Here is a 67109-nt window from a genome sequence, read left to right as displayed (position 1 = left end):
AGGCAGACAATGATGTGTGAGAGGCTTGAGAACCCTACAAGTACCTGACAGGAAGGACTAATAGAAGAATAGAATTAGATGAATAGAATCAAGCTTTGCTTAATTAAGGTAAACAGGTGCAGGGAAGGGAGGCTGGGTGTTGATGGGATTAGTCAAGTGAGTGAGTCAACAGTTTTTTGGGACACCCATTGTCCTAAATTACACATCTCTCCTGAACATGGACGGGGCAGTAGACAATCAACCACTTTTTTCACATTTCTAAACTACATGTCCAGGCTTGTTTCTGATTGGCATCCATTTTGTGTCATTAACTTTAAATGCATTTTCCAAGCTGGTAGCTGGCTTGGCTTGGAGAAGCAATTTAAAGAGAGAAATGCCTTCACCAAGCTGGCTGAGAGGGCATGTTAGATTCTAACTTTAATATCTGTCTTTAGCCCATGATGGAGAGGGGGGAGCCAGTCATCCTCGTCAGTCTGACGTTTAACCCAGATGACATTTTTTTAGAAAAATGATCCCACTTGTTTCTCATTCAGCCTGTAGCATCTTTATCTGTCTGAAGGCATAACTATTACTCCCATGACAACAGGTTGTTCCACATGCTTTTTATTTTTTGCAATTTTAAAAAGATGACTAGAATGCTGTATGTGGGTGGTACACAACTTTCTTAAACATTGAAGGTTTTTGTGTGTGTCTGTGTTCGTGAATGATGCATTATTTCAGTAAAAAGTGACTCACCGTGTTTGAAACGAAATATACATATTGCATGATTCATGCCGCTGGCTGCGGCCCTTTCAAAGACATTTTCCACAGCAATGGAAATTAGTTCTGAAAACCCTGTGATACAACATACATGCACATGCTATAAATTAATCCACTGCCTTCTCGCACCACTGAAAATATTCTCTCCGTCCTCCCCCCCCCCCGCCAAAAAAAGTGCATGACATTACAATTAGAAATGGGGGATCCGGCCAAATATGTATGCAAGTGCGAGTCATGTGTTATTTGCAAAAATTAAACCCCAAATATCTACCTACTTACAGAAATTGTGCTCAACTTATGTCAGGGATCAATACCCAGAGACCTCTAATTTCCTGATGCTAACATCTGTTCCTGCTTGCAGTCACCAATCTAGAGATTTGGGAAAGTGTTTTTGTGCAACAACAAAACTTGCGTGGAGCTTAAGAATGGAAACATGTACTGGCCCTTCTCACTTCTCAATCATGTCCTTTCATGCCTAGGAAAACTAATGGTCCCCATGGGTGGAGCTCCTGATGGCGCCTGGGTTTTTTGGCCACTGTGTGACACAGAGTGTTGGACTGGATGGTCCATTGGCCTGATCCAACATGGCTTCTCTTATGTTCTTATGTGACACAGAGTGTTGGACTGGATGGTCCATTGGCCTGATCCAACATGGCTTCTCTTATGTTCTTATGTGACACAGAGTGTTGGACTGGATGGGCCACTGGCCTGATCCAACATGGCTCCTCTTATGTTCTTATGTGACACAGAGTGTTGGACTGGATGGTCCATTGGCCTGATCCAACATGGCTTCTCTTATGTTCTTATAATGGTCTACCAAGGGTATTTGAACAGAAGCAGAGCCCTGCTGGATTGGATCAGTGGTCCACCTAATTATGAGGGCCAGATCTGAAATAAATGTCAACTTTGTTGGGCCAAGCCATGCCATAAAATATAATGCCAGGTACTGGAGATGTAAATTGAGGTTTAGTGTTAAAATTATTTCTGTCCACTTCTTTCCTCCAAGGCATAACGTTATAAACCTATATTATGTCTTCCTTTAGTTGCTCTCCCCCCCTCCACAACTGAGAAGTCCAAGATTCTTTATCCTTTTCTCATAGGAAAGGTGTCCCAACCTCTTAATCATCTTGGTTGCCCTCTTCTATTCTTTTCCTAGCCTTGCAGTATCTTTCTATAGATACAGCAATCAGAATGGTATATAATATTCCAAACGAAGCCGCACCATAGGTCTGTACACATAGATGCATATACACAATGCTATAATTTGCTGCAAAATTTTATTTAGCAATTTCCGTTTCCCCAAGCTACATTCTTTACAATCTATATCAGGGGTGGCCAAACTGAGAGCTTGAGATTTCACACATACTATGTGGCTCTCAAAGCCCCCGCCACCCTGTTGGCCAGCTTGGAGAAGGCATTTGTCTCTTTAAATCACTTCTCTAAGCGAAGGCAGCCGACAGTTGCTTTCTTTCCGCCTCTCTCTCCTTCCCTCTGTTTTCCTCCCTCCCTCAAACAGCTAACGTTTATTCTATGTGACTGTTATGTTAAGCATGTTTGGCCACCTCTAATCTATATTATTATTGCTGGTGGTGGTGGAAAGTGCCATCAAGTCACTCCTGATAGTGACCCCCCCCCCCCATAGAGACAGTCAAGACAAGAGATGTTCAGAGGTGGTTTGCCACTGCATGCCTCTGTGTATTCCTTGGATGTCTTCCACCCAAACACTAGTCAGAGCTGACCCCACTTAGCTTTCAAGATCTGATGAGATTGGGCTAGCCCGGGCTATCCAAATTAGGGTTGCCAGATCCAATTTAAGAAATATCTGAGGCCTTTGGGGATGGAGCCAGGAGACTTTGGGGGTGGAGCCAGGAGCAAGGTTGTGACAAGCATAATTGAACTCCAAAGGGAGTTCTGGCCATCACATTTAAATGCTTTCCCTCCGTTGGAAATAATGAAGGATAGGGGCACCTTATTTGGAAGCTCATAGAGGTGGACCCCCTGGTCCACTCTTTTTGAAACTTGGAGGGTGTTTGGAAGAGAGGCATTGGATGCTGTGCTGCAAATTTGGTGCCTCTACCTAAAAAACCAGCTCCATCAGAGCCCCAGACACCCATGGATCCTTGGCCCCCTTGCGATTCCCTTGATGCCCTGGTTGATGCCTGGCAAGACCGGCTATCTGGGGCAATCAACGAGATCGCACCCCGACGTCCTCTGCGCCCTCGTTCAAGGCTGGCTCCCTGGTATACCTCGGAGCTACGCCGGTTGAAACAAAGACTCCGACGACTAGAAAGGCAGTGGCGGCGCACTCGTGGTGAAGCGGCTAGAACATCCTACAGAACGTTTATGAGGTCGTATGAGATGGCAGTCAAGGGCATGAAGAAGAAGTACTTCGCGGCCAAGATTGCGTCTGCAAATTCGCGCCCGGCACAATTGTTTAAAATAATTGGACATTTAACTACACTGCCCCAGGGCAGATCAAACGTTAGAGAATTAGAAATAGGCTGTGAGGCTTTTGCGAAATTTTTTGCAGACAAAATCACGTCGCTCCGCCAGGACCTGCCCATCACCTTAGATACAGTATATGAGCCCGAGGCCCCATGCCTGTCTTCCGATTTAACTCTGGATCATTTCGACCCGCTCAGCCTGGAGGAAGTTGACGGAATCCTCTCCTCTGCGCGCCCTACAACTTGTGATTTGGACCCATGCCCCTCCTGGCTAATTAAATCTTGCCTGAGGGAGCTTGAATGTCCTTTACGGGACATCATAAATAGATCCCTCTCGGAGGGGCGCTTTCCATCATCTCTGAAAGAGGCTTTGGTCCAACCCCTCTTGAAAAAAAGTACAGCAGACCCGGCCGAATTGGCAAACTACCGACCGGTCTCTAATTTACCGTTTTTAGGTAAAATAATAGAGAGGGCAGTGGCGTCGCAGTTGCAGAGCTTTCTGGATGACGCTTCCATCCTAGACCCTTGCCAGTCCGGCTTTCACCCAGGTTATGGGACGGAGACAGTACTGGTCGCCCTGGTAGATGATCTCCAACGGCACCTGGATCGGGGCGGTGTGGCGGTGCTGATGCTGCTAGATCTGTCGGCCGCGTTTGACACAGTCGACCATCGGCTACTGACCCGCCGCCTCGCCGATATAGGGGTGAGGGGGTCTGCCTTACAATGGCTCTCCTCCTTCCTCGAGGATCGGGGACAAAGGGTGGCAATTGGGGGCGGACGGTCCCGGAGGAGCACACTGGACTGTGGAGTGCCCCAGGGGGCAGTTCTCTCACCAATGTTATTTAATATCTATATGCGCCCTCTTGCCCAGATTGCCAGGAGACATGGACTTGGGTGCCATCAATATGCTGATGACACCCAACTCTATCTGCTGATGGACAGCCGGCCTGACTGCATCCCTGAGAATTTAGACCGGGCCTTGCAGGATATGGCAACTTGGTTGAGGGGGAGCGGGCTGAAACTGAATCCAGCGAAGACAGAACTCCTTTGTCTGGGTCGGGGCGCTCAGGAAGGGGAAATACCTCTTCCGGTCTTTGACGGGGCGCTGCTGAAAGCGGCGCACCGGGTTAGGAGTCTGGGTGTTTTACTAGAGCCTTCATTATCAATGGAGGCTCAGATTGCAGCCACTGCCAAGTCAGCCTTTTTCCACCTAAGGCAGGCAAAGCAGTTGGCTCCCTTCCTAGAGCGCCAAAATCTGGCAACGGTACTTCACGCAATGGTCACCTCGAGACTGGATTACTGTAATGCCCTCTACATGGGGCTGCCTCTCTACCGAACCTGGAAGCTGCAGCCGGTGCAGAATGCAGCGGCTAGACTGTTGTTGGGGCTTCCTAAATGGGAGCACATACAGCCTGGACTGCGCGAGCTGCACTGGCTGCCAGTTATATACCGGGTTCGTTACAAAGTGCTGGTCATTACCTTTAAAGCCCTATATGGTCGAGGACCTGTCTACCTTAGGGACCGTCTCTCCCCATATGAACCCCAGAGAGCACTGAGGTCAGCCGGGAAAAACTTGCTGACTACTCCCGGACCGAGAGAGGTGAAGCTGCAAAGCACCCGTAACCGGGCCTTCTCCTCTGTAGCCCTGAGCCTATGGAACCAACTTCCAGAGGAAATGCAGGCCCTGCAGGATCTTGAACAATTTCGCAGGGCCTGTAAGACCTTCCTCTTCCGACTGGCTTTCGCTGATGAAGAAAGAAATTGCTAATGATAACCGCCATCATAAAAGAACAAATAGCATTAGCACTTTTATCAATTTAATTTAATTAATTTTTAAACTTAACCAGAATTTTTAATGTTCAATGTTTAAATGTAATTTTGTTTTCTTTGTTTTTCCTTGTATAATTGAAATTTGAATTGATGCTGTCAGCCGCCCTGAGCCTGCTCCGGCGGGGAGGGCGGGATACAAATAAAATTTTGTTGTTGTTGTTGTTGTTGGATTGATTCTCCATTATACCCTATGTGAATCAGTCTCCATAGGGAATAATGGAGTGCCCAGCAGACATTTCCCTCCCCCCACTTTCTACTGACCCTAAAGTGGAGGGAGGGCCTCCAAACCAGGGGATCCCCTGCCCCCTCCTGGGGATTGGCAACCCTAATCCAAGTTATAGCATACATTTATTAGCAGATATATTTGTTTAGTAAAAATACACTCAGTGGATTATAAAATGAAAATGATGTAAAATACAATTTTAAAAGCCCAAACTACAAGCAGCATAATTGGAAATCATTAAGTAACACTCTATTAACCACCCAGGGATGGCCTTTCGGAATAAAAACGCTCTCGCCTGTTAGTGGCTGCTGTGCAGAAAGGTTGCCAAGCAGAGCTCCCTGGGCAGAGAATTGACGAGAGCTGGGATTCAGAGAAAAAGCCTTGATTAAATGTTCCACTGACACTTGGAATTAAGTGCAACATATCTTTCTAGCAGCAAATGCATTATCTAAGACTGCAGCTAAAAATTATTCAATTCACTTGAACCACAATTTTATACACAGGGAATCCATGCCTTTTGTTCCTCCCATTCTACCGCCCTCAGTTGTCCTAATAATAAGTTCCCTAAAAAAATCTTTATCCTTTTTCCCTTGCTGAAACTCACACCAAGGACACCTAGGTGATGTTACGATCTCTCTGCCTTCAGATCCCCAATTCGATCCCCATCTCCTTTGGGAATCCCTTAACTGCTTTGTTCTGATTTCCTAGTGGAACTAAATCTGCAAACTGATGCCTAATTACTTGGTCATGTTAAACTGAATAGGGTGGTATTTATGTCCAAGTAAACAACCATAGATTTATGATGTATCCCTAAGCCACATAAATTGCTCTTACCTCTCTCCCAAGAGACCTGTCATTTTTGCTTTCATTCCTCTGTAAAGCACCAAGCATGTTCCTTCTGCTCTATGACAACATTAATTGCTACATGTCTTGTAATGAAATTAGGCATGACAAGGAACATGACCAGCAACAAGAGGCCTCACTCATTTTACTGAAAACTTTCTAGCAGATGGTGCTTTTGACCCCACCTTTAGTTACAAGTCAAACACCTATGCTTAAGAATTGATGAGAGGCAAGGAAGCAGTTAGTTTTTTCTTCCTGGTTGTAAACTTCAACTGGGGGGGGGGGGGGGGATAATCTAGCTTTGCCCGAGTCTTTGAACATAAATGGAGGGCCAAACTAGTCAACGTGGAAAAACAGGAAGCCTGCTTGACATTGACACTGGAATAAGGCTCAGGGTCATGCTAGACTTGACAGCTGGAGACCTGTGCATCAGAAATGAATTGGAACGTTCCAATTTTGTGCATAAATTTGTGAAAGATCTGAACATTGTGAAGTACTCTACACATATACCTCAAGTTCTGCAAGACACTCCTTGGAGGAAGGACCTGACGGTCCAAAACGAGCTTTACACTGGAAACTGTCCGTTAGAGCTCTTTTTGGATTCATGTCTTGGATTTATTTATGATTTGGACTGAGATATATATATGTGCATAAATATGCACATGCGGTATTTAAAATGATGAGGTTGCTGAATGGCACTTTTTTCTTGTATGAATCACATTTTGTAAATATATATTTCACAGAGTGGTTTTGATTTATTTGGTTGAATCTCCAGGTAAGGGCTGGAGATCACTCAGAATCAGAGCTGCTCTCCAGATGGCAGAGATCACTTCCTCTGGAGAAAATGGCTGTTTTGCAGGGTGGACTCTGTGTCATTATACCCTGCTGAGGTCATTTTCCTCCTGCTTTGGACCATACAGACTATCAGCTTAACCTATCTCACAGGGTTGTTGTGCAGATCAAAAGGAAGACAGGAGAATGATGTAAGCTGCTTTGGTCCACACTGTGAAGAAAGACTGTACTTTTCGTTGGTAGAGGCTGCAGGGAGGGGGAGGAGATGGAAAGCTGAAGTCAGATCAATTCCAGTATCGAAAACAGCCATCTTGGGTGGGTGGGAAGACAGTAGGGGGGGCACTCGCCTAGAGCTTCTTTCTAGAGCCTGTTGTATTTTCCTCACAATAGGCTTTATTCCTAGTTGAGGTATAATGCCATTCAAAGTGGCCATTTTCTCCAGTGGAATTGATCTCTGTCGCCTGGAGATCAGTTGTAACAGCAGGAGATCTCCAGCCACCACTTGAAGGTTTGCAACCGTATATACAGTGTGTGTGTGTTTTGGGTGAGAGGGACTTAACATGTAGCACAGCTGGACAGGTGTTAGGGTTGGCAGCCTCCCGGTGGGGCCTGGAGACTTTTACAGCTGATCTCCAGCTGGCAGAGATCAGCTCCCCTGGAGAAAATGGCTGCTTTGAAGGGTGGAGTCTATGGCACTGTACCATGCTGAGGCCCCTCCCTCCCTAAACCTTGTTCTCTCCCAGATCCACCCCCAAAATCTCCAGATATTTTCCAACACAGACCTGGCAACCCTAACAGGTGTAGGTTTTTAAGCACTTTACCTGTATGTTTTCCTCACTGAAGCTGTTGTCATGCATTTCGGTAGGGAGTGTGCAAAAGATCGTCCCAGAGGATTGGACTCAGAAACAAGTATTAATTGAAAATATTATCATGACAGAAAAAAACCTTTTTTTAAAAAACACCAGAAGTGGGTCAGGGTAACTTGTCTTAGACTTGTTAATGCTTGTTCTTCTTTCAGATTATTCCAGTGGTTATGAGGCCATTTAGACTTCATGCATTTGGTAGTGAAATTTGTCACTTTGGGAATAAATGTGTTCATTAAATTAAATATCTGTGGGCGAGTGTTTTTTTTGGTCATCAAAGAATGTGATACTCTGAGCTCCAGGCATTAATACATATGTGCTGCTGCTGAGTCACCTAATCACATCACTTGAAACTGGAACGGTATACTAAGCCAATTTTTACTGTAGCAGAATATTTCTTATCTAAAATGGGGCTTGTCCACATTATATGATATATACTTTCATATTCAGCGAAAGGGTATATATTTCAGGTAATAATATGGCTGCATACATTAACTGAGTGCACTTTTACAATTTGATGAACTATTCAGAAGGATCATATGTGTAATTCCCATGGCTGCCCCCTTGTGGGTTCGGGGGGGGGGCTCATAGGGCAGGATATATATATTTCTGTGAATTTAAAGTAATCTCCAGATTTTCAGGAAAAAAGTGTGGTGGTGGAGGTAGAAAGTGCTGTCAAGTCACAGCCAAATCATGGTGACCCCATAAGTGTGTGTGTGTATACACACACACACAGACACATATATATGTATGTATGTATGCATGTATATGTATGTGTGTGTGTGCACCCAAGTATGTTTGTGTGTATGAAGTGCTGTCAAGTCACCTTAGGGTTGCCAGCTCCGGGTTGGGAACTATTTGGAGATTTTGGGGGTGGAGCCTGAGAAGGGCGGGGTTTGGGGAGGGAAAGGACTTCAATGGGGTATAATATCATAGAGTCCACCTTCCAAAGCAGCCATTTTCTCCAGGTGAACTGATGTCTATCACCTGGGGATCAGTTGTAATCAATGTTCCCTCTAAGCCATGGAGCTTTGTGAGCAAAAATTCTACTCTGTGAGCTACTGGCATTAAAGTTGTGAGCTACTGCATAAATTAGTTTGTTCTGGGCTATTTTTCCTGTGCTAAGACAAAAATGTGTGAGCTGGAGGCCAAAAATCTGTGAGTTAGCTCACACTAACTCAGCTTAGAGGGAACACTGGTTTTAATACTGGGAGATCTCCTGCCAGTACCTGGAGGTGGGGAACACTAAGTCACCTCCAACTCATGGTTGCCCTATGAATCAATGTCCACCAAAATATCCCATTATCAACAGCTTTGCTTAGGACATATATACTGTCATCCAAAATCCCAAAGTGTTTTACCATACAAGCTTCCTTGGGGGGATGTATAAAAACGCAATTTTACGTTGGATACAAATAGTAGAAAGAACCTACAATAAAAATTATCACCAGTTATTGAAATTAATTTTAAAGATAGAATCAAAACGAAACTCAAAAAAGAACAAATTTTAATGTGGGGTTGTGAGGCCCCTTCTTGCCACTGGTGAGGGGATGGGAGAGTAGGATCCGGGCTGGAAAGTGCCTGAAGATTTGGGGACGGATCCTGAAGAGGACAGGGACTTCTGTGGGGAACAATGCTTAGAATCCACCCTCCAAAGCAGACATTTTCTCCACGGGAACTGATCTTTGTAGTCTGGAGATCTGTAATTCCAGGGGATCCCTTGGGCCCACCTGGAGGCTGGCATCCCTAATTGCAGGATACACACACACACTCCCACAGTGCCAATATGGTGTAGTGCAGGGGTAGGGAATGTTGGCTCTCCAGATGTTTTTTGCCTTCAGCTCCCATCAGCCGCAGCCATTGGCCATGCTGGCTGGGGCTGATGGGAGTTGTAGGCAAAAAACATCTGGAGAGCCAACGTCCCTACCCCTGGTAGTGGTTAAGAGCGGCAGACTGGAGAACTGGGTTTGATTCCCCACCCCTCAACATGTAGCCAGCTGGGTCAGTCATAGTTCTCTCAGAGCTGTTCTCTCATGATCTCTCAGAGCTCTCTCAGCCCCACCTACCTCACAGGGTATCTGCTGTGGGGAGGGGAAGGGAAGGAGATTGTAAGCCACTCTGAGACTCCTTGGGGACAGGTAGTGAAAGGAGGGTATAAAACCAACTCCTTCTCCTCCCACAAAACAAATATGAACATGTGAAAAGGGTGAAGGGAGAGACAGGGATCTGCATGGCTGGGGTAGGAGTACATGACTGGGAGGGCTGGAGGAAGGAAAGCCTACAATGAGGAGGACTGGTGGAAGGAAGAGGAAAATGTGCAACTGTGAGATTTGGGGAAGAGGCAGCGCAAGTGGGGAGAAAAGGACTTCTGATGCGGCTCAGATAAACTCTCTTCAAAAAGCACTCTGTCATTCTCCATTCCTTAATAGAACCCCATTGCTGTGGAAAGATTTGGCCATAAGTGAATTCTCCAGGCAGCATTTGCTTTATACATTTGTATTGCCTTGCTTCATGTCCAGCATATAGCCTTTTCATCTCAACTGTATTCTACTTAATGGGTACTTTATTGAGCTTAATTTTGAGCCTGCCTTTAAAAATGAGATTAATTTTAATAGCCTGCAATAATTTTTACAGTGGGGTTTTTCTACTATTTGCATTCAATGCAAAAATTATTTTTTTATAAATTCCCCCCTGACAAAGCTTGTACAGCGAAATGCATTGGGGCTTTTTATGACACGAAAGCTGTCATATGTCACCTGTCATGTTTTTTGTTTTGCTGGCACACTGCTTGGTGTAGCCAATTTGTCTTTCGCTTTTGGGCCAACATAGCAGCAGTTTCCACCTTCCCATCAGTCCTCAACGTCCCACCACTTTGTTCTGTTTCTCAGATCTACTGCACAAATAAAAATGATTTTTTTTTTAAGTACAGTAAAAGTAAAGCAGCTCTTTTCATGGCAGAAGAAGGTATAAGCTTTGGGTGTCACCCGTGCAAGATCTCCAAACAGGCTAGCCTGTTTTTGCCCTGAAGCAGATGAAACAAAACTGTGGTTTTATGCTTTGTTTTCCACGCTATCCTAAAACCAGATGAGTTTGCCTTACTATGTAACTTAAAACAATTTCAAAGGTTGTGTAATTGATGCCAGCCGATAACAGATTCCTGGCTGTCGGACAAAATGGAAATGGACAAATAATTGCTTCTTTGTGCAGAGTATATAAAAATGCTGCATCTGTAGCCCAGCAAATTATTTGACAGAAAAAAGTAAGGGTGTGTTCTATGAGTGATGAAAGGAATAGATGGGGAGACTAAAATTTGTAAGCCATGACAAAAAATGCCTGAAAACATTAACTTTCAAGCCCTGGAGAAAAATTAAATAGAGTGATACTGGTAAATGAAGGAGGCAGTTCTTTTTGAGACCACCGCGTATCCTGAAAGTGCAGAATTAAAAGGAAAATGCGTGCATTTAGAGCAGTGAGAGGTTATGGCTTCTTTTTACACTGTTCTTGAGGTTTAAATATATTCTAGAATCTGGGCAAAATGGACGCTTGTTGAATATAGTATTTGCCAAATAAGAATAGCAATGAATTGCAGCAAAAATAATCAGGGCTTTTTTTGAGCAGGAACACACAGTAACACAGTACCAGCTGGCTTGGCATCAGGGGGTGTGGCCTACTATGCAAATGAGTCCCTGCTGGGCTTTTCCTTCAAATGCATTTGAAAGTAGTTACTACTATGCATTTGAAAGTAGTTAAAATAACTCATGCATTTGAACAATGACACCCGTATGCAGGTCTTTTTTTGTAGAAAAAGCCCAGGAGGAACTCATTTGCATATTAGGCCATACCCCCTAACATGAACATTGTTCCACACAGGGTTTTTTTGGAAGAAAAAGCCCAGCAGGCACTCATTTGCATATTAGGCCACACCCCCTGATGCCAAGCTAGCAGGAACTGCATTTCTGTGCGCTCCTGCTCAAAAAAAGCCCTGCCCGTATGCCATCATTACAACTTCTTCGAAGGACACCCTTTCTCTGTGCTCTCACTTTAAGAGGGACCAGTTGGATTCTTCCAGCTTTAATCGGAGTAGGTATCCTGGTAGCAATTTCCAAACGGTAAGAGTACAGTGTTTGTAATGTTTGGTTTGTTAGGGAAACCAGAATGATATAACCAAGAGTTGTGCCAGTTTTGAGTAGGTGCAGATGCCAAGGACTTCAAAATTCACTTTAAGCTCATGTTCCACTGGTCCCATTTCTTTAAACCAGGGGTGGGGAACCTCCATCCTGAGGGCCGTATACGGCCCCCGAGGTCACTTGGTATGGCCCTCGGGAACTGCTGGGCCAAACCGAGCCATGTGGCAGCCTCTCTGGGGCCTGGCTAGCCAACGAGGATCATGGGGCCCAGCCACGCTGTGCAGCAGCCTCTCCAGGGCCAGGCAGGGATCACAGGGCCCAGATGTACTGTGCGGCAGCCTCCCTGGGGCCTGGCTGGCCGTCCAGAATTGCTACAGGGCCTGGAAAAGTTATTGTCACAGTTCAGTTTGCACTTGATTATCCCAGATTGTGTGTCCTAATATGCTAATGAGGGTGTGACCTAATAGGCTAATATTAGGGGATATGGTCTAATATGCTACTGAGTCCTGCTGGGCTTTTTCTACAAAAAAGCCCTGGACCTATGCATTTGCCTAGGGCAGCAGGCTGGGTGTGTGTGTGTGTGTTTGTGCCAGATTAGGCTCTCCCCACATGACTTCAAATAGAAAAACAATTATTTGTATTAATTTTGCTGGCCTGAATCATTCTCCCTCAGCGGAGCACTGTTTTTTAAGTTGATAATTTTTTATGGCCCACGAATGATGTTATAAATATCCATACGGCCCTTGGCAGAAAAATGGTTCCCCACCCCTGCTTTAAACCTTCCATTTCTATCCCAGGCTCCTGTTGGACAGTCCTGCTGTGTTCACAAGTTTGGTTTGAACAAACCTGTGTAAAAATACTAGTAGTCATTACATTGACCTTTCTCATAACCCTGGCTTCCACCACTTAAATCAAACGCATTCTGTATCAAACTAAGGTTTCATTTATGCGCACTTACTGGGAATTACAGCTGGCTCAGCGTGCACAATTACTTGCAGATCGGGGGTTAGAGAACCAGTGCTAATGGTCTCAGATCTCCCTCTTCAGCAGTTCAATCCAATCTTGGGAAAGGTGATTGCTGGACTGGTGGTGGGAGGGAACTACTACAGTCTGATATGATGAAGAGAGGTATAATGACCAATGCTTTTTAAAGTTATAACCTATTAATTGTGGAACTTCTCTTGTAATGATTCATACTCTCAGGAATGAATCATAATCTCTCTTCCCCACTCATGTAGTTTGTGAAAACATTTTTGGATTATAACAATGGTCGCTCTTGTTCTTCGCATAATGGTCTTTCTGACAGAACTATCTTACAACAAAAGCAACTTCAAGAAAAAGCAGGTATGTGTGTAGGATGCTGTCTGCCAACAGTAAGTGTTGGCTAGAGATGTTTTTGTATCTGAAGCAAAACATCAAAAACCCTACAAAAAAACCCTACACCAGTTTGGTGTAGTGGTTAAGTGTGCTGACTCTTATCTTGGAGAACTGGGCTTGATTCCTCACTCCTACACTTGCAGCTGCTGATGTCACTTTGAGTCAGTCGCAAGTTCTCGCAGAGCTGTTCTTCTCAAGAGCAGTTTCTGTCAGAGCTCTACCTCACAGGATGGGGAGGGGAAGGGAAAGGAGATGGTAAGCTGCTCTGAGACTCTTTCATGTAGTGAAGGGCAGGGTATAAATCCAGTCCCTTCTCTTCTTCATGGCTTGGGACCAGGGTGTCTGAGGGCCTGTCTTCTTCTCTATGTGCCTGCCCAGGGATTAAGATTACAGGGAGATGCTTTCCTGACTGTCCCATCAATCAAAGAAGCTCCTTTGGTGGGTACACGAGAGAGGACCTTTTCAGTGGCAGCCCCAAGATTAATATGGAAAAAGCTCCTCAGGGAGGGGCACCTGACCCCCTCACTGTTGATCTTCAGGAGGCAGTTTTATTTAGGACCACATTTGATTCATTTACTAGCAGTCCTAAACTGTGGTTTTAATTTTTAAAATGTATTTTATATATTATATTTTATGCTGCCTTCAGTTCCATAAAGGCAGGTAATAAATATTTTAAGCAAACAAATGGATAAAATGATTTTAGCTGGTATGGGCTGGAACTTTTTTTTTTTTTTTAAATACTACACTGTAAAGGTAGGTAGTCCTCTGTGCAAGCACCAGTCGTTTCCAACTCTGGGGTGACGTCACATCATGACATTTTAATGGCAGACTTTTTAGGAGTGGTTTGCCATTGTCTTCCCCAGTCATCTACACTTTCCCCCCCAGCAAGCTGGGTACTCATTTTACCAACCTTGGAAGGATGGAAGTCTGAAAGGCTGAGTGAACCTTGAGCTGGCTACCTGAACCCAGCTTCCGCCAGGATCGAACTCAGGTCGTGAGCAGACAGCTCAGACTGCAATACTGCAGCTTTATCACTCTGCACTACGGGGCTCCTTACACTGTACAGACTGTGAATGAAAAAACAGTAAAATGTGAATGAGCCATAGTGCAGCCATGTCAGTGAAGGTCAAGTACAGAATTGTAAGGAATTGAGTGCAGCATTTGACCCACTGCTGAGCCAGCACAGCTGTGTTTTCAGCGAAAGTCTCCAAAAGTCTGCATTCTTCACCTTGCAGGGTAAACTAACCATTAACACAGATCCTGTTTCCTTAAACTATACTTGTCCGCAGTTCATGTGGCACTTGAAGAGTACCATAGATAAGGTAGGTGTATTCTTAAAAGCATGTTAAGAAGGAAATATGGATTGCTTTTCTAGTGGTTTAGATGTGGTGTAGTACTGAGTAGCATACAAGCCCTATGGAGACCAGATCCACCCAGTGGGTCACATGTCTGACACCCCTGCTGAGTAGACAGTAAATGGAAGCCCTGTCTAGATAAGACAAAGATGCTGTTGGCTCTATGGCCGATCAGAGGTTATCCTGGATGGGGCTGCACTTCTCCTGAAAGAGCAGGTTTAAATTTTTGTGCTGGGAAAACACTCCCTCCCCAGTGATTCTGTTGATTTTTTCTTTTGCTTTTCAGTATGAATACTGTGGGTCCAAACAGAGATTCTGCCGGCTTTATTCTAAGAAGCTTGTTTATTGATTTAAGTTATTTCTATTCCACTGTCTCCAACAGAACTGCTAATATAGGACAATTATAACAATCAAAACATTTTTAAAAATGCCAACACAAACAATGACATACAGCAGCAGTGAAGCAAAAATCGTTTGCACTAAAACAGCAGCAATATGAATTTTAGCACCCTCAAAAAAAAAAAAAATAGCAGCAATTTTTTTAAAAGTATCACCAAAATGTTTAAAGTGCTTTTAACAGTTGGGTTTATGCTGGTCTCTGATTTAATCTTACTATTATCGTTTGTATTAGACTTTTTTATTTTGTCTGTTTTATACCTGATTCTTCGAAAGCCACTCAGGAACAAAATAATGGAGTGCAGTCTAAAAGTGCAAACTTTATTCGCCTATTGCTGTAAGAAGCTAGTGTGGACTCTGGAGAGGTTATGTACTCCTTGTGGTCCGCTCCTTCAAAGAGGACAAACGCGGCATAAAAATACAAGGAAATGGAGTATACCAAACTATCCACAGACTTTGTGGAGCAGGGATTTTCTGCTTTGCTCTCCTGCGATTGTCTATTGGGCCCCACCTAATGTTGCTCCTGGGGGTGAGCAGATCTTCAGGAACAATATTAGGGGCAAAGTGTGGGCTTACAGTGGGAGCAAGAAATCAGCAGAAATTGCTGCCTCCTTTCCCATTAAGTCTTCAGAACCTCAGGGCTGAATATATGCCAATGATTTCATTTTATCTTGTATTAGTCTTAAAAAAAATACAGCCAAAGACTGAAAACATAGAAGAAGAATAAATGCAGGTTTATACCCCGCCCTTCTCTCTGAATCAGAGCCTTAGAGCGGCTTACAATCTCCTATATCATCTCCCCCACAACAGACACCCTGTGAGGTGGGCTGGGCTGAGAGAGCTCTTACAGCAGCTGCCCTTTCAAGGACAACCTCTGCCAGAGCTATGGCTAACCCAAGGCCATTCCAGCAGGTGCAAATGGAGGAGTGGGGAATCAAACCCGGTTCTCCCAGATAAGAGTCCATGCACTTAACCACTACAACAAACTGGCTCTCTTCAAATGCTTCCCATACTCACAACCAATGCTCTCTCTAAGCTGTGGAGATTCGTGAGCAAAAATTCTACTTCATTGGCTACTGGCATTAAAGTTGTGAGTGAGCGATTTGGCTGCTGTATAAATTAGTTTGCTCTGGGGCCATCCTTCCTGAGCAAAGACAAAAATGTGTGAGCCAGAGGCTAAAAAAACTGTGAGCTAGCTCACACTAACTCAGCTTTGAGGGAACACTACTCACAACATTTGAAATGCTCTCATTCTGGCACCTGGACATTCTGAGGAGCCATTTAAGTGACTGACCCATCTTTGAACTGGTCCAGGCAGGCTCCTGGTTCCAGTACCTGCTGAAGCATGAGGACTGTTGGAACAGGAAGTTACACTCAACAGATCACCATCTGATTCAGCAAGGCAATCCTTATGCTTTTTACTTTTTTCTCTTTATAAAGGTGCTAAGTGTAATGTGCGTTCTTGCAGATGTGCATTTATACATACATGCATATGCATGCATGTTTCATTTATATATACCTAGGGTTTTTTAGGTATAGAAACAGTACATTTCTCAGAAACATTATAAGCCTACTTCTTCTCCTTTGGCATTGATGGTTTTTTTTAATGTACCTGGGGGGGGGAAGGTTATTTTCAATAAAAGATTAGGAACCAGTTGCGATGAATGCTTTCATCTTGATTAAAGTTGCATTATGTTCCAAAAGCGAGCTTGCACTTTTAATTATCTTACTTCTTTCACCGTGTCCACTCTTATGTTTGTTTTCTGCGCCTTCCTGGGGGAGAAAAAGGAGAACACAAGAAATGTTATATTATTTTTATATTTGGTACAAGACAAGTAATCTTTCTCCTCTTGTGTGCTGAGTGACTTCTGGCAAGCAGCCTTGCACATACCAAAGAGATCCCTACAAACATTCTCTGAGCTTTTAGAGCCAGTTTCTTTGAGAGACAGTTTGGTGTAATGGTTAAGTGTACAGACTCTAATCTGGGAGAACCAGGTTTGATTCCTCCCTCCTCCACATGCACCTGTTGATGAAGAAGAAGATGATATTGGATTTATGTCCCACCCTCCACTCCAAAGAGTCTCAGAGCGGCTCACAATCTCCTGATGTGACCTTGGGTCATTAACAAGTTCTCTCAGAGCTGTTCTGCTCAAAAGCAGTTATTTGAGAGTCCTCTCAGCCCCACCTACTTCACAGGTTGTCTATTGTGGGGAGGGAAAGGGAAAGGAGATTATAAGCCGCTCTGGACTCAAGGGAAGACTTTGGGTGTCCCTGCCTTGCTCACTGGAGTCATACAGACAGAGCTTGGGGACTTGGGAACAATGGGCTGCAGGAGCCAAATCTTTGCAGCCCTGGACCAATAATAAGTTCCCACAGGTTTGAATGACCCAATTACATGCTTGTGCGGGAATCCAGAGATGTATATAAGTTGGCCCTGTGGCCCCAGTACTCAGCCTTGTCATGTAGCCTTATACTATACTACTCATAATAAAGAGCTGGTTATCGCTGGTCCTGAGACTCCTCAATGTGTAGAACCCACTATACAATAGCCTATGAGAAAGGGGGAGATGACCACCCTCTCAGGTAACTGTGTGTGAAGTATGGAAGAACCTCCTGTTATTGAAAATGTTCTCTCACTGAATGGCTGGCACGGTGGCAGTGCACCTGATGGAATGCCTTCAACATACCAAAGTGCACAGAGAAAGGGAGTGATTGTATTTTTTACTATTATTGCTATAAACAGAAACTTGTCTGACTAGAGTTCCCCAGTGTGATGCCAATGGTTGTATTTTTTACTATTATTGCTATAAACAGAAACTTGTCTGACTAGAGTTCCCCAGTGTGATGCCAATGGGCACCATGGTGCCTGCCAGTACCTCCCCTGGTGCCCACCCCGCTGTTCACAAAGTAGGCAGGGCATTTGTAAGGCAGGGCTCATTATTTGCTGCAATCTTCCATGGCTGTAATACCAGCCCCAGCCACTGGAAGACCACAAGAACTAGTAAGCACCTTGCGTTGTGGTCTCATTCTTCTCTCCCTCCCTCCGGCTTTCCTTCATTTCTTTAGCCCCCTTCTTTTGCAGAACAAAGATGGAGGTATTATGTTTGGCTCTATCTCCTATGGCAGCCATTTTCATGGTAGTCCACCCCCCTTTCAAAATTTCAAAGGTGCCCATGAACTCCAAAATGTTGGGGACCCCCGGCTTACACAAGAAGTTTTTGTACTTGCAAAAACACTAAATGCTGGTTAAAAAAATCAGCTCTTATGCCAACTAGAGTACTGAAAATATAAAAGAAGTGTCTGCTTCACTTACCCCATAACTTTTTTGTTAGCAGCCACCCAAGGAAGTAGAACATTAGCACTATACAGTAGGCAATGGAAAAAAATACTATTTTCCCAGATATGTCGAGAACTTCCAATACTGGATATGCCCAAATCCCAGATGCATAGTGTACCCAAATGATCCTAAAAACAAAGACAGATAAATATTACTATAGGACATAATGGACCATAAAAAGTGAAGATTCACAGCTACTGTGTTGAAACCAAAGGTCATCTTCCACTTACAGAAGTTACTTCTTTTGAATCCAGCAGCACTTTTAAGACCAGCAAAAGTTTATTCAAGGTATGAGCTTTAACCCAAGCAGGGATTTTTGCAGATTTTCTTTCCCACTGCAGACCACCACCTTGCCCTCCCTGCTGTTTCTGAAGGTTTCCTGCAGGACCAGCATTTTGGGAAACTTAGTGGGCTGCAGTAGGAAGTACAAAAGTTCAGTTCCATTAGCAGAGCTTCACTGTAAGTACTATTCAGCATTTATTCCTGAAACCACATGTAGAAGAAGAATTGCAGATTTATACCCCATCCTTCTCTCTGAATCAGAGACTCAGAGCAGCTCACAATCTCTTTTATCTTCCTCCCCCACAACAGATGCCCTGTGAGATGGGTGGGGCTGAGAGGGCTCTCACAGCAGCTGCCCTTTCAAGGACAACCTCTGCCAGAGCTATGGCTGACCCAAGGCCATTCCAGCAGGTCCAAGTGGAGGAGTGGGGAATCAAACCTGGTTCTCCCAGATAAGAGTCCGCACACTTAACCACTACACCAAACTGGCTCTCTATACCAAGTCAAGGGTGAGATAACTGACTCTTTCTGAGGCACACTCAGCCCTAACCTGGATGGCTCAGACTAGCCCAATCTCATCAGATCTTGGAAGTGAAGCAGGACTACTCTGGTTAGTACTTGGATGGGAGACCACCCAGGAAGTCCAGGGTTGCTGTGTAGATGCAGGTACACTACCTCTGAATGTTTAAAGCACACTTGGCATTGCCCTTGTTCATTATTTTTGTATTTTCATGTGTGAGTGTGCGTGAGAGAGTGCACCTAGAATTCATGGAGACCTCCGGTGACTGACCCCTACTGGGGGTCTGGAGGATATTCAAAAAAGTTGCTGGATAAAGCCTATCCCTGCCTCCAACTCTGGTATTCAAAGGTCTTCCATCCAAGTCCTTGTCAGAGTTGACCCTGCTTAGCTTGCGAGATATGATGAAATTGGGCTTGCCTGGGCTATCCAGACCAGGGCACCCTTGTTCATTTTTGTGACAAGAAAGATACTGCTTTGTTTGTCTACTCAGGCTGGCAGCTGCTCTCCAAGGTTTCAGGCATAGATCTTTCATATCAGATACTGCCAGATCTTTTAACTGGAAATACCAGGGACTGAACTTGGGACTTTCTGCATGCCAAGCAGATGCTCAACCATGGAGCCACAGCCCCTCCCTTCCCCTTCAACCAGGGAAAAAAGAGCTCCAGCCCTTCCTGTGCCATTTTCCCAGGAAAAAAGGCTTTTGTGGGTGTTACCTGTCCTGTTGCAGGACTGTACATGCCATGAAATGGGGCAAAATATGCCCTCTGCAGACTGTTTCAGCTCAAGAAACAATAATTTATCAGAAAAGCTTTATTAACAAAACAGGAGGAAGATTAAAAGCAAAAAGAGAATGCACAAATAAGATGATTATATATTTTTCTGTGCCCTTCAGCAGATATGGTAATTAAGGCCTGATGAACATTAAGCAAGCTTGGGACAGGTGAGGCCACATTTACTGGAATCAAAATGTTACTTGAATAGAATGCATTAATTGTTTACTTGGAAATACAGTTTAAGGCTAAACTCTCTGTAAATTATAGTAAGCTGGTTTAGAGAAAAAATATTACTGAAGTTGCTTTGATATAACATGTACAATTATTTAACTACTTTTAAAATCATTCAGCTAATGGAACAACCACATTTGAGCAGAATTAATAAACAAATGTTTTCTATTTCATTCGGCAAAAGACTGCCTACCTACCAGCAGAGGTATGAAACTGTGAAGATGGTAAGTCCAAGAACTCCCATTCTTTTACGAACATATTTATGCGGGGATATGACAAGCTCTATGAAAAGCAGGGGCAGGATGGTAGTATGCTAAAATTAAAAACACACACAAATGTAGGAATTGGAATGGCACACAACAACAAAATTACATTGATTGTTCATTATATTGGTTTCAGCAGCTGTACATATTTTTCTATATTTGTTCTATGGTTTTCACCAGAAATCCACATTAATTGGACTTTGCTTCCATCCCTGAACATATATATGAAGCTGCCTTATACTGAATCAGACCCTCGGTCAATCAAAGTCAGTATTGTCTACTCAGACTGGCAGTGGCTCTCCAGGGTCTCAAGCTGAGGTTTTTCACACCTATTTGCCTGGACCCTTTTTTGGAGATGCCGGGGATTGAACCTGGGACCTTCTGCTTCCCAAGCAGATGCTCTACCACTGAGCCACCGTCCCTCCCCTGCTACTTAAGTGTCTATCTATGTGAGGTGATAGTTATTTACAAAGATACCCACATGGACAACATCATAGGAAGAAATGTGCAAAACTTCACATTGTGAAAACTCTATGGGGAAATCCCCCCCACCTTTTTATCCCAATGATAAATATTTACACTACAATCCCGAACTGTATGAGTTACACCCTGTTAAGCCTACTGACCTGAACAGAAAGGTCTAACTCTGCTTAAGACTGCACTGCTAGAATAGTAGAATAGCCGCCCTGAGCCCGCTTCGGTGGGGTAGGGCGGGATATAAATCGAATGAAATAATAAATAAAAAATAAATAAAATAGTAGTTCTGTCCTAGAACACCAGTACAAACCACTATAGTATTCACACAGCATCTGGACAATGTGTGGGGCTGCAATCGGTATATGTCTTTCTAGCTTCTTGGCAAAGCAAATATTAGGATATGGTTCTCTGCTTGAGACAAAGACCAGCTCAATCTGACTGGTTGGCTTCTCAGCAAAACTGGCCATTTGGTAGTGGTTCATAGTTATTTCTCCTGAAAACCCTCACTGGCAAAACCTCCCCCCCCCACAAAAAAAAAACCCTAAACCAATGAGGTGTAGAGTGGTACAGAGATGTTGGGCTGGGAAGACCTAGATTCAAATCCCTGCTTGCCATAAAACTTACTGACTTCCTTGGGCCGCTTGCTATCTCTCAGTCTAAAGTAAAGGAAGGAAAGCAGTGCAGGACAATACAGTGAGGTGTGTCCACTGTTCCCAGCAATGGTTGTCTCAGCAGCCCCTAAAAGGGATCTCAAGGTTGGGGGAGCACAATGCATATCTGTACACAAAATGCTTGTTATTCCCCCCAAAGTTCTTGTTTTTTTCTGTACCCATAACTTCCCTATCAAAATAATAGGCATTTTGTTATTAGACAAAATATGCCTGAACCCCTACTTTCTTTCCTCCACTGTTTGCAGTTCTGACCCTTATATAACTTCCCAGGATTCCTACAATGTCCCATAAATGCAACAGAGAAAAGTAAACAAGAGCCGTATAACAGATCATGGACGATGAAGTATCCAAAAATTAAGCTTCCACAAAACCTATTTTACTGTACATATTATGACTACCAATATCAAAAGCAAGGCTTTGGGAATGAGACAATATATACTCACCATGGAATGATTAAGCCACGTTGGATTAACATCATCCAGTTCTCTAGGGTACACTAGTTCTCGATCATATGCATAGAGACCCCAGAAAGCAACAGCTACAAACTAAAGCAAGAACATTTCTTAATTTTTTTCTTAAGTATTTTCCTTAATTCTTATATAAAAAAGCCCATTCACAATATTTACTTATTTATTTTATGGATTTAAAATATATTTTTAGCAAATGTCTCTATTAAAGAGGCTCATGGGAACTTAATAATTAGTGAAATGAATAGCAATGACTAAAATATATACAGCTAAATGACATCAAAACAAAATCTATATCTACAATCAGCTAAGCTTCATAACAAATAGCATCCAAATTCAGCAATTAGCAATTAAATAAGAGTCGCAAGGTTCTTATACACACTAAATTGTATGTGCCCGGTTGATTGTTCCGATCTTCTTGTTATTAATGCTCTTTTGTACAGAGCCTGAAACAGGATTTTAACTCATACATAATACACAGAAACACAGCCCCTCTCTGAAGCTATGGGGGAAAGGCCCTGTCCTTTTAATAGAAGCTTAAAGTGATATTATTCACTGGATAATGTTAGGATACAGGAAGCTGCTTTATCTGGGATTAGACCATGAGTCCACCACATGCAGTACTGTCTACTCAAGATTAGCAGCAGCTCTCCAAGGTCTCAGGATGAGGTCTTTCACATCACCTACTACATAAACCTTTCAACTGGAGATGCTGGGGATTAAGCCCGTTAGGAGAGGGCGGGATATAAATTTGAAAAAATAAAAAATAAACAAACAAACCTTTTTGAAGCCACCGTACCTTCCCTATCCCCTTCCCTGCTAACTTTTTATTATTCTCTTCAATAGTTTCTGTTATCTCAAAAAACAAAACAGAAAAAAACCTTTATAATTTATAATCTTTTTATAATCTTCGGCTGCCTTATTTCTGCTTTGGTTTCTCGTCATTATAGTCTTCATTGTTCTAAAATTAATTTGCTTGTCCAGCCTCCTGTTTCTTATGAGGCAAGGCTGTGGCTGAGCATCTGTTTTAAATGTAGACAACCATGGTTCAATCCCAGGCGTCCCAGCTAAAAGGATCAGGTGATGTGAACAACCTGCACCTGAGAACCGCTGCCAGCAGACAACAAGTTTATATTTGTTAGTTTCTTGTACTGAACTCAGTCTCACTTATATCTGTTTTGCTTTACTGTACCTGTAGAATTTTCTTTCCTCTAACATTCACTAGAGTATTCTCTTCCCTTTGGCTAGCGCTTCTCCTTTTTGGGGCTACCTATCATTTTCCTCTCGCTTTCCTGATATGATTCTTTCTGTTCAGTTACTGATACACTTCTTTGTCTTTCTTCATCTAGGACTGACATAACATTTCCCTATCCTGTTCCCTCACCCCATTTCTTTTCTACAGTTTATTAGATAGTAAGCCCTTGTATGGGGATTTATGTGGATATCATTTCAGGGGCTTGGTACATATTAAACATGAAGGGAATAGTTTTGATGATGATGTATAATATAATAACTTAATAAATATAATTAAATATAATCTGAATTTATAAAAACAATGGTAGAAAAGGGGGTAGGGGTGTCAAGAGCCTTGCCATGATATATGGTTTGAGATACAACTGCGTATTCTGAGCATGATGTGAAACCTAGTACTGTTTTACTGCTTTGCTTGACGTTATCTTTGTAACATATTATAGAAGACACTCTGCCGACTTCAAGGCCGTTGCTAAAGCAAGTCTGATAACCACCTGCATTCCCAGGAGATTGGGAGGAAGGGAGCTACTCTCCCGCCAAAGATCCCCGCCAAGCTTTCCCACTTTTAATTGAATATGTAACGGTTTTACAGTACCTATATATTGGAGCCATATTGCCTAGAGTCTTTAGTCTTAGCAAAGCCATGCTTTGTCTTCAGGTCTGTCAGTAATAAACTTAACCCTTTCAAATGATTGGTGTGAGACTGCCGGAGTCTTCACAAGGGGAAGGAAGGCAGCATGGTATAGCCTGATCTCAGAAGCTAAACAGGGTCAGTACTTGGAAGACCACCAAGAGACAACCAAGAAAGCCTCTGCAAAGGCAGGCCATGGCAAACCACCTCTGCTTCTCACTTGCCTTGAAAGCCCCTTGCTGGAGTTGCCATAAGTCAGCTGTGGCTTGACAGAACTTTGCAGACATAGAAAAGAGGTGGTGGTATTAGCACCATTATTAGCACTGTTATCGGCAGAGCATCTGTTTTAAATGTAGACAACCATAGTTCAATCCATGGCATCTCAATTAATATATGAAATATTAATGCAGAATGAAAAGTGTAGGGAAAAAAAGGGAAAATTAATTATGAAAGTTCTTTGGCTAAGGTATGGAAATTATTGGCTTTACAGTGTTTAAGTAATAAAAACATTATTTTGCAATGGCATATTGAATGGCACTGGGCTTAGGGGAGTGGAAATAAGGAATGGCATGCCACATCATACTGTTAAAAGCAATGGATGCATCTCCTGGAGGAAATCATGATGGTTGGGGACAAAGGGTGATGATCGGTAAGCAGTCCTCCCTGAGTCATCCACTAGAGCATGGTGTGCTGCAGGAAGCTATTCTCTCGCCAATGATGTTTAACATCTATATGCGCCCACTTGCTCAGATTGCCAGAGGTTTTGGGCTGGGTTGTCACCAATAAGCAGATGACACCCAGCTCTATCTGTTGATGGATGGCCACCCAGTCTCCACCCCAGACCATCTAACCAGGGTGTTGGAAGCAGTGGCTGGTTGGTTGCAGCGGAGCTGGCTGAAGCTCAATTCAGCCAAGACAGAGATCCTGTATATGAGTCGTGGGGGGCTAAGATTGGGCATCCGGCTCCCCACCCTAGGTGGCGCATCTCTTGTGCCAGCTCAGAAGGTGAGGAGTCTGGGTGTGATACTGGACGCCTCCCTCTCTATGGAGGCCCAGATAACAGTTGTTGCATGATCTGCCTTTTACCATCTTCGGCAGGCCAAGCAACTAGCGCCCTATCTGGCCCCCCCAGGACAGTGATCCATGCAACAGTCACTTCCAGGTTGGATTACTGCAACTCGCTCTATGCAGGCTTGCCCTGCGGCTGACCTGGAAACTCCAACTGGTACAGAATGCGGCAGAATGATTCCTGACCAAATTGCCTGTATGGGCGAGCAGTTGGCTGATGCTGCGCAGTTTGCTTCAAAGTTTTAGTACTGACATTTAAAGCCTTACGCAGCCTGGGACCGACATACCTGCGGGACATACCTCTCCCCATACGAGCCTCGGAGGTCATTAAGATGAGCAAATCAACATCTTTTGACCATCCCTGGTCCATGGGATGTCTGGCTTGCCTCGACTAGGGCCAGGGCTTTCTCGGCCCTGGTCCCAGCCTAGTAAAACCAGCTTCCTTTAGACGTTCGGGCCCTGCAGGGCCTGTAAGACGGAGCTGTTCCGCCAGGCCTATGGCAGAGGCAGGTGGACGTCCTTACCTTATTATACCATCAAATTGGCCTCCTTGCACTGTTACGTAAGTCGGGCCAATACAGCTGCTATTTTTGACACCAAAGCTGATGTGTCCACACCATTCCATGCCGCACTGAAATCAACATTAAGTTAAATGTCTCAACCTGTTTAAATTTTAGTTTAAATTTCAATCTGTTTTTAATCGTTTGATTCTGTTTTATTGATGGCTTGATTGTTTTATTGTGTTGGAACCCGCCCTGAGCCCATCATGGGGTAGGGCGGGCTATAAATCGACAGAAATTTAAAAATGTAGTACTGTGGAAATGATTCTGTCACAATGGAAGCTCTTGAGAAATTGTCATTAGAATTGTGCATACAAAATTGATAATTATTATGCTGTTTTGATCTGAAAAACCCCAAATAATTTTGAAAGCCAAATAGATGAAAATTATTCCGCTTATATTAGCTCTTTGGAACAGGGATCTTTTCCCTTTTTATATGCCAAATTGTAGTAATTTGCTCAAGCTCCTAGGAAACGGAAAAATAAATGCAAAAGTGGTATTTTGTGCCTCTGCATGTAGAATTTCTTATTCACCATTGTTTCATTTGGACATTCTAGACCAGGGGTGTTGAACTCTTGTTATGAGAGCCAGATTTGACATAAATGAGACCCTGTCAGATCAGATCATGTGTGTCATAAAATGTAATGCCAGGTAGCACAGATATAAGCTTTATCAAGGGCACAGACAAACACAATTAATTCCCTAACAGCTAGCTTTTGTACATAAATTGCTTCATATGCTGGTCAAGAACATGTGATGGTACCATGGAACAGACTGAGGGCTATGTATTTATCTACAAAACTGTAGTCTTCCTTAGAAAAATAATTGCAGCTCCTATGAGGCAGTGCAGGAGCAGAGAGGCAGCCATGTATAGTGGTCAGTAGAAGCCCACTATGTGGTAAGTCTAAGTTCAAAATCCCCAATCAATCAAAGGAAAATGTGAAAGAAAAATCAAAAGGAAATGTGCTGGGTAAACTTGGTCTGAACACACACTGTCAGCCTAATCTTGGCTTGTTGTTATTCCTCTTCTAAATAGTTCACGTGCTTTCCTGCTGAGAAAGACTGGATCATGAAGCCCCCCGGCATAATAAACCAACAAAACTCTCTTTCTCTGTAGGAAGGCAAAAAGCTCATACCTTTAATAAAATGTTGTTGATCTTTAACGTATCTTTCCCATGCAATCGATTGAGTAAACTAGGCAAAGGAAACTCTTCCTCTTTCCCTCCCTCCCTAGGATATGAGGAGAGGCAGGAGCCTCAGCCAACAGAAGGAAGAGAGGCTTGGCTCAGTAGCTCTGCAACCCAGGCTCTTTCAATCACACAGCAGAGCTACAAAGCTAAGCTCCTCCATTGGCTGAGACTCCTCCTTCTCCCATTGGGAAGTGGGAGGGGGGAAGAAGGAAATAGCAAAAGACTGCTTTGCTCAGCTGCCTCATCACAGGGGAGAAATAAAAAATGGCGATCGAAGGAAGCAGACGATGGCCAGTTGCTGGCAAGCTTGATTGGAGCCTTGTGGGGGATGGATCAGCCTGTGGGCTAGACGTTTGACAACCCTGTACTAGACCCTTTACACTGAGTAATTATTAGAAAAATGAATATAGTAACTACTTACTAAACCAACAGGAAAAACTAATGATGCAAAGATGAAATCTCTCACAGGCACCAATAAAGATGATACTTTCCTCTCATGGGAAGGGATGAGGCAGAGTCCTACAGAATCAATGATGACGCACAACGAAAACAGTATGGTCTGCAAAACCTGTACAATTTACAAAGAAGACATATAATTATAGACTTTTGAGTACAACTGCACCATCATTACCTGTTTATTCCTTTACAAAGATAAGAATTTGAAACTGAATACTACTGAAAACACTCCATCTTCACATAACTTTGTCAAATACAAGTGAAGGTTGTTCCAGAATGGTGTAGTGGCTGTGAAGCCGTGAGCCAGGAAGCTCCTGATTCAAATTCCCAAGCCATCCATCCATTAGGCTTTCAGTCCTCCCAACCCCTCTCTACTGGAAATAATAAAACTGCATAAAAATACAAACAGTAGTAATTGATGAAACAACATATGTGGAGGTCTTTGACCATCCCCAAGTGCTATACAGATGCAAAGTATTATCAGAATGAAAGTGATTGATTTTTAGCATTATGACTTATTTTCATGCTATAGTTCATTTTCTGATGCCACCCAGGACTAGACTCTATATTACACATTTATTTTAGTTGCTGTAACTCTGTTCTGACCATAGGCTTTTGACTTTGCGTGAAAGCAATATATTACTGTCTGCTTCACAGTACAGATGAGCAGTCTGAAATAAAAACACTCTTGGGGTAATGCTGGACTTTGCGGCATCAGTTCATCCACTGCCAAAGGATTTTGGAGGTGGAGGCTATATAATCTGACATTTTCATGTCTTTTATTTGTTGTACTACATCACTAGCTTTCATTTTATTTAGTTTTTAAACTCTCTCTCTCTCCTGCCTCTGCAGAATGGAAATATGCTGTCAGCTTACAAACAAAACCCACCATTTTTAAGAAGCCTTTAAAGCAAGGCTAGTAAGTCTAGCAAGTCATTGGGTGTTTTTACACTCAGTTTGTTCCAGAGTTTTAGAGTCTTCAAATCGCCTGCCACTGTTTATTTTATTTTATTTATATCCCCACCGGGGAAGGCTCAGGGCGGCTCACAACATAAAAATCCACAATAGTGAAATATACAAGCTATAAAATAATACATTCAATAAAATTATACATTCAGAATTAAAATCAGCATTAAATGACATTTGGTGCTAAGATCTAGGTATTATTCCATTTTCCAGTGTGATGGCATTCCATCTGTGCTGTAGGCACCACGTTAGTTAAAGCTTTAACGAACTCTTAACTGTTTCGCTTTAATTATTTTCCTTTTACATTCAAGCATTTCAATTTGGGGGGAGGGGTATCTCTGATCAGAGGGCAGCCAGAATACCTGTGCTTAGTTAAATGTTTACGATTGCTTGGAAATCGTGTCAACACTGCAAAAACAATACAAATTTAAATCACTACATGAGGCAAGCAATGATATGTAAAAATTTCAAATGGTGTCAGTTGTCATGCAAATTATTGCATCTTGTGGTGGCTTTTGGAGGAGTCTTTTAAAACGCAGCAAAACTTTTACAATACAAGTTTGCAACGCCCGTAGGGAAAAGACCAGACCAAAACTAGTCTAGAGAAAAACGCTTTTGTGGCATTGTCGAAACCCATCTCACTGAAACAAATGTCAATGCCTCGAGAAACAATGATGCAAAACAATTATGGGAACGCTATGTAATGTAAAAGGTGAGTTTACAATGCAGAGATAGTCACAAACTGCATTGCAATTCTTTACGGTAAACACATTTTGACAGGAAATTTAGCATGGCAGGGTTAAGGAGATCCAGATCCGAACCCCAGCTCTGCCACAGATGCTTACTGGGTAACTATAAAAAAGGTAAAGGTAGTCCCCTGTGCAAGCACCAGTCGTTTCTGACTCTGAGGTGACGTTGCATCACAACATTTTCATGGCAGACTTTTGTACAGGGTGGTTTGCCATTGCCTTCCCCAGTCTTTTACACTTTCCCCCCAGCAAGCTTTGTACTCATTTTACCAACCTCGGAAGGATGGAAGGCTGAGTCAACCTTGAGCCGGCTGCCTGAACCAGGTTCTGCCAGGATCGAACTCAGGTCATGAGCAGAGACTGGACTGCGATACTGCAGCTTCCAATAACATGGAAGGGGGAAATTGTCTTGCCCCTTTAACTGAGACGTTTGATATGAGAAACTGGGTAGGTAAAGTTTTTCAGGGCACGGAGCTAAACACAATCCCATTAAGCCTGTTAACGGCGCGTTTTCCTCCAGACTTGTTGGCCTCTTTAGATAGGTAGCTTCGCTTGTTTATAGCAACATAAGGAGGAAGGACAAAAATATTATTATTATTAGCAAAATGTAAAGGCTTTTTGGAATAGCATCTTAAAAATTACCAATGATATTACTGGGGATGTTATGCCTACACAACTGAGTTGATTTTATTAAACTTTTGGGGGAAAACAAAAATGAATAAATTGCGTAAGAATCTTGTTGAGATTTTGCTGCTGGGGGCTAAAAACTGTGTTAGCACAAAGCTGGAAGAAAAATATAATTATTAAAGAACTAGGAAGGAGCAACCTCCCCTGTTGCAAAACACACAGAGAAAAACACTCAGCGGGACGGGGGGACCTCGACGCTATTTACCTCAGGCGATGCACCTGCCTTCGCCCCGCCCTCCGCCCCTCTCATTGGCTCCCGTCCCGCGGGCCATGAGGAAGGATTCCTTTTGCGCAGGCGCGCTCTTCCCCCCTCCCCCGCCTCATCGACCGTTAGCTTTCACGGTCACCACCTGGTTAAGGAAGGTCAGATGTTTCCAGGAGCCCCCATAGGTGTATTCTCTTTCCCTGCGGGCGGACTGGGGCAGCCCAACGTTGTGGGCGAGGGCGAAGATGGCCCACAGGCAGCAGAGGAAGTGTAGAACCGTCACGGTCCTCTGGCACTGTAGCCCCAAAGCCATTTTGGGGCTGACGCAGAGCGGTGCCGGCGAAGGAATAGGGAGGTGGGAAGCGGCCGGGGCGGCAAGCGCGGGTGATGAGCACCGCGCAGGCGCCGTTGGATCGCCTGGCCGCTTACCCGACCTCCGCCATCTTGGCTGTGTTCGCGCGACTCGACGACGGAGCCTCTTGGGCTCGCGCGACGCCTTTGCACCTCATAGAGGGCCGTGAGGGACCGTACCATGTCAGCTTAGAGGGGAGGGTTTGGGGGAAAATAAAAGGTAGAAGGGAACTGGTAAAAGACTTTCCGCAAGGAAGTCTTAGCATCGGAAAGAGGCAACAGTCGCTCTTCCCTGGCTTTTCATCCGGAAAGGTGCTGGTTCTGGGCTACTCCCTCCGCCAGGTGGGAATGATACTTGTCAGGCGGGGGGAAGGGCTGGCTCGAGTAATGTTGGTTGCCCACTACCAATGTTCCCTCTAAGCTGCAGAATCTTGTGAGCAAAAATTCTACTTTGTGAGCTGCCTTGTGACCAACTAGCATTAAAGTTGTGAGCTACTGCATAAATTAGTGTGCTCTGGGTTATCCTTCCTGAGCTAAGGCAAAAATGTGTGAGCTGGAGGCTAAAAATCTGTGAGCTAAATCACGCTAACTGAGCTTAGAGGGAACACTGCCCACCACCCCCACCAGAAGAAGAAGATATTGGATTTATATCCCGCCCTGCACTCCAAAGAGTCTCAGAGCGGCTCACAATCTCCTTTACCTTCCTCCCCCACAACAGACACCCTGTGAGGTGGGTGGGGCTGGAGAGCTGCCCTTTCAAGGACAACTTCTGCCAGAGCTATGGCTGACCCAAGGCCATTCCAGCAGGTGCAAGTGGAGGAGTGGGGAATCAAACCCGGTTTTCCCAGATAAGAGTCCGCTCACTTAACCACTACACCAAACTGGCTTCAAGCAGTGGAGGAATCCTGTTGATTGCTGGATAATCTTGGTGCTTGGAGCGGGGAGACAGTGGGGTGGATTTCTGGACTTCTGATGCTACTGGTGGACCTCCTGATGTCTCCTGGGATTTGGCCACTGTGTGACATGGTGTTGGACTAGATCAGGAGTGTTAAACATGCGACCCAGGGGCTGAATCAGGCCCCTGAGCAACTGGATGTTGTCTGCTTCCTTCTCCCTCTCTCTTGCTTCTTTCTGCATCACAGCTTGCTTTGCCAGGCTCTCTCAATTGCACAGCAGAGCTACTGAGCCAAGCCTCTTTTCCTTCTATTGGTTGAGGCTCCTCCCCCTCCTGGTCCCCTGGGGAAGGAAGGAAAGAGCCAGAGCTTCCTTTGACCAACTCCCTGGATCCTTGGGAGAGACAAAGAAAGCACCTTAAAGACGTGTGCTAATGTTTTAATCATGTTTTAAGTTTAATTTTTTTTTAAATTGTGTTTGTGTCCTTTATACAGTTTATATATCTGCTATCTGGCATTACATTTTATGACACACATGGCCCGGCCTGACAAGGTCTCATTTATGTCAGATTCAGCCCTCATTAAAAATTAGTTTGACACCCCTGGACTGTCTTTCAGTATGTAAGATTAGTTTGACACCCCTGGACTGTATTTCTGTCCTCTGTATGCAAAGAGAGTCAAGAAGTGGGGTACCTTTGCTCTGTATTTTATGTTAGTTATAGTCTGCGTTTCTCGCTGAGACTCAAAGCTGGTTACATCATATAAGTCAATATGGACAGCCGACAGCAGGGCACAGAGGCTGATGCCACCTCCTGATGTTTGGTTACAGATGTACATAAGCTGTGATTTAGAATGATTATAGATGAAGATTAGTTAAACTGCAAAATGGTGGCTTGCAGCTTTCATTACCCCTCTGCACAATGTGATTTTGGTCTGTTAACACCATGGATAGAAAGGTAAGGTGATCTTGATCCATAAAAAGGTCTTTGTTACTTACAAGTAGGGGAAAAAAATAGGCAGGCATGGTAACAATTTCAAACAAAAGATACACCTCAAGACTTGTTGACATGCTGCACTGGATCTTGCACCCCATGATTCTGAAACCACAGAGATGAGCGCTTTGCACAATAACATGAGTCAGTTCTTGCTTCTTATGAATCCCTGTACTTTAAGCATCTTAAGATGGCTTGTTTGACTGACATTTGCCTACTTCAAATGATTCATGTATTACAGGGTAATGTGGGCTTTGGATTTTGTTCACTAGATATGAGAAAACTAAAACTTTGCTCTTTTCCTCTAGAGCCTTGTTATCCAGCCATTCATTCTCCTTGCCTTACCTACACATAGTTGGAAAAAAGTACAAGAGGGATGTAGCAAAGTACAAATGCTGTTAATGTGGCATGGATCAGTGTACTAAGACTTTATCTGCTTCTAACAATAAGCATTAATCATATTAGAGTATAGCATTCACTTTTCCGTGTATCTGCTTGTTTGTTTCGCTTTCCAAAAGGGCTGTCACAAATGGATAGCATAATTGAGTTCTTGCTTTTGAAACAGAAAAACCACGCAGTAGAGGGTACTAAGAGCCAGTACAGAATAGATTTCCCCGGTGATCAGTAGCACCTTTTGTGAAGTTCTTGGTGCTCCTCTGTAGTGATGAGTAATAAATTTTCATTAATGTTAAACCTGCCCTTGCCCTAAACTCCAGAAAAGTGAATGTTCCTGAGATTTTTTCCAGACTCTAATTATTATAATTGTTCCCTGAATTCAAAATTACTTCCAGAAGAACTGCAACATTACGATCAAAGTTCATTATTTTTTGCAACATTTTAAATGACTTGGAGGACTGTTGATAAAAGAATTTAAGATTACAGTGACAGTTTTACACAGGTGTAGTTACAATGTTATCAATGGAACTAGTAAGTGTAATCACTGCTGAGAAGTGCCCAGCATAGCCTTAGGGGACTTTACTTGAATATTTCCACCTTGAATGCTAAAGGTGTCAGTAAAGCACGCTGCTGCGTTCTGCACCAGCTGCAACTTCTGAGTCAGGAGCAAGTTCAGTAGCTCCAACAGTGGGTATATTTTACATCCCTGCTGCCTGGTACTTTTAACTGGAGATGCTGGGGATTGAACCTGGGACCTTTTGTGTGCCAAGCAAATACTCTTCCACTGAGCCACAGCTCTTTCCTCATCCAGGGGACTTAGCTGAAGGTCTTCTTTGCTGCTGCCCACTAACTTTGCAGCACTTTTTCTTGCTTAACTGCTTCACTGCAGGACTTCCAGAGACAGAGACAACAGATCTATTGCGGTAGCCCTTTGAGAAAACTGAGATCTTATTACAGGGATTTATGTGTTGCTGTTTCTTAATGCTGACATTACTGGTTTTAACTGTTTATTAGATTTTAGCATTTTTTTAAAAAAAATGCTGACCATTGGTTATTCCTGGACAGGTGGCATATAAATCAACTAACATAAATGTTCTCATGGATGTGAGGGTGATCTGGTTGCGACATCTGTCACCCCATTGATTGCCAGGATTGATTCAGGCAATTTGGCTGGCTAGGCTGGTGTCCCCTACCTCCCTCACCACTCCATGTGCGTCCATCCCAAAGCTACACATTCAAATAGGAGAGGACACCAAATGAGAAGGGAGCACTCACTGGATGCTAGGAAAGACAGAAGGCAAGAAAGACAGGAAGACCCTGATGCTAGGAAAGACAGAAGGCAAAAGAAGATGATGGTAAAAGATGCGATGGCTGGACAGCGTTACTGATATAACCAACATGAATTTGAACGGACTTTGGAGGATGGTGGAAGACAGGAGGACCTGGTGTGACTTGGTCCATGGGGTTGTAAAGAGTCGGACTCAACTGTGACTGAACAACAACAACCATTCCTTGGTCAAGGGTATACAATAGCTGTGCTCCCCTGCTAGAACCCCCAAACAAGCTCAAGAAATGTTTTTGTTTACATCCCTTATTTTTTTTTGCAGGCAAAAATGGACCACCATGAGGGACAGGAATGCACCAGGTGAGTAGTATACATTTGGCTCAAGCATCCTTCCTCCCCTGGTACACCCCTGCTTGACCCAGTGTGACCTCTGGGCTGGCAGTGATCTCCCTGCATCCACTGGTGACAAGGTCACACCAGCACCACAGCATCGCCACTGCAATCCTTTTCTGCTAGCTTAGAAGAAGACGACATTGGATTTATATTCTGCCCTCCACTCTGAATCTCAGAGTGGCTCACAAACTCCTTTATCTTCCTTTCCCACAACAGACACCCTGTGAGGTAAGTGGACAGAGAGGACTCTCACAGCAGCTGCCCTTTCAAGGACAACCTCTGCCAGAGCTATGGCTGACCCAAGCGCATTCCAGCAGGTGCAAGTGGAGGAGTGGGGAATCAAACCAGATAAGAGTCCACACACTTAACTACTACGCCAAACTTGCTCTCCTCTCTTTTGAAGACTGCTGTCATATCCCCATGATCCAAAGAAATATGAATAACTCACTACTAAACTATTGTTCTGCTTTAACCTTCTTGAGAATGGTAGAGCCAGTTTGGTGTAGTGGTTGTATGTGGACTCTAATGTGCCACGCAAGCATCCTTTCTGGTGTTATGCAGGCTGGTGCGCACAGAGCCATAATAGTTCGTGCTGTTGTAGTGAAGGACATCAGGTCTTACTTTTTCCCATGTTCATGCTGAGGGACAAAATACAAAGCTATGTGCTCTTGTAAGTACAGCAATCCTAGCTCCACTCAGTAGCTGTAACTGGAGGACTGGGTCACTCCATCAATTGCATTTTAAAGAAAATGGGTTAAGATGGCCAGGTTGGCTTTAAACTGACACCCAAGGGAAATGGGAAAGAGAAGAATTTAATTATGTGACACAGTTATTTGTCAACAAAAGCCGTCTGGCTTGTTTCCAGTGGATTATGCAAAAAGCTCTTCCTCAAAGAGGTGACTGATCTAAAAGAAAGGGCTGCTACTTCCTTTTAGTGGTTTAAACCCCAAAGAGTTTTTTGCACAATACAAGAGTACATGAGTACTTCATGTCGGATGGTAAACAAACAGCCGAGCAAAATAAGATGACAAATTAATAACGTGATACTGAGACATACTTTGTCGATTCCTCCGTTATTTTTATTTTTTATTACAGCATTTCGTAGTAGGAGTTGACTTCAGATGTGACTGATGCTTTTGATGGGACCGACAGATTGTTGAGAGGTTTGCTTTAGTCTTAAATGCACCTAACTAACACGGGGGAAACCCTCCTTTTTTACATTACAGGTTCAGGCCAAAATGTGCAAGAGATAGACAATTAAGATCAGCCAATTGCTGTTCACACCAGAAAGTTGCTCTGTTGTTTTACAGCAGTGAAACCCAATTGGTTGAGGGGCGTGGTTAAAGCTTTTTCTGTGGTGTTCACTGTATAACAAGGAGAGAGGGGCCGTGGCTCAGTGGTTGGTAGAGCATCTATTTGGCATGCAGAATCTCCCAGGTTGTGCTCAGTATCTCCTGTTCAAAAGATCAGCTAAGACAGGGGTGTCAAACTCACAGCCTGAGGGCTGAATCAGGCCCCCGGGGGGCTCCTAGCAGGCCCCGAAGCAACTGACTGTCATCTGCTTCCTTCTCCCTCTCTCTTGCTTCCTTCTGTATCACAGCTTGCTTTGCAAGGCTTGCTCAATTGCACAGAGCTACAGAGCAAAGCCTCTATTTTCTCCATTGGCTGAGGCTTCTCCCTTGGGGAGGAAGGGGGGAAGGAAAGCTTGTTTTTCCAGACTTTCTCAACCACACAGCAGAGCTACAGAGCCAAGCCTCTCTTCCTTCTATTGGCTGAGGCTCCTCCCCCACCAGTCCCTTAGGGAAGGAAGGAAAGAGCCAAAGCTTCCTTTGCCCAGTTCCCTGTATTGCATGGGAACAACATTAACGGCAAGAAACCAAGGGTCTGTTTCAGCATCAGGCAGCTTTGTGTGTTCACATACGGGAGCTAATCCGGTGCTCCACCTCCAACAGTAGCCTGATGGATGATGCTTGGAGACCCAGCAACAGGTCATGTGACTTAACTGCACTACATTATATTAACCCCGTACAGGCACCCCTCTCCCCTGGTGGCAGCTTTCCAGTGTCTCACACACTGAAAGGCCTTTCCCAGCACATTGTACTTGGAGATGCTAGGGATGAATCTTGGACATTTTATATACAAAAGAGAAGCTCTACCACAGAGTTATGTGCCGTGATGAAAACTGGTCCCCCTGCTGTCCATTATAAATAGCACAAAAATATGGGCAAAAAGCCCATTGTGCAAAGGGAGAGAACGTTTTATTTTAAATTGTTTCCAATCCCTGCATGTTTTGTGTTAGCTTCACCGAGGAACCTAGTGCTCTTATCTCTTTGTGCTTTTCTCTCAAAGTGAAGTCCTTTGTTCCTGTTTTGGTTTCTCACAAATGATCACAGGTATATTGCCTCTTGAGCGTTTAGCTATTAATATCATATTATGAATTTGTTCTGCATAAATTTGTCCAGTCATCTATTAAAAAAGATGCCTAAGCTCCTGATCATCACTATACAGTGAAGCAATGAATGTCAGGAGTTAATTATACATGTTGTTTGAAGAATTCTCAACCTCTTTTTTTTTTTGTTCCCAAGCCTTCCCTCCCCATCGTTTGGTTGACACCAGTAACTCATTCTTAGCATACCATGTCTAATTTTATAAACCTTTGTCATGTTCTTCCAAGTTTCAAGACCAAAAGGTCTTCACTTCTGGAGCCATTATCCACAGGAAAACTGGCATTATTTCCTGGCACACTTTCCCCCCCTTTAAATGTATTTGGCTTGTAAAGTGTGAAAGAGTTTAGTGGTGCTTTAACAAGGCACAGCTGGGCAGCACATGGAGGAGTACCACGCAAGCATCCTTTCTGGTGTTATTCTGCAGGCTAGTGCGCACAGAGCCATAATAGTTTGTGCTGTTGTAGTGAAGGACATCAGGTCTTACTTTTTCCCATGTTCCTGCTGAGGGACAAAATGCAAAGCTTTTGAATTTTCCAGGTCCTTTCAGAAGTTGCTTTACTTCATGGTAAATGCATTTCTGTCCCTCTCTCTATACGTGCCCTATCAGATGTTAAAATATAGGGCAGCTTCCTTAGCTTAGGAAGTTACAGATCTCTACAGAGTTGCCATTACCTCGAAGCTTCTTTCATGAATAGCCAAGACGTGTGCAGGAAATGTATTTGTTTTCCATTCACATTTCCCTTTAAACCTTTTATTCATTTTCTTTATATCACATGTTCCATTTTTAGATTGGTCATTTCTTTTCAGGGTGTTGGATCCTACCAGCTTTCAGCTGGGCCTGGAGTTGGACTATACCATCTGTGGAAATGCTTCGCAGACCTATTACACTGATGGAAGAGCCTCATACATCAACAGGAGGCTCCTGATTCAGGCTTGGAGGAAAAAAATGTCCTGCCCCTCTATTAGAGGCTTGATGTGTAGAAATGGGTGGTTGAAGCTGTGGTGGAATGGGCCTGCTCCAGCATGCATGCAGGCCCTGTTCCACCCTGCCTTCCAAGGATTTTCCCATACCAGGAGAGGCTTTCTCTCAGGTAATCAATGCTCCCTTTAAGCTGTGGAGTTTTGTAAGCAAAAAATTTTGCTTTGTGAGCTACTTGCATTAAAGTTGTGAGCTACTGCATAAATTAGTTTGCTTTGGGGCCATTTTTCCTGAGCTAAGATAAAAATTTATGAGTCAGAGGCTAAAAAACTGAGTTAGCTCACACTAACTCAGTTTAGAGGGAACTCTATTGGTAATCTGCTGTCACCACCTGACCTTTGTAGGAATCGCCCTCTCAGAGGATCAGGCCCAGGCCCATAGCTATAGTGGGGCCGGGGCGGGGGGAGCCCATCCTTTCAAACACCCCTTCAACTGTATGGCCCCTTCCATTGAAGGGCCCCCAATCTGTCCCCTTTGCTCATCGCCACTTTGAACAAGTATTTAGCATTGCTGGTAATCTTTTTGCTTTCTTCTCTCCCCTTCCCTAACATAGCGTGCAGAGAAAGGCCGGGGGGGGGGGGGGCGATTAGCTTATTGAACTCAAGGCAGTTTACAGTGCCAAGAGTCCAGGGCCACCAAACTGGGTGCCCCCCCCCACCTCCCCAAACAACAAAACCTGCTATGGGCCCTACCAAATATGAAATCCTGGCTACGGACCTGATCAGGACTCTGAACTTCCCTTCCAAGTTCTGAGGCCTTGCCTCTGCATCTTCCACTGCCCAGTTCCTGGTCACCATGGGGACAGTTTCTTGCTATGTGCGCTGCTGGAAGAATAGCCATTTGCCAACTTCTGGCCTTCCCCTCTCAACGCTGCTTTTAAAATAGCGGCTTGGATGGTTACTTTGGCCAAGGGAGGCCAACAGCCTGAAGAAAGTGTTCTGTCTTTTTAATAGAAGTGATGTCATTTACTTCAATGCCATGGAAACCTTCACCTGATCATTTCTGTTCCTCTGTTAAAGGGACAACACGCCCCCCCCCCCCCGGTTGTTGGTAACCCTACTTTGGTCCTTTCTTGTCAAGGTGTCCATGCCATTAGTGGCAGATTTGATAGATAATTGGGGGGAGGTTGCATACTCCCCACCCCTCCTGTGGTCTTCCTGTGCTGAGCCTGTTCCCTCCATGGTGCGAGCAGCTGTCCCTGAAGTGCCAGAGAATTGCCAATTCGTGTGTGTGGAAAATGTAGCTCTTGCTGGTAGTAAGGCATTAATAGAATGCCATTTTAAATCTGTTTCGGTTAAAATACTGAGGTTCTTCTGTCACTATGGCAACCCAGTTCTCGACACTGGCCAGCAAAAGGGAGAAGCTTAGTGTTTCCATGACGGCACAAGGAAAGGGAGCCGAAGAATAGACAGGTAGTTGACAATCGGATCAAAAGCAAGCCCCAGTGAAACAATACATTTCATCGAATTGTGCAAGACTACGCAACAGCACAGACGGGTGTGTGTGATCCTTACAAGTGGGAGATGTTGCGTAATTTGTCTGGTCACTTGGCAGTTTTACAGCAAGACAACTTGTATTCTTCATGCACCGACCTATTCCTGGCTGTTACTGTAACCCCTCACCTCCATCCTGACCTCTGAGAGCCAGTATAGCTACAAAGGAACTGCATGCCATATAGTCTTTCTTGCACTGTTACACTTCAGACTGAAGGTGGTGTGTTTGGATGCTCGGCCTGTAAATGTTTCCCTGCATTAAAAAAGCTGGCATGTTAGCGAAAAGAAAAGCAGCTTAGCTTAACTAAGTCTACTGTCATTCCAGCCTTCTGTGTTCAGGGAGGGGTGCTTGTTTTTAAAAACTGGAATATCCTCTAAACAGACCAAAGCTGGATGACCCAGGCTAACCAGATCTTGGAAGCTAAGCAGGGTTGGCTCTGGTTAGTGTTTGGATGGGAGACCACCAAGGAAGTCCAGGGTTCCTAAGCAGAGGCGGGCAAAGGCAAACCACTTCTAGTCTCTTGCTTTGAAAACTCCATAGGGGGACCAGAAGTCTGCTGAGGCTTGACGGCACTTTGTGTGCACATACACGCACACGTGCAATATCTAAATGTGATTATTCCCCCATCTGAAATGAGAATTCCGGAAGTGGAAACACACCTGTTAATTTGACTCTGTCCAGAAACTGTTTGAAGTGCAAGAAGGTGGAACTGCAGCAACTCGATGTGCTGTGATACGCTCTCCGCTGGAGAGCTGACTGCTCGTATTTGGGCAGCCTTTCGGTGCTGTCCCAAGCAGAGTGAACTGGATTCAGAAGGGTGTAACTGCTTAAGATGGCACTGTTAGTCTTGAACAGGGGTGGCCAAACTGTGGCCCAGGAGCCACATGTGGCTCTTTCACATATATTATGTGGCTCTTGAAGCCCCCACCACCACATTGGTTGGCTTGGTGAAGGCATTTCTCTCTTTAAATTACTTCTTCAAGCCAGCCAGCAGCTTGGAGAATGCATTTAAAGATAAAGTTGCTTTCTTTCCACCTCTCCCGCCTCTCCATCTATTTTCCTTCCTTCCTTCCTTGTGGCTCTCAAACATCTGATATTCATGTCTTGTAGCTCTCAAACATCTGACGTTTATTCTATGCGGCTCTTATGTTAAGCAAGTTTGGCCACCCCTGGTCTTGAATTTCTAAGGGGGGGGGGGTAAACAAATCCCTTTTTCAGAATCCCCCCCACTGGTTTGCACTATATAGACAAGATACCAGCATGTTCTCTGTTGGGGAAGTATAATAGTATGGATACCTCTCTCTGTCAATTAGGCATAAGCATCTTTGTGATTGAGCTAGGCACTTTAATCCTCTTAGGGATTTTAATATGGTCAGGAGCATAAATATAAATCATGAATAGAAAAGGTCTGAAAATGATCTAATTGTTTAAAAACCAGTTATAATAAAGGAACAAGCTGAAAAGCTGGTATATCCAGAAGAATTCCAGGCTTATTGGTAGGTAAGTATTCTTAGGACTCTATCTTTAGAAAGGGGTAACACTGCTTACAATTGGACAGTAATTGCTGAGTTCACAGCAGTTGGCCTCAAAATTTATATAAGACATGACAGTATACATAAGACATGATGGTAAGATACAGGGTTTCCTTAGTAAGACAGGAGGCTTATTAAGTCGAACACAGCCTGTGGAAGCCTGCAACTTCCTTCAAGCAGATAGAACGAAACTGCTTTCTGAAAGGTATTGCTATGATTGATCTGGAGGAAGTGGTTTCAAAGTTGCATCTCTAACAGTGCATGTAGGGCGATCTCTTTTTTAAAGGATCCCACGAGTCACCACACACTGAAGACACTTCTAACAGCTTGGTATAGAGTAGAACACTCATTTAATTTTTCTGTGAGCTTAACCCCCCCCCCCCCCAAACCTTAATAATGGAACCGGAACATCTTTAAAAGGTCGTTTCTGAACTGCCGTTATGCCTGCCAGCCTCAAATCTCAGTCTATTCCATAAATGAGATGAGTTACCTTTGAATTTCTAAACAGACTTGTCTGGAGCAATACTGATCTAGACACCAAACTGCAACAGTAGAAATCGAGTGTTTCCCTGACAACTGATAAAAACACAAGGGCATAAAAACCCGAGGTGGAAGGATGCTGCACTTATAAGATAGCGTGGGCTGGAACGGCGGCTTATCCTCCTTCAGTGAGCTTGTAAGGGGCAAGCGAACTGTGCGAGAACAGTGGCTTCAAACTCTGCCATCTGGATGGAGGCCAGCAGAAAGCAGGTTCATCCTGCACACACTGCAGGACACGAGCGACTGGCCACATCTGGCCCTTAACATGACACGTTTCAGGTATGTTTTCCTTTTTTTACCAAACTCTCTCTTGGTGTAAAACCAGGGCTTTTTTTGAGCAGGAATGCTGTTCCAGCTGGCTTGGTGTCGGGGTGTGGCCTAATATGCAAATGAATCCCTGCTGTAGAAAAAACCCTGTGTGAAACAGTGGTGATGTCAGGGTGCGCAGTCTGATATGCAAATGAGTTCCTGCTGGGCTTTTTCTACCAAAAAAGCCCTGTAAAAACTATGCTATTTATTCTATTTTGTTTATTTAGATATTTACACCCAGCTTCCACAGCAAAGTCCGGACCATGGTCAATCAGCAGACAATGTTTTGAACCAGGGTGCCATAAGAACATAAGAAGAACCCTGCTGGATCAGACCAGCAGTCCACCTAGTCCAGCATCCTGTCTCACACAGTGGCCAACCAGTTGCCCTGGAGAGCCAAGAGCAGGGCATAGAAGCAAAAGCCTTCCCCTGATGTTGTCTCCTGGCTCTGGGATTCAGAGGCACAGTGCCTCTGAATGTGGAGGTTTCCCTCAGTCACCATGGCTAGTAGCCACTGATAGACTTATCCTCCAGGACTCTATTTAATTCCCCTTTAAAGCTATCTTTTATTTATTTTATTTTGTGAATTTATAGTCTGCCCTTTCCCATACTGGGCTCAGGGCGGGTTACAACACAATAGGGCAGTTAAATCCAACAATAAGACAGTTAAAAAGTTAAAACCATTAAATAAAAATTAAATAAGGCAGCGTGGATGGTATGAACAGAGTTTGAAGATTGAGACATAGGAGTCATAGGTGTCTTGGATGTCAAATATCAACAGTGTCGGTTCAGTCCCTGGCTATGAGGATAGGAATTATTATTACTACCTTTAATTTATATTCCGTCTTCTGTACACGTGGACTCAGAGCAGCTAACAATGCAGGAAGGCCAGTTAGATGGTATGAAATGAAATGAGGATGCCCCCTTGCCTCAGCCAAAAGCCTGGCGGACATATGAACATATGAAGCTGCCTTATACTGAATTAGACCTTTTGGTCCATCAAAGTCAGTATTGTCTTCTCAGACTGGCAGCAGCTCTCCAGGGTCTCAAGCTGAGGTTTTTCACACATATTTGCCTGGACCCTTTTTTTTTTTTTTGGAGACGCCAGGGATTGAACCTGGGACATTCTGCTTCCCAAGCAGATGCTCTACCACTGAGCCACAGTCCCTCCCTGAAAACAGCTCTGTTTTGCAGACCTTCCATAATGGTAGTAAGTCCCCTTCCATTCCAACCTCAGTGCTGAAGGCCCTGCTGAACCTGGACAATAGGCCATGTCTGCGAGGCAGAATTTGTCATTTTTAGCTTCCAACGTTTAGTCTGCAATTTTAGATGTTCTATATATTTAATTTGGCTTTAACTGTTGATTGTCTTATATGATGTAACTTGCCCTGAGGCTGTCCTATGGGAAGCGGGGGCCCCCTATAAATTCAAACAAACAAACAAACATTTCTGTGGCCTACATCCTCTGGCAGCAGACTCATTATAAGGAAAAGGCCCAGGGTGCATACAAGAAAGCTGATTTGCTGTAAAACTTTTTAACAGTAGCTGAGACAAGAAGAGGGACCCCAGGAGACTAGATTCACCCAGGCATCAGCAGAAACGTGATGTAAACTATGTGCCCCAAACTGGAGGAAGGGGTGGGACCACAGAGGCCAAAAGTATAATTCAGTACTCCAAGCCAGTGCAGTGTAGTGGTTAGACACTGCCAGAGGATATAGCGATGGCACAGGAATAAACAGCTTTAAAAGGGGATTAGAAAGCTTAATGGAGAATAGGTCTATTGGTGGCTACTTGCCATGGTGACTAAAGGGAACCTCCACATTCTGAGGCACCAAACCTCTGAGTCCCAGTGCCAGCAGCAGGGCCGGCTTGCCTACTAGGCAAACTAGGCAGTTGCCTAGGGCGCTGGCAGGGCAGGGGTGCCAAATTCGGCCTCCCCCATCCCCCCTAGGCAAACACCTAGTTTGCCTGCTCCCCTGCCTCCTCCTCCCTCCCTTCCCTACTCTAGGTTTATTTCAATGCCCGGAACGGTGGTTGAGTGCTGTGCTCCAGGCTATCTAAAGGCACCCCCTGCCGATCAGCTGATCAGTGGGTAAAACTCACTGTCAGTGTCAGGGCAGGCCAGCAGCAGCAGGAAGGAACGGTGTCCTGAAAGGGTCCCACCGCTGCTGCCTCCTCCCCACTTCCTTCCCATGGAGGATGTGGGGAGGAGGCGGCAGCAGCAGTGCCCTTTCAGGACGCTGGTCCTTCCTGCTACTGCTGGTCTGCCCCGGCACTGACAGACAGTGAGTGGGCTACGTGGCGGGGGGGGGGGCACCTTTAGATAGCTCGGAGCATGGTGCTCGACTGCTGTTCTGGGCATTGAAATAGACCTGGGGTGGGAAAGGGAGGGAAGAGGAGGCACAGCAGAAGTGAGGGGGGCGTGGTGCCATGGGAGCGTGGGGGGGAGGTGCGGGGAGCACTGTGGAGTGGGGCGGTGGGCAAGTCTGCCTAGGGCACCATGCGCCCTTGGACCGGTGCTGGCCAGGAGGCAGTATCGGGAAGGCTTCATCCTTTATGTGCTGTTGTTGGCCCTCCAGAGGAACTGTTTGGCCAGTGTGTGAGACAGGATGCTGGACTAGATGGACCACTGGTCTGATCCAGCAGGGCTGCTCTTATGTTCTTCACCTTGGGGCCATCCCATTAGAATACTATATGCCATTCTGCACTAACTGCCTTGTACTGAAACCCTGTTGACATAGATGGAATGAAGGCAAGGTGCCACTGGATGCAGATCGCAGCCTGTTAAATTGTGAGTTCGGATCCCGCCCCATACACACACAGATCTCGCCCAATACACACCCATTCAGTCAGTGGGAAACTCAAACACTCGAAATTCCAGGATCCTGTTATTTGCATATGACCTTCAGATGCCCGGAGCCCTGATTGGCCAATTTGCAGGAACGGCCAATCGTAGCATAGGGATCAATATCCTGGAAGGCAAAGACATGCTTCGTTGCTGCTATGAACTATGTACAATACATAACACAGGCTTTGGTCATAAGCTCTGTGAACAAGAGCTTTGCACTTTTGTGTCTTCTCAGCATGCGCCGCACATGCAATTAGTGGTCGCAACAGAATTGTGGGTGCAAACTTTTCAACTGGATCCTTAAACCGCTTGGTAATTAGGAACGGTGTTCAAGATAACTTTTCTGTTTGTGGATTTAGAAAGAAAAATCCAAACCTTGAGGAAACACCACCCCCTTCGCAATTAACGTGGCGGTACTCATGTTACGGTACAGCAGCTGCCTGTGGCAGTTCAGCGCAAGCCTGAGGTTTGTAGCAGGTCACTGGCAGAAGGAATTTCTCTAGGCAGCCTAGTAAAGATTTGCAGATGTGGGAAGAGAAGTCATCCGGAAGGAGTTAGTCACTGTGGGTTGTGGGGCAGGTGATGCTATCGCAAGCAGGCGTCTCTGTGCGCATGGGATTCTTTCGGAAAGGCGGCCTGGTTGCTGTGGAGGGGGGGGGCGGGAAACACAACTCACTGCTAATCTGCCCTAATCTGAAATGAGCGAACACGTCCACCTGCTGTGTTAATGGGCAGCAGGCTGTTCCCACCACAACATGAAGTGTGACATTTTGAGACCTTAATTAGGACCATCAGTTTAGAAGTCCTGACATCAGCAGAGCTCAGTTTGCACGGATGCACACGTGGAGGCTTCTGGCTGGCGAGCCCCAGCTTTCTTCTCTACTGGCAAACGCACAGGCAGAGTCATTCCATTCCTGATGTTCTTGTGTGAAGAAGAAGCTTCTCCAGCCAGGTGGAAAAGGAGGGAGAAAAGGAATCAACAACGACCCTTCTTGCTTTCAGGGAGTATTTGATTTGCTGACTGCACGGTCAAGCAGACTTGGGCTGGTCTTTGACAAGCCTCCAAAACACGGTTCATCTTCTGAGGAAAGGAAAGGTCCCCTGTGCAAGCACCAGTCGTTTCCGACTCTGGGATGACGTTGCTTTCACGACGTTTTCACGGCAGACTTTTTACAGGGTGGTTTGCCATTGCCTTTCCCAGTCATCTACTGTTTCCCCCAAGCAAGCTGGGTACTCATTTTCTGACCTCGGAAGGATGGAAGGTTGAGTCAACCTCGAGCCGGCTACCTGAAAACCCAGCTTCCGCCGGGGATTGAACTCAGGTCGTGAGCAGAGCTTAGGACTGCAGTACTGCAGCTTTAACACTGCGCCACGGCAGAAGGCCCTGGCAAAAGCATGGGATGGCTTCAGATGTTATGTTAGAGAAGATAATTCTCCACAGCCCCTGAGAAGAAGCACCAATTCTGTATTGTGGAACGGGAGAAGACACTTTTGAATGTTCTCATTTGGATAACTTTTGGCTATTTGTGGAATACCCTGTCGACATTTTTAAGGGTAAGTTTGCACAGCTATGGCCGTTTAAGGCCACCCATTGTCAGGTGTTTTTTTTTTAGCAGGGATGCACAGGAACGCAGTTCCGGCTGGCTTGGAATCAGGGGGTGTGGCCTAATATGCAAATGAGCACATGCTAGGCTTTTTCTACGAAAAAAGCCCTGTGTGAAACGACGGTGATGTCAAGGGATGTGGTCTAATATGCAAATGAATTCCTGCTGGGCTTTTTCTACAAAAAAAAAGCCCTGCCGATTGTACACTGAAGAGTGTAATTTTTACTCAGATCTGAAACATTCGTCTTTCCAACAAGTTTAGGTGATTCACAAATTGTGAACCTAGAGGTTGGTTGGATCAGACCCAAAGTCCCTCCAGCATCCTGCTTCTAGCACGAGTCAGTCTGATGTCTCCGGGAAGCCCTTGCCAGCAGGACCTGAAGGCAATCACCCTCCCCTGTTGTTTCCTTTCCCCTGGCATCTGTTATTCAGAAGCAGACTTACCCCCGAACCTGGAAGTTCCATGTAGCCAGAGTGGTAAAAGCTGCAGTACTGCAGCCGGAGTCCTCTGCTCACGACCTGAGTTCGATCCCAGCAGAAGCTGGTTCAGGTAGCCGGCTCAGGTTGACTCCGCCTTCCATCCTTCTGAGGTTGGTAAAATGAGTCCCCAGCTTGCTGGGGGGGGGGGGGAGTGTAGATGACTGGGGAAGGCAATGGCAAACCACCCCATAAAAATGTCGTGAAAGCAACGTCACCCCAGAGTCAGAAACGACTGGTGCTTGCACAGGGGACTACCTTTACCTTTTATCGAGGTTTTGCAGGGTCTGCAAGGTGGAGCTCTTTTGCCAGGCTTTTACTAGATCTGGCGGGTGTCCCTTTGGTGGCCTCCCCATTACCTTACCATCAAGGTGGCTGTGCTGTGTTGAAGATATCAGCCCATACGCTGTTGCTGGCTCACCATCTGTGTGATTCTGTATTGCCTCTGTTTTTATACCATTGTGTTTTATATCAGGGGTAACCAAACTTGCTTAACATAAGACCCACATAAAATATATGTCAGATATTTAAGAGCTGCAAGACGCAAACTTCAGATGCTTGAAAGCCACAAGGAAGGAAGGAAAGCAAATAAGTGGGGGAGGGAGAGGCAGAAATAAAGCAACTTTAACTTTAAATGCAGGTGGCTTGGCTTAGAAAAGCGATTTAAAGAGAGAAATACCTTCTCCAGGCCCGCTGATGCGGTAGTGGGGCTTTGAGAGCCACACAGTATGTTTGAAAGAGCCACGTGCAGCTCCCGAGCCACAGTTTGGCCACTCCTGTTTTATAGTGTCATGTTTTTATGATGTGTTAATTTGTAAATAGGTGTTTAAATTTCTGTTGTGATCCGCCATGAGCCCACTTGCGGGAAAGGGTGGGATATAAATCTAAAAGTTAAATTAAATTAAATGCTCTTGATAGACCCTATTGCCCATGAACAGACAGGCATGTATTCATGGCAAACATGTGCCGTGTGGGCAACTCATCAGGAATCCAGGAACAGCGGATGCAAGCTTGGGCCGGTTGCTGGGTAATATGAGAAACAGCCCACCGTTATCACTTGATGGCTTGCGACTGCTGGAAGTGGAGGCTGATCGGACACGCGGGTGCATCTTGGGTTGTGACTCAGCAGGAACGTACAAGCTGCCTCCCCAAGAAACCACAGGGCTTGACATGATGTGCCAGCTCTGACTATCGGATTGATTCCTGACGGCTTTTTGCATATTCAAGTTGTTCTTTGATATATTAGTCACAGATGTCTTCTTCCTTGAGTGCTTTTTAAAGTGTGTGTGTGTGTGGAGAGAGCTGGGTGTTTTCCTGATGGAGAGTGGACATTTTAGAAGGAAGAAAAAAGTGACCAGAACTCTTGCAAGTGTATTGTTGCAGGGGACATGGGACCTCTACGTAACAGTCATGCGGCACAGTGAATAAATACTTAATCTTTGAGTCTAAATAAATCTTTTAAATTTTATAACAAAACTGAGCTAGGTGTTGGGGGAGGGCAACGTAAATATTTGTTGTCACGGTGATGCCATCTGCCGATCGCTGGTGCCGCTAGCACAATCGATTGCTGACTTATATTCACCAGTGCTGTGATTCTGGAGAGCTAGGTTTAGTTTTACAAAGTGTAACTTGAACTGCCCTGAAATCTGAAATTCAGGTCTGATCAGGGCTTGTTTTAGCAGAAAAGGCCCAGCAGGAACTCATTTGCATATTAGGCCACACCCCTTATATCACAACCACACAGAGCTTTTCTGTAGAAGAAGCCCAGCAGGAACTTATTTGCATGTCAGGCCACACCCCCTGATGCCAAGCCAGCGGGAACCGCATTCTTGCTCAAAAAAAGCCTGAGTCTTATTATAGGTGAGGTGCAAAAAGAAAGGAAATAATTGTGCAGACTGTTGCATGCAAAGAAGAGCCTGCTCGTGTCCCTGAAAAGATACTGTCTGAACAGGTTTGCAAGATGTTGGAGAAGCAGCAGCGGCTGCAAGCTCAGACTGGGCCACTGTGGGTGACGGATCACTGGATCTGATCAACCGTCCTGTAGTGATCAAGGAAATTAAACTGTTGGGAGTGTATCATTGGAATTCTGGTTTATACTATCCCCTTAAGAGCATCCCTGTTGGATAAGACCAGTGGTCCATCTACATCAGGTTTCCCATAATGGTCAAACAGAGGGGCCACAGTGGGAGGGCTTCTAGAGTCCTGGCCCCACTGATGGACTTCCTCCTGATGGCACCTGGGTTTTTTGGCTTCTGTGTGACAGAATGTTGGACTGGATGGGCCATTGGCCTGATCCAACATGGTGTCTCTTATGTTCTTATGCTCTGGAAGATTTCCAAGCAAGACCAAGGCCTTCCCCTGTTCTTCCCTTCCATGCACTGCTATTCAGCAATATATTACTTCTGAAGATGGTGGTTTCACTACCAACCTTCAGGTGGGCCTGGGAAGCTCCTGGCTGCTTTGGAGGATAAATTTTATGGCATGATTTATTAGATTTCTTTTTAGCTGCCACTCACCTAAAGGGTCTTGTGGCAACTTACAACATTAAAACCAATAAGGTAAGAACAGCATAAAAACAAATAACAATATAAAATATTAATATTAAAATACGTGGCTATCACCATACCACTATTAAACCACTGAAGGCCAACTTAAATCATTCTGCTTTGCACGCCCTGCAGAAACTAAACAAGTCTGGCAGGGCTCTGGCGTCATCCAAGAGTGCATGCTACAGGGTAGGGACCACCACTGAGAAGGCCCTTCCTCTGGTGACAGCTAACTGAGCCATCCTAGGGCCAGGCACCTGCAAGAGGCCCCTAGGGAGTGGGGGGGTTGTCCCCTAGATATGGGAGAGGCAGTCCCCTAGATATGTGGGTCCCAGACCATTAAGAGTTTTAAAGGTTAACACCAACATCTTGAATTGGATCCAGAGACTGACTGGTAGCCAGTGCAGCTGCTGCAGTCTTGGAGTAATATGAGCTGAGCATGATGCTCCAGTTAGTAACCTGGCAGCTGCATTCTGGACCATCTGTAGCTGCCAAAATCTTTTCAAGGGTAGCTCTATATAGAGTAAATTGCAGTAGTCCAGTCTGGAGATGACCATTGCATGGATCCAGGGCTTTTTTTTGTAGCAGGAACTCCTTTGCATATTAGGCCATGCCCCCTGATGTAGCCAATCCTCCAAGAGCTTACAGGGCTCTTCTTACAGGCTTACTGCAAGCTCGTGGAGGAATAGCTACATCAGGGGGTATGGCCTAATATGCAAAGGAGTTCCTGCTACAAAAAAAGCCCTGCATGGATCAGCGTATCAAGATCTGACCCAGACAAATAAGGAACCAGCTGGTGGGCCTGGTGTAGGGGAAAAAACACTGAGGTCCTTCCCTTCCCCATAGCTTGTCTTCTTTGGGCTCCACCCCCAAATCACCAGGAATTTTTCAACCCAGAGCTGGCAGCCCTACTCATAGCCAGTGGTAGCTCTATTCTCCATAAATTTGTCTTGGCCCCTTTTAAGGCTATCTGTCAGCCATCATGACATCCTAGGGCAAGGAGTTCCACAAGTTAATATTGCATGTTGTACAGAAACTCTTCCTTTTGTTCATCTTGAGAAAACTTGCCCACGATCCCTGTTTTCAGGGCTTTTTTTGGTACCAAAAACTCCTTTGCATATTAGGCCACACACCCCTGATGTAGCCAGTCCTTCTGGAGCTTACAGTAGGCCCTGTACTAAGAGCCTTGTAAGCTCTTGGAGGATTGGCTACATAAGAGGGGTGTGGCCTAATATGCAAAGGAGTTCCTGCTACAAGAAAAGCCATGCCTGTTTCTTTTGGGGGGTGTCAGAAGGTACCTCCTGGAGTTCCTTTTTCTATGTGAACCGTTTCAAGGACTGAGGTTCTCTGGGAGAGGGAAGGCATGGGCCACAGTTTGGATGCCTGGCCTCTGCTAAATAGGGACCGCTTGCTCTGAGCTGTGGCGGTTCTCCAGACGGAACATATTTGGGTTTTTATGATGACATTTAAAATGGATAGGCATATTGGGTGCCTGTGGCTGCTCTTGTTTCCATGGCAGTTTAGATGTCTGCGAGCCAAAATGGTATGCCGTTCTGAGCAATTAAATAGTCATTGCTAGCTGTGCCTTTTATCATACACATTACCAGCAGCTCTGCTTGGGGTTCTTTATCCGTCTTTGCTAGCAGGGAAATGTCTGGGAATTATTTTCTGCGGTCCTTCTGGTAAATATAGTCGAGGTCAGTGATATTCACACAGTAGCTCAGAGCCACAAGGGCCTGGTTGGTATCCCATCCGTGGCTCCTCTGAATAGTATTCCTTAACGTGGCATGTTTCATAAGAGCGGGCAAGGCCTCTGCCCAGTGGGGACTGTGGTTGGCAGTTGATCTCCACCTTTGTTTTTTTAATTTTTTTAAAATTTCATTGTTATATATTCCAACACCAATCCACCTCTGTGAGAGTCCCAGGCCATAGATACATTATAATATTCCATAAATTTATAACTATTAACATTTCATCCAAATACAACTCCATCACTCTATTTAAACATCTTATCCATTCATTTGGATTTATATACCACTGATCTGATCCACAGCTGGGGGGCACTTTCACAATGCTGTCAGCCAAAAGAGCCATGTCTACTTCCATCCTTGGCATGAGGCCCGCACCTAAGGGATGGGATGCCTACAGACGACCTGCCTCTCCACAGGTGTCCGTTTGAAGGCTGTAAAATACTGAGTTCAGTGGGGAAGAACGAGGACTCCCAGAGTAGTGATCAGCATCTTTTAATCAGTGATTCAAAATCTGGTCGCCGCACCTCAAAAAGGATATTATAGCATTGGAGAAAGTCCAGAAAAGGGTAACTAGAATGATTAAAGGGCTGGAACACTTTCCCTATGAAGAAAGGTTGAAACACTTGGGGCTCTTTAGCTTGGAGAAACGTCGACTGCGGGGTGACATGATAGAGGTTTACAAGATAATGCATGGGATGGAGAAAGTAGAGAAAGAAGTACTTTTCTCCCTTTCTCACAATACAAGAACTTGTGGGCATTCAATGAAATTGCTGAGCAGACAGGTTAAAGTGTGATTAACATGTGGAATTCACTGCCACAGGAGGTGGTGGCGGCCACAAGCATAGCCACCTTCAAGAGGGGTTTAGATAAAAATATGGAGCAGAGGTCTATCAGTGGCTATTAGCCACAGTGTGTGTGTGTGTGTGTATATATATATATATAATTTTTTTGGGCCACTGTGTGACACAGAGTGTTGGACTGGATGGGCCATTGGCCTGATCTAACATGGCTTCTCTTAATGTTCTTATGTAACCGGGTTTGATTCCCCACTCCTCCACTTGCACCTGCTAGCATGGCCTTGGGTCAGCCATAGCTCTGGCAGAGGTTGTCCTCGAAAGGGCAGCTGCTGTCAGAGCCCTCTCCAGCTCCACCCACCTCACAGGGTGTCTGTTGTGGGGGAGGAAGGTAAAGGAGATTGTGAGCCGCTCTGAGACTCTTTGGAGTGGAGGGCGAGATATAAATCCAATATCTTCTTCATCTTCTTCAACAGTGGAACTAGCTGCCTAGTGAGGTTAGCAGGTATTAAACTGAATTTTTTTTAAAAAAAAAATTGCTTATATATGGTTTGACTCTCCCAGAATATATTTGTCATCAGGGATAAACAGTGCATGCTAATTGTGTATCACAGTAACAGAGCGGGCTATAAATGCAGTAACCTCACATTACTTTAAGGGAAGGGGTGTGATTCAGTGTAAGAGCCTCTGCTTGGCATGCAGAAAGTCCCTGGTTCAGTCCCTGGCTTCCCCAGTTAAAAGGACCAGGCGGTAGGTGATGTGAAAGACCTCTGCCTGAGACGTTGGAGAGCGACTGCCAATCAAAGCAAACAATACTGACTTTATGTTGTCAAAGGCAGGAGTATACCACATATCCTGTAGTTGTGGACAGGTTTGCATTAGGACCACACAATGTAGCATCCAGATAAGAATAAAAGAACATGAAAGACACTGCAGACTAGGCCAACCTGAAAAATCAGCAGTGGCCTAACTCAAACAGGACACAGTATCTTATTCCAAGACACTGTAATGCTGGACAACACATCCAATTGCCATGTCAGATTACACAGGGAAGCCATTGAAATCCACAATCATAAACACAATTTCAACAGGAAAGAAGAGAATTTAAAAGTGAATAGGGCATAGTTTCCAGTCCTGAAAAACACAATATGCTCTACAGTTTACAACAGCACTACAGATAAGATTAGAATTACAACAGCTATTCCATATGCAAAGAACCTCTTCAAGAAAGCTCCATTTATAAAAGAACCTCCTCAGGAAAGCTCCATATACAAAAGAACCTCCTTAGGAAAGCTCCTCCATCAACATGTCACAGTGTGGGAAATCCCTACAAGATAATGACTCAGCCCTACCCCATTTTCTTGAGTAGATATAAATTCCATTTTCTTTTTCTTTCCTCTCACTTTGACACAGAGAGAACTCTTATCTTTCTGTGTTATACCTCTGAGGATGCTGGTCACAGCTGCTGGCGAAACATCAGGTACTATTATGCCAAGACCATGGCCATACAGCCTGGAAAATCTACAACAACCAATACTGACTTTTGTGGCCCAATGGTCTGATTCAGTGGACGGCAGCTTCATGTGTGTTCTCGATAACTGGAGGTGTGTGCCATTTGGACCTGAGCTGTCTTTGAATGTCAACATCAAAAATCATGTTTGATTTGCCACAATTACTCAGTGGTTATAACTTACAATCAAGGGAACTTCAGACTGTGCAAACGTCTGTTGCAATGTTTTCTTAGCGTCTGTGCTATTGTAGTAGAGTCATCGTCCCTTCTCTTGAATATTAAGATTCTGATCAGCAGAGAATGGTAAGGACGCTAGTGTTTCAAGAATGCATTCTTCATTGATGCTTTTGCAGAACCCAAGCGGTGAATAATTAATCTTTATTTGTGGAGTGCTGTGAGACTTTGAAGTGGAGGAGGCACACGAGTGGAATGTTATTAAGTGTGTCAATGGGGAAGATGGAAAATACTCTCAATCCCTGAGTAATGGAATTAAAGTGGCTTGCTTATCAAGCAGGTTTACATTAGCTGATGGGAGGCTGAAATCATCTCGCTACAATTAAATTGTAATAACTGGGAAACTAGAATGGGTCTGGCGAAAGGGGGAAGAAAAGAATGTTTATTCTTCCTTGAATTTTTGTGCGTTTCTTTCTTTTATCTGGAGCTTTTAAGACAAGAGACATTCAGAGGTGGTTTGCCATTGCCTGCCTCTGCATATTCGTTTGTTTTGTTAGATTTTAGACTGCCCTCCCCCTACCAGGCAGGGCTCAGGGCAATCTTTTGTTGTTCAGTCGCACAGTTGAGTCCTACTCTTTGCGACCCAATGGACCAAGTCATGCCAGGCCCTCCTGTCTTCCACCATATTGTTCTTTGCAGCATCGGAATTTCCTTTCACCATCAGACACATCCACAGCTGAGCGTCCTTTCGGCTTTGGCCCAGCCGCTTCACTCTTTCTGTGGTTACTTGCACTTGCCCTCTTTTCTTCCCCAGCAGCATATTGGGCACCTTCCGACCTGAGGGAAGCACCGATCTTCCAGCACCATATCTTTTAGCCGTTTGTTACTGTCCATAGGGTTTTCTTGGCAAGGATACTGGAGTGGGTTGCCATTTCCTTCTCCAGTGGATCGCATTTTGTCTACAGGGCAGTCTACAACGTTGTAAATTCATGAAAATATAATATTAAAATGGTTTAGGGCAGGGGTGGCCAAACTTGCCTAATGTAAGAGCCAGATAGAATAAATGTCAGATGTTTGAGAGCCGCATCACATAAATGTCAGGTGATTAAGAGTCGCAAGACAGGAAGGCAGGCAAATGGATAGGGGAGGAAGGAGGAGGTGGAAAGAAAGCAACTTTAATTTTAAATGCACTCTCCATGCTGGCCAATGGGGTGGTGGGAGCTTCAAGAGCCACACAATATGTGTGAAAGAGCCACATGTGGCTCCCGAGCCACAGTTTGGCCTCCCCTGGTTTACAGGAATAAAACACTAACAGTTTAAGAAGACAATTCACTGAAGAATTCACTAGTGCCACTGCCGCATGGAGTGGGGGTGGAGGAAGGCAAGGGATGGGATGGGAATGCCAGGAGGATGAGACTATCGCTGTCCTGGTGGAGACCTCTCTGCCTTACAGGCCCAGTGGAACAGCATTAAGTGCTGGTGGGCATGGGTGCTTTCTGGCAGAGAGTCCCACCAGGTTGGAGTCAGGTTGAGGACAGGTAGGTGGGGCTGAGAGAGTTCTGAGAGAACTGTGACTGGCCCAAGGTCACCAAGCAGGTTTTGTGTGGAGGAGTGGGGTATCAAAACCAGTTCTCCAAATCAGAGTCCATCACTCTTAACTACTATACCATGCTTTTAGAGTTTTGAGCAATGGTAGAGCATCACCTGGTGTGATGACATCACTTCAGGGTTGCATGGGAAAGGGCATAATTACACTGGGTATGCTGATGGTGCCTGCCATTTTGGTGGGCATTTCCTCCCACCACCCAGCTGAGAAGCAATTGGCAGTGTGAGCTGGGTGTGGGGGAATCCTCTACTCCCAGTGAGAAGGCAGCAAGCCTACGACCAGAGCAAACGCGAATGTGGGGTGAAGGGAAACGGAGTTTCATTTCCCAGTCTCCTGTTTTATTTCCCTTCACCCAGTCTGATCAGATGACTTCCCCATTTGCACAGCCACCAATTGTGTTGTGAGAACAGCACAAACAGATACTTCTGTACGAAGAGCTATTTATTACACACACCCTCCTCTGGAAGATCTAGGGCAATATTTAGCATGTGAAAAGAAACAGCAAAACACTTTGCCCATATGTGCTGATTAGCAGGACGATCCCTGTTTATCAGGACAGTCGGCACATATGGGCAAGCGTTTTGCTATTGCTTTGCCTGTGATAAGTTTTGCCCTAGATTTTTCAGCTATTGCCCTAAATCTTTACCAGGTCCAGACAGACAATCCCTGTTTTCTGGTATGTCTTCCTGCTAAATCGTGGTTGCTGTTTTGACTATTTTTATCTTTTGGTGATGCCTTTGCATGTTTTGCTAGTATTGCTGTACTTTGAGTTTCAGCTTCTAGTCTTTGGGAGTCGGGGTAGATTAGATACAACTTGTGTCAAATGCCCTCACATGTAAAAGTATGCTGAGCAGTCGAGTTAGAACTGATAAAAGGAAGTACTTCTTCACCCAAAGGGTGATCAACATTTGGAATTCACTGCAACAGGGGGTGGGGGTAGCTACAAGCATACGGGATTGGATAAGCATATGGAGCAGAGGTCCATCAGTGGCTATTAGCCACAGCTTATTGTCGGAACTCTCTGTCTGTGGCAGTGAGTTCTTGTGCTTGCGGGGGGTGGGGAAAGTGGAAGGGCTTCTAGCCCCACTGGTGGACCTCCTGATGGCACCTGGGTTTTTTGGCCACTGTGTGACACAGAATGTTGGACTGGATGGGCGATTGGCCTGATCCAACATGGCTTCTCTTATGTTCTTATGCCTCAGGTTGCCAAACTCCAGGTGGGGCTGGGAATTCTCCCAAGATTGCAACTGTAAAGTAGTGGGTTCGGATGCTAGAGTGATTTCAGCATAGCTCTTTATTAGCGAAAACACCACTGAAAAACACGAGGCAAGCCGCAACTATATACACACAACCTGCCATCAAAATGCATCTCAAGAATACAAACTCACCAACAGAAACTTCAGGCGCTGTGGAAACCCCATTCGCCAGAGCGTTAGTCCATTGAGGTTACCTAATTGGCTGGCTCCAACAAGAGCAGCCAATCTGAGCGCAGCTGCGAGGAGCCTCTCAAACAAAGGGTCTTCGTTTGAAGCTTTCAATACACTTCAACTTTTCATCTTCAGATTGTGTGTGAAGTGCAGTCAAGCCACAGCCGACTTATGGTAACCCCAGGGAGGGTTGTTCAGGGTGAGTGAGAAGCTGGGGTAGTTTGCTGTCACCTTCCTCTGCAGAGCCTTCCTTGGTGGTCTCTCTTCCAAGTACAGATCCTGCATAGCTTCTGAGTTTTGATGAGATCAGGCTATATACCATGCTGCTTTCCTTCCCTGATCTCCAGACTGCAGAGATCATTTCCCCTGAAGAAAATGGCAGCTTTGGAAGGTGGACACTATAGCAACACATTTCCTGCTGAGCTCCCTCCTTTCTTGAAACTTCACCTTCCCTACACTTTTCCCCCAAATATTCAAGCAGGCGTTAGCAACTCTATCCCAATTTTTAACCTAGAGCTGGGAGCAGGCCACTGAGGGGATCCCCACCCCCAAAGAGCCTCGTTGGCATGTGCCGTCTCCAGTGCGATGATATCATCCAGAAGTGACATCATTGCGCTGGGGATGTCTTGCCAGGGACTCTTTAGGACTTGCACTAAAAACTCTATGGTGCCATAAAGTTTTACTGCGAATCCTAGAGCATTTCCGGTGTGAAGCTCTAGGAATCGTGGTAAAACTCTATGGAATCATAGAGTTTTTAGCACGAGTCCTAGAGCATCCTGAGTGTGTTGACGTCATTTCTGGGTGACATCATCATCCCAATTGCGCGAGGAACGAGTCCCCAGCGACAGTGGCAGAGAGACTTGACAACCCTAGCTGCCAACCCTATCTCAATCTGAATTAGACTGATGCATGCTTTGAAATTCAGTTCCAAACATATCCAAGTGCCTGTTAACAGGACCCAGGGTGATCACCGGGGTCGGTAAGGGTGGAAGGACAATGATATTAACATCTTGTATAGTTAGGCCTCAGAAGAAAGTGCGAACATTCAAGGTGGCAGGCTGGGAGACTAAGGAAGCAATCCTAAATTGATTTAATCAGAAGTATTGCATCATGCAGGAAAGCATACTCCCAGGAAAGCACACTTCGGATTGCATGGTTGCAACATTTTGAAATAAAAGCACAGAGAACTTTCTAGGCAAGGGAGATCTGATGACTATACACCCAATGGGACTATAAAAAGAAACCTGAAGTGGCCACTTTGTACTGTTAGATTGTATTATTCTGTATTTGTTCGCTTATGACCCACTGGCCTGTAAGCACGAAGTATAGAATAAAAATCCCCACTTTTTTTTTGTTTCATAACAATGGCCAGAGAGTAAACCATGACTGGGAGTAGATAAGGAAACCTTGTCTGCTTCTTATAGAGCAGGACAGGAAAGCCTTTGTGATCGTGATTAGTGCGGTTGATATACGATGGATGCAGGCACCAAAATAAGCCGCAAGTACTATAAAACAAAAGACTTAAGAACTGGGTTAACTTTAATTTCAACCCATTGGATGTGTCTCTATACACATCCACCTGCACAACACAACACTGTATTGATACAGACAAAATTTTTGAAAGAAATTTCAACCAATGGCTTGAAATTAAAAGAGTTTCCGGCTCAACATTAGGAAGAATTTCCTGACCATTAGAGTGATTCCTCAGTGGAACAGGCTTCCTCAAGAGGTGGTGGGCTCTTCTTCCTTGGAGGTTTTTAAACGGAGGCTGGATGGCCATATGAACATAATAAGAACATAAGAGAAGCCATGTTAGATCAGGCCAATGGCCCATCCAGTCCAACACTCTGTGTCACACAGTGGCAAAAAAATTATATATATATATATATATATATATACACACACACACACACACACACACACACACAAACACACTGTGGCTAATAGCCACTGATGGACCTCTGCTCCATATTTTTATCTAAACCCCTCTTGAAGGTGGCTATGCTTGTGGCTGCCACCACCTCCTGTGGCAGTGAATTCCACATGTTAATCACCCTTTGGGTGAAGAAGTACTTCCTTTTATCCGTTTTAACCTGTCTGCTCAGCAATTTCATCGAATGCCCACGAGTTCTTGTATTGTGAGAAAGGGAGAAAAGTACTTCTTTCTCTACTTTCTCCATCCCAAGCATTATCTTGTAAACCTCTATCATGTCACCCCGCAGTCGACGTTTCTCCAAGCTAAAGAGTCCCAAGCGTTTCAACCTTTCTTCATAGGGAAAGTGTTCCAGCCCTTTAATCATTCTAGTTGCCCTTTTCTGGACTTTCTCCAATGCTATAATATCCTTTTTGAGGTGCGGCGACCAGAACTGCACACAGTACTCCAAATGAGACAGCACGATCGATTTATACAGGGGCATAATGATACCGGCTGATTTGTTTTCAATTCCCTTCCTAATAATTCCCAGCATGGCGTTGGCCTTTTTTTATTGCCAACGCACACTGTCTTGACATTTTCAGTGAGTTATCTACCACAACCCCAAGATCTCTCTCTTGGTCAGTCTCTGCCAGTTCACACCCCATCAACCTGTATTTGTAGCTGGGATTCTTGGCCCCAATGTGCATTACTTTGCACTTGGCCACATTGAACCGCATCTGCCACGTTGACGCCCACTCACCCAGCCTCAACAGATCCCTTTGGAGTTCCTCATAATCCTCTCTGGTTCTCACCACCCTGAACAATTTAGTGTCATGAGGAACTTTATCAAAAGGTTTCTGGAAGTCAAGGTAAACAACCTCTATCGGGTCTCCTTTGTCCACATGTTTGTTCACCCCCTCAAAGAAATGTAACAGGTTAGTGAGGCAAGATCTTCCTTTACAGAACCCATGCTGAGTCTTCCTCAATAACCCGTGTTCATCAATGTGCCTACTCATTCTGTCCTTGATAATGGTTTCTACCAACTTTCCCGGTATTGAAGTCAGACTGACTGGCGTGTAATTTCCCGGATCTCCTCTGGAACCCTTTTTAAAGATGGGGGTGACATTTGCTACCTTCCAGTCCTCAGGAACGGAGGCAGATTTCAGATCTGACAGCAATAAAGATCCTGTGAATTTAGGGGGAGGTATCTGTGAGCTTCCTGCATTGTGCAGGATGTTGGACTAGATGACCCTGGAAGTCCCTTCCAACTCTATGATTCTACGTGTAGGCTATATAGATGATGCAGACCTACAGCAGAACTGGATATTTGGTGAACTGGGAATGCCAGCCTCCAGGTGGGGCCAGGAGATCCCCTGGAATTCCAGTTCATCTCTGGGCTATAGAGATCAGTTCTCCTGGAGAAAAGGGATGCTTTGGAGGGTGGACTCTGTTTCACTGTACCCCACTGAGGTCCCTCTCCTTCTCAGACGCCATCCCCAAATCTCCAGAAGTTTCCCAACCTGGATCTGGCAACTGTATCCCCCATCTGCCACTGGTGGCCAAGGGGAAACTGGCAGCCCTAATTTTGGTCTGTCTTCATAAGCTTTTTTTTGTAGCAGGAACTTCTTTGCATATTAGGCCACACACCCCTGATGTAGCCAATCCTCCAAGAGCTTACAGGGCTCTTAGTACAGGGCCTAGTGTAAGCTCCAGGAGGATTGGCTACATCAGGGGTGTGTGGCCTAATATGCAAAGGAGTTCCTGCTATAATAAAAGCAAAGATTTCAGGTTTTCACAGCTGGTAACATCATTAGGGTTTGTAGAATCTTTCGGGCTCAAGTGCCGTGTTCTACTGGAGAAAGTTTTTCTTCCAGACGTTTCGTTCTCAGCTGCGGAGAACATCCTCAGTGGCGTTGCAGCCGGAGCAGGCGCTCTGACCTTCTTGGCTGCTGTGCATTGAGATGCACTGAGGATGTTCTCCGCAGCTGAGAACGAAACGTCTGGAAGAAAAACTTTCTCCAGTAGAACACGGCACTTGAGCCCGAAAGATTCTACAAACTGTAATAAAAGCCCTGATACTGTTATACATGTTTCTGTGTCTTCTGCATTTGTGTGTGACCTCTACAACCGGACAGAGGTGTTCATGGTTTGACTCCTTCAGTTCAAGTCCAGTTTTTGGGGGGGTCATAATATGCAATAAATATTTGTGACATTTACCGTAGCATAGAATGCCCTGACATTTATTCTGTTGCTATTTTTTTCCACCAAGTCATAGCAGACACATGGTGACCGCATAGGATTTTCGATGCAAGAGACATTCAGAGGTGGTTTGCTATTGCCTGCCTTTACATCATGACCCTGGACCTCCTTGGTGGTTTCCCATTCAAATTCTAACCAGAGTTGACCGTGCTTAGCTTCCAAAAATCTGATGAGATCAGGCTAGCCTGGGTTATCCTGGCCACAGTGTTGTCTACAGGGCTTAAAAAAAAAATCAGGAACTCCTTTGCATATTAGACCACACCCCTCTTATGTAACCAATCCTCCAAGAGCTTACAGGGCCTACTGTAAGCTCTTGGAGGATTGGCTGCATCAGAGGTGTGTGGCCTAATATGCAAAGGAGTTCCTGCTACCAAAAAAAAGCCCTGGTTGTCTATATTATGGGGGGTGGGATCCCAACTGAAATGCCATTCCAAGGCCGTTTTACAAAGGGGCCACGCAAATAGTCCAGAAAAACATTTCATTGCCACGCAGGGCTTTTTTTTTTTGTAGCAGGAACTCCTTTGCATATTCGGCCACACACCCCTGATGCAGCCAATCCTCCTGGAGCTTACAGGGCTCTTGTTGCAGGTCCTCTTGGAGGATTGGCTACATCAGGGGTGTGTGGCCTAATATGCAAAGGAGTTCCTGCTACAAAAAAAGCCTTGGCCAGTAAGTGATCCATGCTCTTGTTGTGTATATCAGACACGTTAGTGTTTCTGGGGCACTGGAAGGAAGACTTTCAATGGAACAGAAGGGCATTTCCTCTGCAGCCTCTTTAGAGCTAAAGGGGGGGAGGGAAGGCAAGACAGAGAATTTTTTCATCCATACCTGATGGTTTTGTGTTTTCTTTTCTTTTTTTTTTTTTATCTGTTTGCAAATGTTGCTCTAATGGTTTGAAACCCAGTCGTGTCATTTCTTTACGCCCACACAGAGCTGCAGTAGTGCAGACAGTGTAGCAGGAAACCATATTACCAGCTCGAGCCATTAAAACTCTTCCCACGCCAAGTGTGGGTTGGAATCGCCCTCTTCCTCCCTCCCTCCCTCCCTCCCCAACCCCAAAGCCCACCACCCACCAGAAAAAAAGCCTTCTGTGCATCAGTCTTTGAAAGGTTTGGGGGGAGGGGGAGGGGGGGGAGAAAAAAGAAAGCCGAAGAAACTGAAGACTGGAACATCCTTTCTGTGCTCCTGTGCGATTTCCCCGAGACTCCTGAAGCGCCCCTCTGGACTTGGCCTTTGAAAGGTTAGCGTGTGTGTTGTCGTGAATTTCTGTGCCTGGGGACCTGATGCCAGCCGGCCTGCCAAAAGCAAGGCAGGTGGCTTTAAGTTGCAAGAGCTTGTAGTGTGGCGACTGTCCGGGTGAGAAACTAGGGGCTGCTTCCCTCCCCCCCCCCCATCTATTTCTTACAGCATCTTTGCAAACCCTGCAGCATCTGCATCCTTCAGCATCCTTCGGTCCAGCCTCCCAAACTTTAAAAGTATGAACCAAGGAGGTTGTTGTGTTCATAGAGAGGCAAGCCTGTTGATTTGTGTGGTCGGGCGCTAAGGACCGTTCGTTCTTTTGTGGCGTTTGCAAAGGACAGTGCAAAGAACTGGACCAAAATAATTCCAAACGCCTGTCCGCCCCCGCAGGTTGGGGGTTTTTTTGTTTAAAGAAAAAGATTAAAAGAAGCATGTAGTTTGTGCAGCTCACAGGGAAACTGTCTGCAGAGGCTGCACATTCAGTCTTGTTGAAAAGGAGGATTTGAGCTCGAACTGCCAGGGAAATAATTCAGACAGCGCTTGCATTTTATGATTCACCTTAGATGAAAGAATGGTTGCGGGGACAGAAAGAGGATTGTGTTAAAAATGACCATCTTCTAGAAAGCAGGAACCCTGAACTTTTATTTCCTATTTAGGTTTGTTGTGAACGGACTGTCTCCATTGAGGAATGTGTTTGCAAATGTTTTGGGATTGCAAACGATCAAGAGTGGTGGGGGAACAAAATAGGATTTTTTTGCTGTTTTTAAAATTAGTTAAGTATTGAGAAAAGCAAACTGAGAGTGCTTACTTGCCTTTCTTTGAATTTTGACTGTCCGGTCCTAAGCACAGTTACACTTTCTTTTGTCCATTAAGATCAACTGGCTTGCAAAGCTTTAACACTGCCAAGGACTGCACCGTTAGTGTTACTTCCTTATTCCACAGATCATAGCAGTTTTTATCAGAATTTGTTCTCTCTTGTTTGTTTGCATGTTCTGAAATGTTTATTATTTTGGGATGCAACGGCCAAGGACTGGAAATGCTTGTTAAGTGAAATGAGAACTGGCGGAAACATGTTTTGGGACTAGAAAAAGGCAGTTTCATTTTCAAACCTGAAAGAAAGTCTCTTGTGGCCCTTTCTTACACACTTATGGAAATGCTGATTGCCATCTTTGGGCCAGGAATCAATTTTCTCCAGGTCAGTTTGACCAGAGATCATGGAGGGTTTTTTCTGTCTTGTTTTGCCATCTTTTGGGCAGGGAGTGGGGATAACTGGGTGTGCATGTGGGGGGGGGGGCAGAGAGATTGGGAATCTCCTGCATTGTACAGGGGGTTGGACTAGATGACCCTGGAAGTCCCTTCCAACTATAATAGAACAAAGTTTGAGTCCAGCAGCACCTTTAAGACCAACAAAGTTTAATTCTGGGTATAAGCTTTCGTGTGCAAGCACACTTCTTCAGAACTTCTTCTTCTGAAAAAGAGTGCATGCACACAAAAGCTTATTGCCAGAATTAAACTTTGTTGGTTTTAAAGGTGCCATTGGACTCAGCCTTTGCACAGCTTTATTTATTTATTCATTGATAGTCCACCTTCCTTGGTGTGATTTGAGGTGGAATACAAAATATAAAACAATGCAATCGGACGGCATAAGACATTCTTTGAAATGTGACTAAGATTCTAGAAGTAGAGCAACCCCCCCCCCAGCTAAATCAAGATAGGGTTGCCAACTCCAGGTGGCAGCTGGAGATTGCTCAGAATTTCAGCTGATCCCCAGACTTCAGCGATCAATTTCTCTGGAGAAAATGGCTGCTTTGGAGGGTGGATTCTAAGACATTATACCCTATTGAGGCCCCTCCCCTCTCAACCCCCAACTTCCCTGGGCTCTGCTCTCAAAATCTCCAGGTATTCCCCAACCCAGAGCTGGTAGCCCTTACATACAATGAACAATGCAATAGACTGTAGCTGTGTTCCCCAGGGGTGTCAAACATGCAGCCTGGGGGCTGAATCAGGCCCCCAGAAAGCTCCAATCAACCCCCCAAGCAACTGGCTGTCATCTGCTTCCTTCTCCCACTCTCTTGCTTCCTTCTGCATCTCAGCTTGCTTTGCCAGGCTTGCTCAATTGCACATGAGTTACAGAGCAAAGCCTCTGTTTTCTCCATTGGCTGAGGCTCCTCCCTGGGGGAGGAAGGAGGAGAGGGAGAACTTGCTTTGCCAGATTCTCTCAATCATACATCAGAGCTACTGAGCCAAGCCTCTCTTCCTTCTGTTGGCTGTGGCTCCTCCCCCTCCTGGTCCCCTGGGGAAGGAAGGAAAGTGCATGAGCTTCCCTTTGCCCAGTTCCCTGGATCCCATGGGAGAGATACAAAGAATGAACCTTTAAGATCGAGTGCTAATGTTTTAAGCTTGTTTTTTTTTTTAAAAAAAAATCTTGAATTGTATTTGTGTGTTTTATAAAATTTATATTATAATTACATTTTATGACACACACCTCCCAGCCTGACAAGGTCTCATTTATGTTAGATCAGGCCCTCATAACAACTGAGCTTGACACCCCTGTTTTATTTAGACAGCAGCGATCCAGTGATGAGAGAAAGGCAGTCTGCTACACAGGGCTTTTTTGTAGAAAAAGCCCAGCAAGAACTCATTTGCATATTAGGTCACATCCCTTGACACCAAGCCAGACGGAACTACATTCCTGTGTGTTCCTGGTTAAAAAATACCCTCCTGCTGCATGCTCAGAGTTAATTTTTCCTTCCAGGACTCAGCTGTAGTATGGGAAGCCACATCCTCAACAAAGCGCTGGTGCAGTCTTAGAACATATTAAGTAATTAATTCAAGAGGGGTAGCCATGTTTGTCTGTCACAATAACCATACATTGCTGTCAAGTCAGAGCTGACATATTGTGACCCCATAGGCCCTAGGGCAGGGTGGCCAAACTTTCTTAATGTTAGAGCCATATAGAATAATCGTCAGATGTTTGAGAGCCACAAGACATGAATGTCAGATGTTTGAGAGCCACAAGACAGGAAGGAAGGAAGGAAGGAAGGAAGGAAGGAAGGAAGGAAGGAAGGAAGGAAGGAAGGAAGGAAGGAAGGAAGGAAAATAGATGGGAGAGGGAGGAGCAAGGAAGAAAGGAAGGAAGGAAAATAGATGGGGGGAGGGAGGAGCAAGGAAGAGGTGGAAATGAAGCAACTTTAACTTTAAATGCACTCTCCAAGCTGCCAGCTGGCTTGTGAGCCGCCCTGAGCCTGCTCCGGCGGGGAGGGCGGGATAGAAATAAAAAATTATTATTATTATTATATTATTGGCTTGGAGAAGTGATATAAAGAGACAAATGCCTTCTTCAAGCTGTCTGATGGAGTTGGGGGGGGGGCTTCAAGAGCCACACAATATGTGTGAAGGAGCCACATGTGGCTCCTGAGCCACAGTTTGGCCACCCCTGTCCTGGGGCTTTCAATCCTGTGAATTTAGGGGGAGGTATTTGTGAGTTTCCTGCACTGTGCAGGGGGTTGGACTAGATGACCCTGGAGGTGCCTTCCAACTCTATAATTCTATGATTCTAAGGCAGAAGACATTCAGAGGTGGTTTGTCATTGCCTGCCTCTGTGTAGCAAATGTAGACTTTTCTGGTGGTCTCCCATCCAACTACTAGCCAGGGCCATCCCTGCTTACCTTCCTAAATCTGACAAGATCAGGCTAGCCTGGGCTATTGAGTCTGTCAAAGAAAAACAAAACAACGAAAAATGAATCTTGTGCCACTGGAAAGACTAACAGATTCACTGTAACGTCAGGATTCATGGCTAGAACCTCGTCAGATGCATGAAGCGACTGCTCAGTCATGAGGTACAGGTACACACATGGATATAGAGGGGGGAAATTGTGAACACTGGGATTAGCGGTCTGTGAAATATTTAAAAACTGCAGCTTGACACATTCTGTGCAAAACTCAAACATACAAGACAATTATAGTGACCATTCCCACAGTCACAGCAATATCTGCTAAAGCCTTAGTTAATGCAATTAGATTTGTTGTGAAATTCTTATTCGGCAATTATTCTGCAATTATCTCTGTGACAATAAACCTTTGAGTCTTTAAGGAGCCACAAAACTCCTTATAGGAGAGCAATGGTTAAGGCTTATTAAAATGCATTCTGCCAGAGAGCTGTGATACTTTGCATTATATGTTTACTATTAAAGGAATTTAAAATAAAACTAAATTCCAGGCAAACTGTGCACGTTATCTCCCATAAACCCATATAATGTTGTTCAGGAGCTAATGGCTGGAGCAGCACAACTCGACCTTGTTTGGAGTGACTTGATACCTTTGGGTTGAATCCAGCCACACTTTCTACTCAACCGTACCCAATTTACTTCCTTTCTTCTAAAGCCCCTGTCATGTGGACTTGGTCCACACAGGGCCAATGAATCCCCAGCACAATCTTTGTAGAGGTTTAGGACAGGCGTGTCGAACTCATTTGTTATGAGGGCTGGATCTGACATAAATCAGACCTTGTTGGGCTGGGCCATGTCAGATATACATAATGTTAGCACTCATTGGTCTTAAAGGTGCTTTCTTTGTATTTCTCACATGGGATCCAGGGAACTGGGCAAAGGAAGCTCTGGCTCTTTCCTTCCTTCCCTGGGGGACTGGGGGGAGGAGCCTCAGCCAATAGAAGGAGGAGAGACTCGTCTCAGTAGCTCTGTTGTGCAATGGAGAGCCTAGAACAGGAGTGTTGAGCTCATTTGTTATGAGGGCCGGATCCGGCATAAATGTTGGGCCGGACCATGTTGAGTTGGGCCGAGCCATGTCAGGCTGGGCCATGTGTGTACCTATTTAAGAGTAGGTAGCAGGGATATAAATTTTATTAAAAACACAAACACAAATATATATCTTTTAAAAACTTAAAACATGCTTAAGACTCATTGGTCTTAAAGATGCTTTCTTTGTATTTCTTCCATGGGATCCAGGGCACTGGGCATAGGAAGCTCTAGCTCTTTCCTTCCTTTCCCAGGGGACTTAGGGGGAGGAGCCTCAGAAGGAAGAGACGCTTGGCTCAGTAGCTGCGCTGCATGATTGAGAGAGTCTGGAAAAACAAACTCTGCCTTCCTCCCCAACGGAGGAGCCTCAGCCAATGGAGAAAATAGAGGTTTCACTCTGTAGCTCCTGCACAATTGAGCAAGCCTGGCAAAGCAAGCTGCTATTCAGAAGAAAGCAACAGAGAGAGAAGGAAGCCGATGACAGCCAGTTGCTCGAGGACCTGATAGGAGCCCTCCGGGGGCCTGATTCAGACCCCAAACTGCATGCTCGACACCCCTGGCCTAGAAAAACAAGCTCTGCCTCCCCGTCTTCTTCCTCCCTCAGCCAGTGGAGAAAATAGAGATTCTGCTCTGTAGCTCCTGTGCAATTGGGCAACCCTTGCAAAGCAAACTGTTGTGCAGAAGGAAGCAAGATATAGGGAGAAGGAAGCAGACAACAGCCAGTTTCTTGGGGGCCTGATAGAAAGCACCTGATTTGGCCCCCAGACCACAAGTTTGACATCCCTGGACTAGAAGGACTCC

The 67109-nt window shown here is 44.9% G+C and overlaps 2 protein-coding genes across 3 annotated transcripts; one reads left to right on the top strand and one right to left on the bottom strand.

The window, feature by feature from the left end:
* Positions 1-16615: 16615 nt before the first annotated feature.
* LOC132567547 (androgen-induced gene 1 protein-like) lies at positions 16616-30112 on the bottom strand. Its single transcript, XM_060233227.1, has 6 exons — positions 29939-30112; positions 27152-27298; positions 22007-22108; positions 20350-20465; positions 18323-18474; positions 16616-16782 (listed from the first exon to the last, which is right to left on the bottom strand). The coding sequence occupies exons 1-6, from the start codon at positions 30104-30106 to the stop codon at positions 16760-16762; spliced, it is 708 nt and encodes a 235-aa protein (XP_060089210.1). The 5' UTR covers positions 30107-30112; the 3' UTR covers positions 16616-16759.
* LOC132567548 (uncharacterized) lies at positions 29906-37734 on the top strand. 2 transcript variants are annotated; one of them, XM_060233228.1, is made up of 3 exons: positions 29906-30486; positions 34033-34070; positions 37358-37734. In XM_060233228.1, the coding sequence occupies exons 1-3, from the start codon at positions 30181-30183 to the stop codon at positions 37659-37661; spliced, it is 648 nt and encodes a 215-aa protein (XP_060089211.1). In that variant the 5' UTR covers positions 29906-30180; the 3' UTR covers positions 37662-37734. The 2 variants fall into 2 exon arrangements, 1 of the variants encoding a protein (XP_060089211.1); XR_009555093.1 differs by lacking the exon at positions 29906-30486 and adding an exon at positions 35199-35266.
* Positions 37735-67109: the final 29375 nt, after the last annotated feature.

Source organism: Heteronotia binoei, chromosome 2, assembly GCF_032191835.1.
Source record: "Heteronotia binoei isolate CCM8104 ecotype False Entrance Well chromosome 2, APGP_CSIRO_Hbin_v1, whole genome shotgun sequence".
In the NCBI taxonomy this organism is placed as follows: domain Eukaryota; kingdom Metazoa; phylum Chordata; class Lepidosauria; order Squamata; family Gekkonidae; genus Heteronotia; species Heteronotia binoei.
Note: the sequence above shows the minus strand (reverse complement) of the source record. Positions and strands in the feature narration are given on the sequence as shown.

Coding starts and splice junctions, on each gene's coding strand:
- LOC132567547 (XM_060233227.1), bottom strand. CDS start 30,106: ATGGCTTTGGGGCTACAGTGCCAGAGGACCGTGACGGTTCTACACTTC. Junction 22,109..27,151: donor TAGTTTTTCCTGTTGGTTTA/GTAAGTAGTTAC, acceptor TTCTTGCTTTAG/TTTGTAGCTGTTGCTTTCTG. Junction 18,475..20,349: donor ACAGTTTCATACCTCTGCTG/GTAGGTAGGCAG, acceptor CTTTGTTTTTAG/GATCATTTGGGTACACTATG.
- LOC132567548 (XM_060233228.1), top strand. CDS start 30,181: ATGAGCACCGCGCAGGCGCCGTTGGATCGCCTGGCCGCTTACCCGACC. Junction 30,487..34,032: donor TGGGCTACTCCCTCCGCCAG/GTGGGAATGATA, acceptor TTTTTTTTGCAG/GCAAAAATGGACCACCATGA. Junction 34,071..37,357: donor GAGGGACAGGAATGCACCAG/GTGAGTAGTATA, acceptor ATTTCTTTTCAG/GGTGTTGGATCCTACCAGCT.